General features: G+C 36.4%; 5 protein-coding genes and 1 long non-coding RNA gene across 12 annotated transcripts; 2 read left to right on the top strand and 4 right to left on the bottom strand.

Annotated features, from left to right (window-relative positions):
* The first annotated feature begins 35703 nt into the window (after positions 1–35703).
* On the top strand, positions 35704–43289 carry LOC110803392 (zinc finger BED domain-containing protein RICESLEEPER 2). Of its 2 annotated transcripts, XR_008927988.1 has the most exons (6): positions 35704–35844; positions 37380–37892; positions 38003–39264; positions 39355–39434; positions 39712–39811; positions 42734–43289. XR_008927988.1 is itself a non-coding variant. In XM_056837014.1 (5 exons), exons 2-5 carry the CDS (start codon positions 37387–37389, stop codon positions 39733–39735), a joined length of 1872 nt encoding a protein of 623 aa, XP_056692992.1. In that variant the 5' UTR covers positions 35704–35844; positions 37380–37386; the 3' UTR covers positions 39736–39976. The 2 variants fall into 2 exon arrangements, 1 of the variants encoding a protein (XP_056692992.1); XM_056837014.1 differs by lacking the exon at positions 42734–43289 and having other exon boundaries at positions 39712–39976.
* LOC110803393 (polyol transporter 5) lies at positions 40097–44373 on the bottom strand. 2 transcript variants are annotated; one of them, XM_022008899.2, is made up of 3 exons: positions 43829–44373; positions 41457–42077; positions 40097–41069 (listed from the first exon to the last, which is right to left on the bottom strand). In XM_022008899.2, exons 1-3 carry the CDS (start codon positions 43953–43955, stop codon positions 40342–40344), a joined length of 1476 nt encoding a protein of 491 aa, XP_021864591.1. In that variant the 5' UTR covers positions 43956–44373; the 3' UTR covers positions 40097–40341. The 2 variants fall into 2 exon arrangements, with proteins under 2 accessions (XP_021864591.1, XP_056692993.1); XM_056837015.1 differs by lacking the exon at positions 43829–44373 and adding an exon at positions 42792–42931.
* Positions 44374–47438: 3065 nt separating this feature from the next.
* Positions 47439–52503, top strand: LOC130467925 (uncharacterized). Of its 2 annotated transcripts, none has more exons than XR_008927987.1 (4): positions 47439–49826; positions 49950–49976; positions 51273–51347; positions 52365–52503. XR_008927987.1 is itself a non-coding variant. In XM_056837013.1 (4 exons), exons 2-4 carry the CDS (start codon positions 49853–49855, stop codon positions 52469–52471), a joined length of 306 nt encoding a protein of 101 aa, XP_056692991.1. In that variant the 5' UTR covers positions 47439–47625; positions 49701–49852; the 3' UTR covers positions 52472–52503. The 2 variants fall into 2 exon arrangements, 1 of the variants encoding a protein (XP_056692991.1); XM_056837013.1 differs by having other exon boundaries at positions 47439–47625; positions 49701–49976.
* On the bottom strand, positions 50249–56407 carry LOC110803394 (uncharacterized). Its single transcript, XM_022008900.2, has 5 exons — positions 55920–56407; positions 55793–55830; positions 53683–53953; positions 53123–53406; positions 50249–50990 (listed from the first exon to the last, which is right to left on the bottom strand). The coding sequence occupies exons 1-5, from the start codon at positions 56295–56297 to the stop codon at positions 50561–50563; spliced, it is 1401 nt and encodes a 466-aa protein (XP_021864592.2). The 5' UTR covers positions 56298–56407; the 3' UTR covers positions 50249–50560.
* Positions 56408–57845: 1438 nt separating this feature from the next.
* On the bottom strand, positions 57846–61650 carry LOC110803400 (ribulose bisphosphate carboxylase/oxygenase activase, chloroplastic). Its single transcript, XM_022008906.2, has 7 exons — positions 61322–61650; positions 60260–60370; positions 60063–60161; positions 59837–59947; positions 59443–59746; positions 58850–58989; positions 57846–58730 (listed from the first exon to the last, which is right to left on the bottom strand). Exons 1-7 carry the CDS (start codon positions 61457–61459, stop codon positions 58194–58196), a joined length of 1440 nt encoding a protein of 479 aa, XP_021864598.1. The 5' UTR covers positions 61460–61650; the 3' UTR covers positions 57846–58193.
* Positions 61651–65724: 4074 nt separating this feature from the next.
* LOC130466995 (uncharacterized) lies at positions 65725–69627 on the bottom strand. 4 transcript variants are annotated; one of them, XR_008927158.1, is made up of 5 exons: positions 69146–69627; positions 68926–69066; positions 68632–68808; positions 67991–68058; positions 65725–65980 (listed from the first exon to the last, which is right to left on the bottom strand). It is a non-coding gene; the product is annotated as an uncharacterized lncRNA (long non-coding RNA). The 4 variants fall into 4 exon arrangements; XR_008927157.1 differs by lacking the exon at positions 67991–68058 and having other exon boundaries at positions 69146–69343; positions 69409–69627; XR_008927156.1 differs by lacking the exon at positions 67991–68058 and having other exon boundaries at positions 69146–69343; positions 69415–69627.
* Positions 69628–71360: the final 1733 nt, after the last annotated feature.

Here is a 71360-nt window from a genome sequence, read left to right as displayed (position 1 = left end):
CAACCCCCGAGAGTGCGCAGTGCCACTCATCCAATGAAAGCCAGCCATACACCATGGGCCGCACAGTGAATCCTTTCCTTTTATAGCTTTCCATGTTCTCCGGTGGTTCCACCAGCATGAGCCTCTCCATAAGCCAGACCTTGGAGATAATACAAAAAAAGCAATTCAAAATTCAACATTCAAAATGCAAGTACAATTCCAATATACAAGAAAGCTCCAGATCCTTACTTGGAGTAATACCGGACTTCCCGACGGCAAAGAAGAGGGGTCCGACTTCAGCATATCAAGGACCATCAATGTTTCGCCAATCACAAGCTGCATTGGGTCCCTGCCATTAGCAAACTGCTCCACAATCTCTGTTAGGGAGGCATCGCCATTGCCAAACCCCTGCTTTGAAAAGAGGAAGCGAGCAAAGATACAAAAACCCAAGGCCCTCAAGAGAAAAACCTTGGGGACGTCAAGTCCAGCAAAGTAAGTGACAAGGAGGGACAAATCCACCCCTCGTCCATATACAACAGCACTCAAAAGTGGGGGCTTCAAGCCCAAATACCTTTCAAAGGCCAAGAAAAAGTGTTCCTCAACACTAGGCATGCATGGCTCCATCATAAAGGGCCACCCCAATATAGCACTAAACTCTTCAGGGAGGGGACATACCTCGTTGTTTCCAAAGCGAAAAACATGGTGAATTGGATCCCAAGCCTCCAAAGCAGCAAGAATGAAGTGCACATCAAGTTTCACAAACCGGAAAGAGGCGAGCACCCCAAGATGCATGTCGTCAAGCTCCTTTTTCTCCATCTTGCCTAACGAACCAAGCCAAGAGTTCAAGGCTTTTTCAAAAGGCATGGCCATTTTCTTTCTTTTTCGTGAAGAAACAGTATGCAAAGAAGAGCAGGGAAGGATTGGTGCAAAAATGTGATCCCGAAAGCTCCCTATTTATACAAAAACCGGCATTTATGGTAGTACACCGACGCCAGGTTCTGAGGCCTGCGCCAGGCGCAGGGGCCTACAACAAGGACGAGCCCAACGTCCCCTTTATTATTCCGAGTACGCACTCTTTATAGCTTTGGACAGCTAGTGCAGCCCCAATAATTCAAGATTCCAAAAGCCGCAAGCCGCGCAATTTCAAGCAGTCCGAGTCAGCGCTTCGGGCCGATTTCGGGACAATTTGTTCAAAATTCAAACATTCTAGTCCTAGATTGGTGTCCTAAGTCGAGTCTGCGTATGCATAAGAAAAAGTTGAATATACTTTGACTTGCGCTTTTTCTAACCAAAAAACCTCAGTCAAAGTGGGGGCTTATAGTGGGTATGTACACCCGAAAAAATGGGCATTTTTCAATTTTGCACGCATACATATAGCTACGAATTTCAAAAGCACACACAACGCATACAAAATTCAAACCCTGCAAACACACATACAAAATTCAAACCATACAAAATCCAAATTTCCGACCATACAAAATCCAAAAATTCCAAACTTTACAAAATTCAAGTACAAACCATACAAAATTCATATCCAAATACAAGCTACAAAAATCCATACAAAAAAACCCATACGAAAATCCAATCAAGGCAAGCTGGAACTCGCAACCATGCAGGATCAATCTGAACCTCATCAGCCGCAATGTCAACCATATGCTCCTTGTCCCTATTTCGGCTCATATAGCGCTCCAGATCCCGGTCTAGCTCCGTCCCAGGGGTAACAGGCTCCGGCTCCGAAATACGAAGGGTACCGGGAGGACGATGAGTTCCCTGCTGATGGGAAGGATACTGATAAGGCTGCGGGATCGCCATAAACTGGCGCTGCATCTCAAAAGCACGGGCCTGGCGCATCCGTTCCACCTCATACCACTAAGCCCAAGATCCTGCACTCCAAGGCTGGGAGCTACTCGCTCCAAAATAAGTATCAGGAGGATACGTAAAAGGCATCTGGTTGCCCGTACCTCCAACAGAATGCCTGGTAGGCTCAGCATATGTAAAGGGAACAGCTCCCCTATCAACATCAGAATGCCTCTGACAAGTACTAGTACCAGAACCCAGGCTCAGACCTAAGCTCGATCTGTCCTTCTCTCTCGAAGTATCCACCGGGGGCTCCCTGTCCACAGAGTCTTTGCGACCTCAACGGCGCTCCTATACAAAATTCAAAATTCAAGAATCAGACATCCATGTACAAGTTTCAAGAATACAAAATTTCATAGTCAATGAATGCACCTCTCTATCCCGGCCGGTAAGCTTCTTGGTCAAATTGGCGCAATGCCTCTTCAGGGAATCAATCACAAGCATCCAGCGACGCACTCTCACCTGAGGCGCCTGCATACAAGATTCAAAATCAATTTCCACATACAAGTGTTAGGTTATGATACATATGACAATTCATAAATCATGCAGAAAAACCATAAAGCCAGGAAAGCATATTATTTACACATAATCATTTAGCATAGTTTAGATGCATACACTTTGTTGCGTGCCTTCCCTAGCTGCGCCCGAACCGAACAAGAACAAGTCTTTAGGACTCCAAATGTCGTCCCTCCGTAGATAGTCCACAGCACGTCCGGATCCGCCTTAAGCTTGACCAACTAGAATCGCCCTTAAGGTACTTGGAATTTTCGGCTATTGTAGGCAATTGTATGACTGAATTTTTGCTCTCAAAAATCACTTTGAATACTTGAATTGGGTATATAAATAATGACCCCTAGGCCCTTATTTATAGAGGTATGGAAAAGGAATTGTAATCCTACTAGGATGTGGATTTGTTAATTTAGAACTTTATTAGGACTCTAAATAACAAAGCAAATCTAATAGGTTTAGGATTTTAATCTTCGCACGAATCCTAATAGGATTAGGATTTCCCGCACACGCATCGTACAAACCGTGCACCCGCGCAGGCCTTGCGGCCCACGACAAGCGCACAGCCCATGTGCGGTGCTGCGCGCGCGCGCGCCCATGGCTGGGCCTGGCCTTGCGCTGGGCCTGGTCGAGGCGTGCGTTGCTGCGTGCGGCTCGCTGGACGATGGCCTGGCTTCGTGCTGGGCCTTCGTCTAGCGGGCCTCGTCCGATGCTAATTCGTACGATACGCTTCCGATTAAATTCTCGATTCCGGAATTCATTTCCGATACGAACAACATTTAATATTTCCGATTCCGGAATTAATTTCCGTTTCGAACAAATATTTAATATTTCCGTTTTCGGAATTATTTTCCGATTCCGATAATATTTCCGATTCTGACAATATTTCCGTTTCCGGCAATATTTCCGATTCCGGCAATATTTCCATTTCCGATAATATTTTCCGATACGTACCATGTTTCCGTTTCCAGCAACATCTACGACTTGGATAATATTTATATTTCTGATACGATCCATATTTCCGTTTCCGGCAATATCATCGTTTCCGGAGTATTCATTTCTTGCCTGTGACGATCTCAGCTCCCACTGAAACCAAGATCTGTCGATTCTGAATATCCATAGATGGAGTATTTAATGCCATTAAATACTTGATCCGTTTACGTACTATTTGTGTGACCCTACGGGTTCAGTCAAGAGTAAGCTGTGGATTAATATCATTAATTCCACTTGAACTGAAGCGGCCTCTAGCTAGGCATTCAGCTCACTTGATCTCACTGAATTATTAACTTGTTAATTAATACTGAACCGCATTTATTAGACTTAACATTGAATGCATAATTGGACCAAGGGCATCATTTCCTTCAGTCTCCCACTTGTCCTTAGGGACAAGTGTGCATTTCCTAATTCCTTTGTCGCTCGATGCTTGCTCTTGAACATAAGGTAAGAGTTATCATCCTTATTATGTCCAGAGGTGTTCCTCGGTTTCAGAGTTCAACTGATCAAATAAACAGATAATCGTAGCCTATGATTCATCCGAGCACGGCCATGCATTTCACAGTTTCTAGCTCTCCGAGTGGCCTTGTACAACTTTTAAGCATCTCATCCCGATTTATGGGAGGACAATCCCAATCTTGCGATCTTGAGATTAGACTTCGTTTGATAGGTGATTACCTGAGCGTTGCCTTTATAGCCTCCTTTTACGGTGCGACGGTTGGTCAACGTCAAAGTAACCAGTTCTCAAACAAGTAATCTCAAATCACTCAGGTATTGAGGATTTAGTGTCTAATAATTTTAATGAAATTTACTTATGACAGACTTTCATCTCTTACAGTAAAGTTTCATAGGTCTTGTTCGATACTAGTCTTCCCAAAGTAAGTATCTATGCAAATGATTATGACATTGCCATATCCACATAGTTCAAGAAACAGAACTACTAGTCATCTTGCATTCTAGTCGTCTAACGTTTTCTATGCGTCCATCTTTATAGAAAACTCCGACCAGGGACCATTTTCAACTTTTGACATTCAAGTTCACTTGATAGACATTTCTTAGTCACAGGACTGGTCCTGACAGTCTATCTTGAATATATCGTCAAATTTGAAGGGACTCATCATTTAATTCTAAACCAAGATTAAATGGAATATGAAAATACATTTCATATATGATAAATGTTCAACCCCAATGTTTTATAACCATGGGCCTCAAACCCATCTTTAAAACAGTTCATGGAATTCAAAGCTATGCTTGATTTCCAGTGCCACAATGTGAGTGTTGTTTCTCACTTGTTGCATAGGTTTAGTTATCATGCTTTGCCAATCTTAATATCCTTTTCATCGAATGTTCTTCGAGATAGATGATAAGATCTTTTGAGTATGTTTATTTTGTGATCTAGTCTTTCTTGCTACAATAGTGGTTCTACGCATTTTGCAATGAAGAACTATTAAGTCAACAGACATGTGATCTACCCAAGTTCAGTGAAGAACTCTTTAACTTAAACAACCCTGTTTCATTGCTTCTTAGACAATAATTACTTTTACTTCAACTGTATAGGTTGCTAGTGATGCTTTGTTTGGATTTGCTTATCCAAGCAGTTCACAAATATGTGGAAGACTTTCCAGCTGTATCTTAGAACATAGAAATTAATATTTAATTTCCCACGCAACAACTCATGGTCTCCAATCCATGTTGCCATTTCAAAACACAATGCTCTATAGCTCGTCCTTGTCAATGGTTAACTTCAAAGGAATCTTGCTTGATCCTTTGCCAGTGTTTATGCGTGTAGCATCAATATTTAGCATATCTTTATTTCCTTGAATCAAGAACTATTCCTATGTACCTTTTCAAGTACCATAAGTTTTTCTTGATCTCAATCTAGTTGATCTTCACTTAGATCAATAGAGACTGGTATATTTTCGTCATGCCTAAAGCCATACGATACGTTTTTGGCGATCCTCATATTATATCATACATGATAAATTCTTTTGCAGAATAATTCCCAATTGAATTCTATTCATGTAACTTTAGCTTATCTAGTTTCAGTAGATACTAAATCCAGCTAAATTCTTTGACATATAATATAGGTTAAGAATCTTATTTAGATCCTTTGATGTTTAACTTAGTAAATGCTTATACATAGTTCAAACATCCTTTACTTAGATTTATTCACATGGGTCGAATATCTCCAATGGAGTCTTTCGTGTTTGATTTAGTAAATGCCATTAATTAATCCAAAACAATATTATAAGATCTTTGTAAATAGATCTTAATACCCAGTATGTACTAAGTTTCGCCATGGTCCATCATTGATGAATAATTTCAAATCTAAGTCATTAGCATTTGAATGTTATTTCACAATAGAGAGATATGTGTATGATACACATAGAACCAATTAAGTTTTTATGTACTCCCACTAAACTTCTTATATATCTATAAGAATCACGTACATTTTATGAAACTAAAATACTTATTAGTTTCACTACAATACATTTCTAATTCCCAATTGCTTGCTTAAATCTGTACTTAGATTTCATAATCTAGCTTTCCTTTTCAAGCATTTATTTGGATCCACAAATCCTATGACATACCATGTACATAGTTTATTCCAACATTTTATTGAGGAATTGTTTTGTCATCCAATTGTCATATGTACCAATATGCAATCATTGCTTGATTTATAGACTTGAGCAGTACGATTATGCATGAGGTTTCAACACAATCCACGCCGTGAATTTGCTTGTAACCTTTAGCAACTAATCTAGCTTTTCATGTTTGATGGTTTTTATCCTTAAAACAAACTTGCAACCAATAGGTGTGAAACTATTCTTGCAAATCAACAAAATTTCAATTTTGTCATCAAAACATTGAGTATGTTTTATGGCCTCTAACCACTTAAAACATTTGAGTCTATATATGGCCTCTAACCATTTTAGGGAATCTGGGTTTCGTCATAGCTTTCTTACAGGTCACAAACTCATTAACCTACATGATAATAGTTTGACTGCAAGTTGTAGGTTTCTTCACTATCTAATAGAAGAATCGCATAGATTCAGTGACCTGAACTCTATGCCTACTTGGGTATAGAACATCAAACAATAGAATATCAATAGCCACTTGAAAGTATTTTGAATATTCTGTTCTCCTTGAAGCACTTGTAAAGTCTTCTAAGAGATGTCTATTCTTTAAAGCCACTTCTAAAGTCCTTAAAGAATACGTGTTCGGATTTTCTAAAGAACTTCGAAAAGCCTCCGGAATGTCCATTTATGTTTGTTGTTCGCCTCGAAGACTTTCGAGGTCTATTTTCTCCCACTTGTCATTTTGGAAACGAATCTCCAAAAGGACATTATTTCGAGCAAACAAACATTATGTTCTCAAAAATTCGTGGTAGAAACAATACCCTTGTGTCTCATTTGAATAAATCACAATGAAACATATATCTATACTTGGGCCTTAGTTTGTTGAATAACAAACACTAAGCTCCCACTGAGTTTAGGAACTCTTTAGATATATTATGAAAAGATATTCTGAAATTACTTTTCAATAGCTTTGACGAATTTGGTTTAGTTTGGTGGTAGTTGAGCATTTTGTTTTAGAAATTATAGGAAAAGTCTTTATGATTCATCATTGATCGAATCAAGTACTAATCGACTTCGATCATTCCAACTTAGATATGCCATATCTTATGGAGCTAGATTGTGAATTTTATTTCACACAATCATTGATGATCATTCTTGACTTAAGTAATCATCAACATGATCTAACCTAGATCTTTATGATTTCTTGCCAAGTGGATTTTATACTTCTGAATCTTTGAACTAGCCAAACAGATTCAACTTATATCACATTTGAGTAAATAAACCTATATTCACTCAAATCCATAAAGTCATAAAATCTTTCTTTAGCTTTGAACTCTATTGTCTAGGCGTTCTAACAATAGTTCATATCTTTTGTTACTTTCAACAAGTAAGACTAGTCGTCTTAAATTGATCTAAAAATCAATGAACTTTAAAAAGTCCATCAAAATAGAGCTTTTGAATGTTAACTTGTTGATATGGTCTAAGCAACAATGCCAAAGATTTAGTGGAACTCAAATCAAGGGGTTGATTTGATCCTAGTAAAGCTTTTATTGTTAAAGAGTTGTTTGTTTTAATCAAGCATATTGACTCAACCCGTAATTGACCATTTCACTCAAATAAACAAACAAACAAACAAACAAACATTGTTTTTGTTCTTCTGAATGTGAGTCTTTCTGTGTTTGAAGCAGAAATTTAGGTATGCTGATTATGGAACAAAATAGCCATTTAGTTCCAGCCTTGAAAGGACTTAAAACAAACTAGATGACCCTACAACTAATGTAGCATTGCCATGCTTCATTTCCCACTTGTAGGTCATTAGTGTAGCCTAGCTTCCATTGTTTGAGTTATTACCGAAGTAAGAACCTCAAGCGGTATATGATACCAAGGAAGTTTGATTCCTAGGTCACTTCTCTTTAAACATAAACTTATAGGTGGAAACGGAATTATAAATTCCTTTCATTTGTTCCTTTGTTTTCCTATTTCTTGTACCCTTTCTTATAGTCTTAAGAATTGAATTCTTTAGTGTAACGCCCCGACCTCTAATTCAATTATTAAAGTATAATTAGCAGCGGAATTAACCTAATTTGGTCGGGACATTACCTGTCGTAACTCCCTCTTGGGAATTACAAGGCAACTATCAATCTTAAGTTATTAAACTCCAAAATTAACATAATCATCCTTCTCAATTCCTTAATAAAAGTACGTAACTTAATCAAGAATCTTTACTTAAACTTGTTACAACTTAACATTAACTAAGGTGAACTTGATAATAGTGAAATCCTCGCCACTACTCGTTTCTGTGGTCCCCAGCAGTACCTAAAACGGAAAACAAAAACGGTGAGCCGAAGACTCAGTAACGAGTTACCCTAGCATCGTAACATCATTTCAATTCATTTTATTTAATAAACAGGGAGAATAGAATATAGTAAAACATTTAATAAATCATCATTTCAGAAGCATCATCATTTCAGAAACATAATTTTAGAAACGTCATTTCAGAAACATCATTTCAGGAATATCATTTCAGGAACATTATTTTAGGAACATCATTTCAGGAATATCATTTCAGGAATATCATTTCATTAATCTGTTTCCTTTTAACAGTATTATTCTGGTCGTCAGGGCTTTACAGGAAAACATGGTAGGACGTCTCCTACGAACAGGGGAAGCCAGTGCTTCATAACAGGGGGAGTCAATGCTCCATAGCAGGGGAAGCCAGTGCTTCATTTCAGGGGGAACCTTGGTTCCATATCAGGGGAAGCCAGTGCTTCTTATCAAGGGGGAACCTTGGTTCTATATCAGGGGAAGCCAGTGCTTCTTATCAGGGGGAACCTTGGTTCCATATCAGGGGAAGCCAATGCTTCTTATCAGGGGGAGCCTGGGCTCCATATTAGGGGAACTTGACCAGTTCTTACACTTTCATTTATCATGTTTACATTTCTTTTAGTTGAACATTAATCAGGAAAACCTCATTCATTCTGGGTGGTTCAACAAAACCATTAAATCTCGTTATTTCATAAAATCATTCTTTCAGGAGTAATAATTCGTTAAATCAATGCTTTGCATAAAGCTGCATTATCGTAAAACAATTCAATCAAATCATACTTGTAATCCCGCAATTCATAAAACATCATTATAAAACATCAATCATTCATAACATCATTCATAAATACATTTCGAAGGGAATGCGGGTACTAGCAATAACCGTTACCTCAATTCCACGATTTGCTAAGCCTTTTCATTGGTTCGTTCTTCCTGAGCTCCGAGTTCGATTTCTCTTTTTATATTAAAACATATACGGAGTATTCAAGTTAGTAACTTAGTTTTGTGAAATTAATATTTTTAAATACATTTTTCCTTTTTATTAAATGTAATAAGTAGAAAGTATTATCTTTTTTTATTATTTTTGAACACTTACGTACCATCTAAACTTATCATTTATAATAAGGCCAAAATTTCTATGATAGAATAATTAGAAATATTCTATATACTACACTTTATCATATATTTAAAACAAAAGCATGTATGTAGGTAACTAGGTACTAGCAAACTATATATTTTAAAATCAGTCAAAGATTCCAAAACTAAAAATGAGTAAAGTAAGCTTTAAAATACAATAAAGTAGAATAATAAGTGGGAGTTGATTGGAGGATTACCAAAGTTTCCAACTGAAACTTTCAATTTACTGGAACACCAACAAAAGAGCAGCAGGTGCACGAAGGAGGAAGAAGAAAAGGGAGGAAGTTGGGCGGTGGTCCGTGACTGGAGGAGGGCTGCGCGGAGGAGGCGACACACCAGAACGGCGGCGCGGTGGCTGAGCGCGGAGGAGAGATGGCAGGGGAGTCGATTGAGGAGGGAGACAGGGGGAGGCTGTGCGTGGAGGAGGGAGAGCGACGAAGGGTGTGCGGTGGTCGATTGAGGAGGAGGGAGAGAGAGGGCGGCAAAGGGAGTGGTGGTGGTGGGTTATCGCGGTGGTGGAAACGGTCAATGGTGGTGGTGGCGGCAGTCACGGTGGTGGTTGTGGTTGTTTTTAGTTTGAATTTAATTTAAGAGGTAAATTAGAAATTAAAATCAAAATCGGATTTGAACCTGAAATTGAAATGGTTATTGTTTATTGATGGTTGTTTTTGCTGGGAATTTCAGTCTGATTGCATAACTATTTATAGCAATGGGGAATTGTCCATTGATGTATGTAGTGAGCTCATTTGCAAGGTTTTGATGACAAATGTCAAATGAATATTATGAACATGATGACTAAGGCTTTGAATTTCAGATTAGTGTCAATGAATTGCTGAATCACTTTGAGAATGAAAATGGAGATGACAAATGGAAAGTTGAGTTTGACTTTCATGGTAAAGAGATACGTGAAGGAGAAGAATAAGGTGAAGAAACTGATTTTTGGTTTCTTGGGTGAAATAAGGGTATTTTAGGAATTTAATAAATTTTCAGAATTTAATTACTTATTTTGGGCATTAATCTGAAAATAAAATAATTTCCTTGAGTAAAGTTAATTTTGAAAAAAATTATTTTAAGTGCTAATAAAAATAAATTTAACTTTCGAATAAAATTTGTCGTTAATAAAAACGTTAAGTTATTTATAAATGACGGAATAAAATATAAAATATAACTAACCTCGTAAATATGAATTTAAATTTTAAAACCTGAAAGATAATATATCGTGTAACAATATTAAAATTCAAATAAAATTTCGTTAATCAAAATGAAGTTCGAAATTAGAATTTAAAACGGTTTTAAGCTAAATAAAAATAATTAAGCATAATTAATCGAGTTTTAAAAATTCGGGGTATTACATTCTTACCCCCTTAGAAAAAGTTTCGTCCTCGAAACTTGAAAATTAGATTTATAAAATGTTTGTTGAAAATTGAAAACGCTTGAATTAAAGTATGATGTTTTATTTTAAAACCAAGATCTCACAATTTCAATTCTGACAATATCTAGCTTTCATTCCGCCATCATCTTTTAGGACTCCGCTTCAACTCGAGACCTAGAATCGAAGAGTAAAGAGTACAAAAGGGGCAAAATTTATATATTGATCCTTAATCGTCATTAAGGTCAATTACATTCCGCTATCGTCTTTCGTATCTCCACTTTACTTCATAAAATAGGATCGAGGAGCAAAGAACATAAAAGGGGAAAACTTGTTAGCATAGACTAGGCTCCCATTTTACTTTGTGATATCTTGTTTGAAAATATTTTCTACTGAAAATAGTAACTTTTAATGAAAATTAAATTATAATTCTGAAAATATATGTGTACATAATTAAAATAAATATTTATCTATCAATTGCAATACTCAAATAATTTGTAAAAGTTATTTATTAACACAATCTCGTACTCTAAGCTCAGGAGAACTTCCATCGGAGGCGACTTCCATGTATAACAATTAGATCACCAGTACAATCATGTCATGTCAGCATAAACATAATTCATATCATAGAGACATAATTCATGTGAAAATTTCAAATTCAACATAAGCATAACATTCATAATCAATTGATTTAACACACGAGCATGGTTGACCATAACATAATCATTCATAGAAAACATAGTAATTCATACATCGTATCGTTCGTGGGCGAATAATTAGAGATATTTCGCTTTCATTTTCTATTGGCCTCTTTGTTGCAGGAGTCTTGTCGTTGAATTTCATTATTCGATTCGTTTTGATTTCGATCTCCGATCTTTTCTTATGCGTCAAACAACTTCGTTGACCACGTTCGTTGCGGGGGTTTGAGTCCAATCACGTGACAGGAACTACATCATTAGACGTACGACTTCGTTACTTATCCTTAGTATTTTAAGTCGACAAACACTTGGGTTTTGGCGGATAATTCTAAGCCATCACATGTGCCTTTATCAGAAACAACCTAGGTTCCAGAAACTTAGTTCAGACTACCTGGATGTCATTTCGTCGATTTCTTTTCTTAACTCCATTGTATTCCTCAATCATTCATAATCCTTTTCGAACTTCCTAACATTTATTGATATCATCAACCTCATAGAAAGACTAATTCTCGATAACTTATTTTGGTAAGTTCCTCAAAGCTTTATACGCAAACTCAATTCCATATTTTCACCATAAATAACATTTTGCAATACCTTAAATTCTTTCGCTTAGCTTTCTTTATGGAGATAATCAAGCATCCTTTCAAATAAATACATAAAAATAAACCTTACAAATGATGCAGAAAAGTAAACTAAAAATCGATTTCAATCATAACTTCAATGCTTTAAACCTCGATTTATTTGTTGATTTACGAAATACAAACTCGTGCTCTTTCGATACTCTATCATTCAACCTTTTTGATAACTAATTCTTGATAACTCCTTTTGATAAAATCCTCAAGATCTTATTCATGTTTCAACTCAAACGGGTCTTTTACCATAACTCATGGGGTTCATAACATTCATGCATAACTTCTTAGCTTCCTTAATAGAGGCATATCAATCCTTTTCCAGATACTAGACTTGTGTACTTATAAACACCAAAATATTCATCATGGGTAACACGGAAAGATAACTCTAGAATAAATTTCATTCACAATTTGTACACTTTAAACTTCAAATAATCTCAACTTAATTAGCGGTCCACCACTCATGAAATACAACCTTATGCTTGCTTGGTACTCTTAAGATTTATACTATCCTTAAAGATTTCATAACCATAAAAATTCCTTAAAACAATTCGTATCCACAACATTTTTGAGTTCGAACCGTGCTTAACTTAACTTCTTCCAAGAAAACAGTAATGCTTAAACTTTTCCTAGTCTGTCTAGGGTAGGAAACTCATAACATGACATGATAAACCTGAAAACAAGGGAAATTCGGATCCAAAGCGAGAGAGAGCAAAATTAAAATAATATCAGCGTTGGCGTCATCTTCGTCCTTTATCATGTAATCTCTCACGTATGTTGACGGGCGTGATCGATTTAACATTGTTGTTGTTTCGTTCATGATTGGTCGAGGTTGATGTTCCGGTATTCGTTGGAGGTGGTTTAGGACAATCTTTAACGAAATGATCCTTTCCTCGACATCGATAACAAGTATTCGTTTTAGCACGATATTCAATTCCATTCGTTAGAGCACTTCGAGAGTCTCGAGTAGTTGATCCATATGATTTATCTAGTCTTCAAATTTCATCAAATCGGCTTGCGATCATAGATTGGTGGATTCGGAGGTGAAAACTTCTTAAATAGTGACGCATTTTCGTTTGCATTAGCGACTTTCGTTTTTCGAGAATCTCTGACCACTTCAGTTGACAACGTACGTGCAGTTCCTAATCGTTCCATCATCTCCTTGGGGTCTTCTATAGGTTGGTCGTCATAGAAATCATAATGGAAAACATCATTGTGGATGACATCATTGTGAATGTTGCGGTTGTTGTGAGCTTCGTTCGTGGCATCGTTAGTAACCTCGATAATCGATATTTCGCATAACATATTCAATCAGAAAAACATAAATAACATGAGAAATGAATCCCTTTTATCCCGTGCGTTCCTACGCTCACACTCATTTCATTTTACTTAACATGATTTTAACATATTCTTTTTAACTTATTTCTTAAAAATTCTTTGCTTAAAACCTATTGAATTCTACTACGCGCAAAACCCGTAAGGTCTAGCACTTATGGTCCAGAACCTTTTCTCTGAATACCACACTATAACGCCCCGGCCTCTAATTCAATTATTAAAGTATAATTAGCAGCGGAATTAACCTAATTTGGTTGGGACATTACCTGTCGTAACTCCCTCTTGGGAATTACAAGGCAACTATCAATCTTAAGTTATTAAACTCCAAACTTAACATAATCATCCTTCTCAATTCCTTAATAAAAGTACGTAACTTAATCAAGAATCTTTACTTAAACTTGTTACAACTTAACATTAACTTAGGTGAACTAGATAATAGTGAAATCCTCGCCACTACTCGTTTCCGTGGTCCCCAGCAGTACCTAAAACGGAAAACAAAAACGGTGAGCCGAAGACTCAGTAACGAGTTACCCTAGCATCGTAACATCATTTCAATTCATTTTATTTAATAAACAGGGAGAATAGAATATAGTAAAACATTTAATAAATCATCATTTCAGAAGCATCATCATTTCAGAAACATAATTTTAGAAACGTCATTTCAGAAACATCATTTCAGGAATATCATTTCAGGAACATTATTTCAGGAACATCATTTCAGGAATATCATTTCAGGAATATCATTTCATTAATCTGTTTCCTTTTAAAAGTATTATTCTGGTCGTCAGGGCTTTACAGGAAAACATGGTAGGACGTCTCCTACGAACAGGGGAAGCCACTGCTTCATAACAGGGGGAGTCAATGCTCCATAGCAGGGGAAGCCAGTGCTTCATTTCAGGGGGAACCTTGGTTCCATATCAGGGGAAGCCAGTGCTTCTTATCAAGGGGGAACCTTGGTTCCATATCAGGGGAAGCCAGTGCTTCTTATCAGGGGGAACCTTGGTTCCATATCAGGGGAAGCCATTGCTTCTTATCAGGGGGAGCATGGGCTCCATATTAGGGGAACTTGACCAGTTCTTACACTTTCATTTATCATGTTTACATTTCTTTTAGTTGAACATTAATCAGGAAAACCTCATTCATTCTGGGTGGTTCAACAAAACCATTAAATCTCGTTATTTCATAAAATCATTCTTTCAGGAGTAATAATTCGTTAAATCAATGCTTTGCATAAAGCTGCATTATCGTAAAACAATTCAATCAAATCATACTTGTAATCCCGCAATTCATAAAACATCATTATAAAACATCAATCATTCATAACATCATTCATAAATACATTTCGAAGGGAATGCGGGTACTAGCAATAACCGTTACCTCAATTCCACAATTTGCTAAGCCTTTTCGTTGGTTCGTTCTTCCTGAGCTCCGAGTTCGATTTCTCTTTTTATATTAAAACATATACGGAGTATTCAAGTTAGTAACTTAGTTTTGTGAAATTAATATTTTTAAATACATTTTTCCTTGTTATTAAATGTAATAAGTAGAAAGTATTATCTTTTTTTATTATTTTTGAACACTTACGTACCATCTAAACGTATCATTTATAATAAGGCCAAAATTTCTATGATAGAATAATTAGAAATATTCTATATACTACACTTTATCATATATTTAAAACAAAAGCATGTATGTAGGTAACTAGGTACTAGCAAACTATATATTTTAAAATCAGTCAAAGATTCCAAAACTAAAAATGAGTAAAGTAAGCTTTAAAATAAAATAAAGTAGAATAATAAGTGGGAGTTGATTGGAGGATTACCAAAGTTTCCAACTGAAACTTTCAATTTACTGGAACACCAACAAAAGAGCAGCAGGTGCACGAAGGAGGAAGAAGAAAAGGGAGGAAGTTGGGCGGTGGTCCGTGACTGGAGGAGGGCTGCGCGGAGGAGGCGACACACCAGAACGACGGCGCGGTGGCTGAGCGCGGAGGAGAGATGGCAGGGGAGTCGATTGAGGAGGGAGACAGGGGAGGCTGTGCGTGGAGGAGGGAGAGCGACGAAGGGTGTGCGGTGGTCGATTGAGGAGGAGGGAGAGAGAGGGCGGCAAAGGGAGTGGTGGTGGTGGGTTATCGCGGTGGTGGAAACGGTCAATGGTGGTGGTGGCGGCAGTCACGGTGGTGGTTGTGGTTGTTTTTAGTTTGAATTTAATTTAAGAGGTAAATTAGAAATTAAAATCAAAATCGGATTTGAACCTGAAATTGAAATGGTTATTGTTTATTGATGGTTGTTTTTGCTGGGAATTTCAGTCTGATTGCATAACTATTTATAGCAATGGGGAATTGTCCATTGATGTATGTAGTGAGCTCATTTGCAAGGTTTTGATGACAAATGTCAAATGAATATTATGAACATGATGACTAAGGCTTTGAATTTCAGATTAGTGTCAATGAATTGCTGAATCACTTTGAGAATGAAAATAGAGATGACAAATGGAAAGTTGAGTTTGACTTTCATGGTAAAGAGATACGTGAAGGAGAAGAAGAAGGTGAAGAAACTGATTTTTGGTTTCTTGGGTGAAATAAGGGTATTTTAGGAATTTAATAAATTTTCAGAATTTAATTACTTATTTTGGGCATTAATCTGAAAATAAAATAATTTCCTTGAGTAAAGTTAATTTTGAAAAAAATTCTTTTAAGTGCTAATAAAAATAAATTTAACTTTCGAATAAAATTTGTCGTTAATAAAAACGTTAAGTTATTTATAAATGACGGAATAAAATATAAAATATAACTAACCTCGTAAATATGAATTTAAATTTTAAAACCTGAAAGATAATATATCGTGTAACAATATTAAAATTCAAATAAAATTTCGTTAATCAAAATGAAGTTCGAAATTAGAATTTAAAACGGTTTTAAGCTAAATAAAAATAATTAAGCATAATTAATCGAGTTTTAAAAATTCGGGGTATTACATTTAGTGTTGACTTTTATACTTTGTTAGACATGTCCAATGTCACCAACAAGGTTCTTTACCATTTTAATTTATGTTGAATATTTTGTTTCAACTAGATGATCTTACCAGAAGCTTCTAAAGTTCTCTAAGTATCGATCTATTCGAATGTCTAGGGACTAGACTCATTCGAGAATTAAATGGAAAAAAGATTTTAGGTTGTTAACCATTGGTAAAGCTGAGCGTTTAAACTCAATGCTTTATGATCTCAAAACTACATTGTATTTTGAATTCACAAGCACCAATTGGTTTGCCATTCGATTTTGATATTCGAAAACAACCATAAAAGTCGCTAAAAGAAACGTACATTTTAAATTGCTCATTTTCTCTCATTTCCGTGAATCGTTCTTGGATTCACTACCAATCGAGGAAATTTACTGTTACCTTTCTAAAAGGTTTTACTGCAGTGCAAGATATTTAATTATAAACAATAATTAAAACATACATTGAAGCATGCAAAGTCTAAACATTTATCATGAATAATAACTTGAAAATGAAAGCAATCATGCAATTTAAACAAGTCATTAGCATTTTATTCGAATTATGTGTTCCGGCAGGTGTGAATAAAATGATTCCAAGACCCTAAAACCATTGAAGAATTAAGCACAGTTTGTCGACTCAATTCTAAAACATTTTAGGTAAGCAAAAGCCTTTTGCTAATAGTCTAGAAACTACTCTTGGTTGATAGGTACGTCTAAGAACTTATTAGGTAAACCTATCGATTTTGCCACAACATAAAAGGACTCCTTACTTATATCGCTGAGTTTCACCAAAACTAACGTGTACTCACAATTATTTGTGTACTCACAATTAGGACCAATAAGTAACACCTCGCTGAGTGAAAACTATTACTAGATTGATGTAAAGGATATCCAAGCAAGTGTATATTTTGGCATGGCACCTTTTAACTCAATTTTTAAGTTTGGAACTTAAGGCTCTTACTATGTTGGTTAGATTTTAAGTGAACTAAAATCCTTAATCATGCAACATAATCAAGCTTTGATCTCATGCATTTTAAGACATATTTAAAAGCAATAAATAACTTAAAACATGCATAAGATAAATGTGATCTAGTATGGCCCGACTTCATCTTGAAGCTTTAACTTCAAAGTCCGTCTTGAAAATCTCCGTGGGAGGCACCATTTTCTTCAAATAGGATAAGCTATAATTAAAACTAATTACAACTATTTGATGGTACGCAGACCATATTTGAATTGAAAAACAACTTTGGTACTTTAGACCAATTGCATTCAAATTAATGGTACGCAGACCATATTTTTTATCCTATTTGGGCCATACTAGTCACTTCATAACCTGCAAAACAGTACATATACAATATATACCATTCACCCATTCATTATCATGAATGGCCCACATAGCTGGTTAGTAAAACACATTATGCATCACACAAACATTTGCAGCAATTAATCAAGGGCACCAATAATCTACAAATTATTCAGTCCTTATTAATTCTAATCAAGTTGTTTTAACCTTAAGGATTTGTAGACCTAATCAAGAGTTTATGACTAAAAAGGGCTCCCACTTAAACCAATAAATTCATATGCTTTACTAATTTTAAACATAAAAATGTATTTCTAGTCTAACCGGAAACATACAAATTTAATTAAAATTTAAAGCTCATATAAATTTATAATTGAATCCAAAAAGTTTAATTTAATTTCAGTCGTATTTAAATTAATTCATGATTTTAATTTTAGTAAAATAATTAGAATAAATAAAATTTATTATAATTACAATATTCAAAATTAAAATCCAAGAAAATAATTTAAATTATTAATTTTAAAATTAATTAAAATTACGTAAACTGAAAATTTCAAATTAAAATTTCAAAACGATCTAATCGCAACGCAACAATCCCACGCAACGCACGCCCATGGGCCACACGCACACAGCCATCGCTGGCCATGTGCGCGCAGCCCATGCGCTGCGTCGCATCGCTACTGCTCACCATCGCAAGGCATCACGCGTGCTGGTGCTCGCTGCGCACGCCAGCGCTCGATGCACGCGAGCCATCGCTCGCTGCGCTCGCTTGCCAGCGCTCGATCCATGCGAGCCATCGCTCGCTGCGCGCCTGCCTTTTCCCGCACGCGAGCTTGCGCTCATCGCACGAGGCAGCAGTATGCGAGCTGGCGCTCGCTGCGCGCGAGCCATCGACGCTGTGCGTAGCGCTCGTGGCACGCGAGCTTGCGCTCGCTGCGCGCGAGGCTCCGCATGCTTGCGCGAGGCAGTGCGCGCTGTGGCGTAGCACGCTTGCTGCCCACACGCGACTGCTCGTGCCTTGCTCTCGCCCCTGCCCACACGCCAATTGCTCACAGCCCACGACACAAGGCAGGGCTGCTGCCTTGTGCTCGTGCACCATGCCCTTGCTCGCTGCATTCGTACCGCATGGGCGACGAGCTCCCTTGCTCGTCGTCGCATGCCCGCACTATACAACACCCCTTAAGGGTAACACGTAGCGTCCATTGCTTTGTGCGTGCAAGTTATATGAGCGAGTCGCATAAATTTAAAATCTATATTCAAAATTAATGACAAATTAATAAATAATATTAATTTCATAATTTTAGGGCGAAAAATCAAAAATTTATTATTTAATTTATTTCCGATTAACATGGATTCAAGTCTAGGTCATAAAAATTTAAAATTTAACATAAATTTACAATTTTTATGGTGGTTTTTAATCATAGGTTTCTAATTAAATTATAACTAATTATGAAAATCAAATTAATTCTAAATTATTCCAATTTTCAACAAATTAATCATAATTACAAATTAGATTGCATAATTAACAAGGCTAGGCATTCAAACTTGTTAAACATATACAGTAGGTCAATCAAAAATTCAAGATTTATCAACAAGAATCGCAAATATTTAATTTAACATCTTAAATTTACGAAATTTTGCATTCGAAAAACTAAAACCTCCGAAAATTCATAGTTAGGCTTCGAATTTGAGAATTCTGGGTTCGGCCGAAAAATTTTAGAATGCCTTTTACATGCGGAATTGACACAAAGATCACTCGATTTGGATGAGTTACGAAGAAACTGCCGAAAAACTGCGTACGTATAATTAAATAAACGCAATTTGCAATTAATTAACAATTACGAAAATTAATCACCCCTTTTAATTCTTGCAAATTTGTAATATTTAACCATGTTTATGCAATTTAGATTATGAAAATAATAAGAGGCTCGTGATACCACTGTTAGGTTATGATACATATGACAATTCATAAATCATGCGGAAAAACCATAAAGCCAGGAAAGCATATTATTTACACATAATCATTTAGCATAGTTTAGATGCATACACTTTGTTGCGTGCCTTCCCTAGCTGCGCCCGAACCGAACAAGAACAAGTCTTTAGGACTCTAAATGTCGTCCCTCCGTAGATAGTCCACAGCACGTCCGGATCCGCCTTAAGCTTGACCAACTAGAATCGCCCTTAAGGTACTTAGAATTTTCGGCTATTGTAGGCAATTGTATGACTGAATTTTTGCTCTCAAAAATCACTTTGAATACTTGAATTGTGTATATAAATAATGACCCCTAGGCCCTTATTTATAGAGGTATGGAAAAGGAATTGTAATCCTACTAGGATGTGGATTTGTTAATTTAGAACTTTATTAGGACTCTAAATAACAAAGAAAATCTAATAGGTTTAGGATTTTAATCTTCGCACGAATCCTAATAGGATTAGGATTTCCGGCACACGCATTGTACAAACCGTGCACCCGCGCAGGCCTTGCGGCCCACGACAAGCGCACAGCCCATGTGCGGTGCTGCGCGCGCGCGCGCCCTTGGCTGGGCCTGGCCTTGCGCTGGGCCTGGTCGAGGCGTGCGTTGCTGCGTGCGGCTCGCTGGGCGATGGCCTGGCTTCGTGCTGGGCCTTCGTCTAGCGGGCCTCGTCCGATGCTAATTCGTACGATACGCTTCCGATTAAATTCTCGATTCCGGAATTCATTTCCGATACGAACAACATTTAATATTTCCGATTCCGGAATTAATTTCCGTTTCGAACAAATATTTAATATTTCCGTTTCCGGAATTATTTTCCGATTCCGATAATATTTCCGATTCTGACAATATTTCCGTTTCCGGCAATATTTCCGATTCCGGTAATATTTCCATTTCCGATAATATTTTCCGATACGTACCATGTTTCCGTTTCCGGCAACATCTACGACTTGGATAATATTTATATTTCCGATACGATCCATATTTCCGTTTCCGGCATTATCATCGTTTCCGGAGTATTCATTTCTTGCCTGTGACGATCTCAGCTCCCACTGAAACCAAGATCCGTCGATTCCGAATATCCATAGATGGAGTATTTAATGCCATTAAATACTTGATCCGTTTACGTACTATTTGTGTGACCCTACGGGTTCAGTCAAGAGTAAGATGTGGATTAATATCATTAATTCCACTTGAACTGAAGCGGCCTCTAGCTAGGCATTCAGCTCACTTGATCTCACTGAATTATTAACTTGTTAATTAATACTGAACCGCATTTATTAGACTTAACATTGAATGCATACTTGGACCAAGGGCATCATTTCCTTCAACAAGATTACATCAATTTCGAGAAAATACAACGGTACTTACAGCTGCATAATGCTCCGGTATAGCATCGTACAACCTCCGATGTGGAGGAGAAGCCACCGGAACGGTAACCTCCATCTGCTCTCCGTCCGAGTCAACATAGCGGATAACCCTGTCAGCATAGGGAATATCCTCGGGGTCGATCTCCTCCTCCTACAAACATTCATACAATGATCAGAGAATACAAGAATACAAGAATGCGAGAATACAAGAATACAAGAATACGAGAATACGAGAATACGAGAGTACAAGATACAAATTCAAAAGCTCACCGGCAGTACGAAGCGTACAGGTGGAGCAAGGCTCGCCAAAAGGCCATCAGGACTGCCTTTCCTATCTACAAAATTCTCCCAAGGGAGACAAATGGACTCGTCCCCAGCCTCTATGGCATCCAAATAGAAGTGGGCAACATCTTCAATCGTTGCCAACATGGTCTCCGGTGGGTCCTTAGGGACAAGCCTGCCTCTCGTACTATGTTGAAGAGACACTCGCTCCCCCAGATACCACATATGGCGATACACCCCCGGGAGCAAGACCCGCCATCCATACAAGAAGTGGGCCTGAATGGCCGAAGCAGGTGTAGGCGCACCAGCAAAAGGACGCCGAACCACCTACAAAACAGACAGCTCAGACAAGTATACAAGTGCAACAGATACAAAAGTCCAGAACAGTACAAAGGCATACCTGCTCAATAGGCAAAACCCGCAAAGCTCAGCGGAAGGTCGCCAAAGACACATTGTTGCGCACCGCTCCTACCCACGAGGCAGCATACGGGTAAGCCGCAACCCCAGTACGAGCTGGCGCCAAAGTCGGAAAATGCTCGTACGCCGAGATCTTCAAAAAACAAGCAAAAGCATCGGTCAAATCCTACGTGTACAAGATTCAAGATACAAACATACAAGTACAAAATACAAAGTACTAGGAGTCTCAAATACCTCCAGCACGCTCCACAAAGCAGCAACGCTCGCCTTACTCTCCGGTGAAGTCCGGGAGGCGTTCTTTATTTCATACAAAAGTTGGTTGTATGCCAGACCACCCCAGTTGAGGCCTGAAATAGCCCTCAAGTCACTCAAAGCCCCTAGGAAGCCAACCAGCACCCGACTACTCCTGCTCGGGACCATCACTCTACTCACAAGGGCCAGGAGGAAGAGTCGAACCCTCTCCTCCGCAGATATGTCCGTGTTGCGGATCCCAGCCATGATCACCGTCAGAGGAGCACAGGTGTCATCTGTAATCAAATCAACAACAGGGCCGATCAACTCCCTGATACCGTTTGAATGCCATGTCAACTTGGAGTTGAAAGTCACCTCCCTCTCAGAAAAGGGAAGGCCTGTAATCATAGCAAACGCGAAAGGGGTAATAGTGATCTCCCCCCAGACCATATGAAAAGTGTTGGTGGTATCCCACCACCGCTCCAGCAGGGCCTGTAGTCGGGCTTTGATGCCCGTCCTCCCTTGAGCGTCTCCCAAAGCATGCCAGAAATCAACCAGGCCCGTTTGCATCCAGATCGTCCGAGCCTCCGCATCGTCATAGACAGTCGGGAAAACATTATAAAGATCCCTCAAAGACCAAAATGTGCGCATCGACTCCCCGTCAGCCAACAAATGGGTGGATCAGTTCAAGATCTATACAAATTCAAGAAACAAATTCAAAGCACAGTACAAGACTCACCAAGCTAGCGCGTGGACCCTGGGACATATGAAACTCGGGTCGAAATACAAGATCCGAAGGCTGCCAGCCAGTGCCGTCGAAGGTAGGGACTCTCCGCGATACCATGCCTGGCTCCGGCACAGTCGTTGCCGCCGCTTCATCATCCGAAGCGTCCTCCAAAGCAGCACGAACTGCCGAACGTTCGGCGAGCTTCCTTCGGGTATGACGAGGCATGCTAAAGCATTCGAAATACAAAAAATCAACATTCAAGATTGGGGGCTAGCTCGTACAAAAATAAAGGTTCAAAAAATCCCCAGTGGCAATACAAGTTTAGCCAAAGAACCTCTACTTCAACAGAGAATTCTACCCCAACGCCTAGGCTATCCATGCCGAAGCAGGAATACAAGTTCTACACCAACGCCTAGGCTATCTACGCCGAAGCGGATAAATATTTCAAGAATGTAAAGTCCGAAAAATACAAGAATTCAGGCGTTCGACTCCAAACGGACCCAAACTCTAGGAAAGTCAGCCGAGATTTCAAGATTTTAAGAGTCAATAAAAATCTCTTCTCTCCAGTGAGCATATCCCCAGCGGATCAACTCCGGGTATTCAAAATCCAAAATTCAAAAATTCGAGGTTCAAAATTATCGATGCCAAGCTCCGTCCTAAACCAAAGGCGGAAAAGCAGTACATGTACAAATCAGAGTCGTCACAACCGCACGGAGGTAGACTCTATCCTTTTTCCTAACACTTGTCTTGTGCAGGTACCAGCGTACAAAGAATGGTCTTTATTGTAGAACATCTTGACCGTTCTCCCTGCCGATTCGAAAACTTTAACTTGCACTTTCCTAACCGGACGCTCAGTCAAAGTGGGGGCTTCTGTAGACACCTAAATCGTGTTTCCCCATTGGGATGATGACGATACCATTATCCTTGCTAGGTGGTTGGAACAACTCCGTGCGAAAGTCCCAATTGCTAAAAAATATTCCAAAATCCAATTCCCGAGACCGTTCCCATTACGGAACTCGGTACAAAATTCAATTTTCGAAAATTAATTTCAAAATCCAAGTACAATCTCACCCAATGGACCACTCCATTGGTTTTACAACGCCTTTTCCAGTCAAAATGACACTAAGCAATCCAAATTCGGGCGCCGACCCACAAAACCGAGCAAGCCGGGCCTCGTCCCGTAAAACCAAATTAAAAAACCCAAAAACGGCTAGTTTTTAGTCGCAAAATCAAAGCCTTAACCATTAAGAAAGTGCTACGTGCCAAAGCTCGTACATTTCGTACAAAGGTACACTCACTAAAAGCCAAACGCAAGGACGGTGTCATCGTCCTTGCTTGGCGTTTTCTGTGCCACGTCAGCGGCGCCAGGCGCCGTAGCCTGCATTGGGTTTAGCTGTCATCTGGCGTTTAGCCATCCAATTTTCTATTTAAAACCTGATTTCCAAGCCCTTTAGGGCAGAAAATTACAACCAGAACGTCGTAATTCTGAAATTTCCCCTCAAAAATCAAATACAAAACTTCAAAAATCTCATACAAATCTCAAGTTTCAAGCAATTGGGAGCTCCAAAAGGAATTCTATCCTAAACCTAACTAGGTAATTCCGAATCCCAATCCTAATCTACTATGTTTCTATAATTTATATTTCAAAATGATTAGTAAAGTTGGCACTTTTACTCTTAAAAGTGTCACTTACAACAATCACATATTTTTACAAAATCAACACTTTCTATGATTCAAATACAAAGTTATGAATTCCATGATGTTTAAGGTTGTTTGTAATCACTTCCTTAAACTAGAATCATTTTCAAAATATGGAGTAATCAAAGGTGAGGCCTTTTCAACATTAAAAGGTCTAATCTTTGAGATTCAAGACTCCTCTTTTCAATATTCAAGTCCAAGTTTCATTTTCAAGATTCTATGATGTTTAAGGTTGTTTGTAATCACTTCCTTAAACTAGAATCATTTCAAGTTATGCAGCACATCAAAGGTGAAACCTTTTTAACATTAAAGGTCTAATCTTTGAGATTCAAGACTCCTCATTTCAATATTCAAGTACAAATTTCATTTTCAAGATTCTATGATGTTTAAGGTTTTTTTGTAATCACTTCCTTAAACTAGAATCATTTCAAGATATGGAGCATATCAAAGATGAAACCTTTTCAACATTAAAAGGCCTGATGTTTGAGATTCAAGACTCCTAAGTTCAATATTCAAGTTCAATATTCAAGATTCAATATTTCAAGTTCAATTTCTATGTCCAAAATCTAAGACACTTTTGGATGCGCAACTTGTCCTAAAGTTGAGATTTATAGACTTGAATCCGTGTCAGGCGCACTTATTATTAAGAAGTCGTTTGGCGTTCGGATCTCAAATACAATAGTTCAATTTCAATATCGCATCTTTTCAATTATGCACTTCAATTCCGCAATTTCAATAATGCCTTTCAATTATGCACTTCAATATCGCAATTTCAATAATGCCTTTAAATATTGCACCTTTCAATTCCGCACTTACTATTTATGCAACTTTACTTGCCTAGTCCTTCTAGGAAATGTGGTTTCCCACCTAGTCCTTTTCTAGGTGGTGATGTATTTTTACTAATTACGCACTTATTTTCTATTGTGATGTTGCTTTACTTGTTTATTGCTTTCATTACCTCACATGCTAAATACAACAAAATGCAAAGTTACACCACGCATAACAAAGATAATTTCTTGGATAAACCGGCCTTAGGTTCCCTTAAATTAACTTTAAAGCAAAGTGGTCACAGTACAAGTAGAAATTCTATGTGCTAATTTCTAAGTTCAAACCCACATAGTGTCATGACTAGGGTTATTCGAAAATGTTCTATCCCGTGCATTTGGATACAATTTTTAAGGCTCGCGGAATAAGCATCTCGTTCCCTTGCCCGGATCTCACCCATCCATTTCTAAGATTCAATGCCTTATCCACTAAAGAGTCAACTTTGGTCTTTCCAAACGGGACCCTTATAATTGTTTGGTGGCGACTCCTTCGAAATCCAAAAACATTCAAAGCTCCAAGCCTATTTTCATAGGGGAAATCAAGAGCACGAAAAAAACCCCATACAAGTACTAATTTGGTACACGTGATGCGTGTGTGAAGATATAAATATAATAGAGATATTATTATTTAATTAATTAGTAATTTGATGAGGGTGTATTAGTCTTTTTACACGGACACCAAGTCCTCCTCCCTTCCCTTATATAATAGAGAAGCAATATATTTTCTATACATGCATATATATAAATTTCTTTGAAGTTCATGAAACATGGATAAGTGTTATGTGTAAGACTTAATTAACTTTTACACGTATGTGCAACAGATGAAAACATGTAGCTCATCCATGTGTGTTTTAGAAATTAGGAGGGGAGAACCATATGAAATGTGATTTTTTTCCTTGTGTACGTAATTGTCTTTAAAGGGATAAAAATCAACATAAGTGATACAAGTAAAAATGAACTTGATTACACCTTTAATGTACATTCTACACCTCCAAGTCTACAACTATAAATGCAAGCATACACATTGTTCATGTGCAGATGACATTGCATCTGAAGTTAAGGAATCCGTGATAGGCCCGACCTATCACAGGGCAAGAGGGGCGCTCGCCCTGTAACCAAGGAAAAAGGCTCAAAGTTCTGTCAAACATAACAATATAGTATAGAATAACTTCAGTGTAAAAAACAATGGAGGGAATTGCGGCTCAGCGTTTATGTTAGAATGATGTATTGAGATTGGTTTTAGAGGTCGTGTGTTCTAGTCCCAATAAATACAAAGTTTTTGTTTTTTGTTTTTGTCATTTTCATTTACAAAATTTGCCAATACCTTCCATTTTTATTACCCAAATTGAATCAAATATAATACTTTGTTTAACACAAAGACATACAGAAAGTTTAATTAATGCTTATGACTCTAATTAATTTAATAATTTTTTTTAATTAGGAATTTAGAAAATAAATTAATTTTAATTGTCAATTCAATTTTGGAAAAATAAATAATTCCAACTATGGACGGTCTTCTCGTTTTAGTTCCAACTAGAGATTAATCAAGGATAATATTATTTGTATTTTCCTTCTTAAAATATTCAAAGTCAACTCGATACCTTATTCATTGGTTACTAAATGTTTGAATTTATTCTTCCTTTACAAACGTCAATCCCTCTCCTCAAGTGACATTTTAAAAAGAATTATCAATCTCCAATGACAATTTTTCCTCTCGAATTGCCTTATACTAAATCCATTGCACAACACTATAAAGTGAAATTTGCTTTATTGATACTCATAATTAGACCTGTTAAAAATCGATACGACCCGAACCGTCCCGAAAACACAGGATCTTGAATAAGATTGTGACCCGTAACCCGATTTTATCCGAACACGAACAACCCGAACTCCTTTTTGATCCAACCAAACTCCTTTTTGATCCGACCAATCGAAATTGTTTTATTTTATAGTTATAAATGAGGTTATGAGGAATTTTAAGTACAATATACACGTTGTTGTTACTATTGTTGGGTGTCACATGATTTTGATTTGAAGTATATGCCATTTAATTGTTAATTTTGACTAAATATAAACTTGTGTTTGGAAATTTGTTAATTTTATGCATACTTTATATATTTATTACCCAAATTAATGGAAATATAATACGCGTGTTAAAAAATTTGAACCCGTTGGGTCGATCCCAACCCGAAAGTTCTGGATCTTGAACAAGCACTTGTAAACCCGAACCTCAAAGTGATCAACTCAAATTAACCCGAACCCGGAAGTAACTTTTTATATAAGTAGACCTAACTGACCCGTTTGACATATCTACTCATAATAAAAAAATAAAAAAAAATAAAAAAGGGAAAAAAGGCTAACCCCATAAAAGAAAAGGAAACTAAGATCGATACACCGTCGATCTGCAGTCATGATGCAATTTTTTTTAAATAAAGTAAATGAGGTAATGATCAGGGTGATTCTCATCAACTTCAATAAATTACTACCTCCGTTCCTAAATGATCTTTACGGTTACTATTTGCACGGTAATTAAGGAATTTTGGTGAACATGTGATGGTGGGGTAACAAATGGAAAATGAGTGGCTATAAATTGTCCAATAATGTGAGTGGGTGGAAACTAATATTAAAGTATTGTGAGTGGGTAAGTTATGGTGGGCCAAATAAGAGTAAAAATGGAATAAAGTAGGAGTGTAAAGAACTTTCAGGAACGGACTAAAACGGAAAGCGTAAAGAACTTTTAGGAACGGAGGTAGTATATAAGTATCCTTATGAGCATTAAAATCATTTCTTAATCATGTTGGCGTTGTGATCCTTGACAGGCTAAAGACGTATCACCATATAAAAATTAACTTAATATCACCAACTAAATAGCAAGAGAAGTCATGATTAAATCCATAGAAAAACAGTGTTCTTTATTACTACCAATCAACAAACTTAGACTACAAGTAACTAGTAAATTTAGGTGTTTGAAATAGTCAACCAAGACGATAATTAAAACAAGAAATATCAATAATAAAAAGGTTTAAGGCAGCGCTTCCCCACAATTGCAGACTAGGATTGGACAATGGACAACAACAATTAATCAATAACCATAACTAGGGAAAACATACATCTCTCGAATCTTATGAATCCCTTAGAATATAAAACTAGCATGCTTTGCAATTTACTAGCAATAATCATATCTTATATATAGTCCTAGGTCAAAAGCATTAGATTTATACCTCTCGGCGCATAAGCTAAGGCTAACCACACTCAATCAAAATAGTCTAGCCGAACAGAATTGACGAACAAATAAAGCAAATATAAGTAATAATAGTATTGAAACCAATCCAATCTCAATCAAACATTTATGGATATCCTAAACCCTAAAAATAAACTACTCACGCATAATTGAAACTAAAGCAATAATTAAATAATGGAAAACATAATTAATAAATGACGGAAATTTAATTAAAATAAATAGAATGACGAATCGATCAATGAAAGCTTGATCTTGAATTGAAATTGAATAATATAAATAACAAAGTTTAAGAGAAAGTAAGCGCTTGGAAAATAACACAAGGAAACTAAAACGTAGGAAAAATATGTTTCTAGCCCAAAACCCCCCCAAAAGTATTTATAGGAAACTCAAAATAAATAAAGAAAACAAAGGTAGCTAAAGTCCTCCGAAATACGGTATGTCCCGATCGAATTTGGGCACTCGGTCGGACGCGAGGGAAAAACTGCAAAACTGACCATCTTCAAAGCATTATAGCTTCTTTGTTTCTTGACGAAGTTCGGCAAGTGAACACTCGTTGGAAGTATCTTGAATTCTATCATCCAATCTAATTAGAATCATTACATTTCGATTTGTAGAACATGATTTAGATCAAAAGAGTGGACGATAATACTTCTTTTACTTGCTTCGCTTTTGCTTTGCTTCAAAATTCTTCCAACTCAATCGTGCTCTCAAAAGTACATCATCTCTTGTATTCGTCCAAATATGTAGTAACTGCACTCAAATATGCTAATTCCTACAATGATAAACTAGAAACTACAAACACACTACAAGGAGCACATTAGTACTAAAAATGGCTCCAAAGAGCGCAATTAAGACCAATAATCAATGACGAACCGGGTAAAAACTCTATGTAAAATGGACATATCAAACTCCTCCAAGCTAAACCTTTTTTTGTCACTAAGCAAATATCATCAATGAGACATCAGCACAATCGCTTCACCCCAAAGTTCAAGAGAAAAGTAAGTTATATATCATGGGTCAAATCGAAGCATGCAAGTATCAACACTGACTCATCCATTACTCATACTCACAAATCAACCTATAAAAACACGAAAATCTCACAAGATATATGCATAAGATCAAGGATTATAATATCTCACCATGGAAGTTATTCCTCTCGTTTTATGGCGGGCTAAGCGAACCAATTTGGCACGTTCTCTCACAACCCAAATGATGAACATGCGTACTAATCAAATGAATAGTAGCCCCTTGAAACTCACAACACTCGTGTGTTTGAAGGATCACATAAAATCTCAACCTGCCCTAGAGCCGACTCAAAATGCACATATACCCTATAATCTTTGACACGTGACTACTTTGAATCTATTTTGGTACACACATTGCACGACGATAAAAAAAACTTTATTTCACCTTGTAAGATAAGTCGGGTATAAACAAGGGGTTGGTAATAATTTGGAAATGTGAGAGTAAAGCCTAACTCGGAGGACAATAAATCGAACCAAAACTATCTACATAGGATGTCAATCTTCATCTCCAAATGGCTATAAACGCAACAATAACGAATTCACAACCTAAAGGGAAGAAGTAATAATGAAATGAATAAGGAACAAACCTCTACCATTTTCCTTGCTTTTCTAAACTACAAAAAATAAGAAATATATATTTGATTATTTTCATTATTTTTAACTATAAAATAACGATGAAAAAAAAACAAACGTAACAATACTATGAATGTACAAGCTAAACATAATATCAACAATCACAAGCTCTCAGTGCCAACTAGTAATTGCACCTCTTCTAAATTATCAATCATATACACAACCTCGAGTAACATTGGCCTAAAATGCCAATCATCCAACCAAAATGATCCAAAATCAACACATGAAATATATCCCCCCCCCCCCCCCCCCCGCAAGTAAGACTTGGGACAAGTAACCATCGGGGCTAATAAGGGTTATTTGTTGAATCAAAACAAAAGAACGGTCAAGGCTAAGCATGGGAATGAAAAACCAGGAACAAATATATCTAATATCATCTGAACGCTACCTAAAGAATGACCTTTCATCATGCGCAAAGTGCAAGTGTGTTAAACTTACTCATATTCACAAATCAAAGACTCGGATCAATGTAAAACCATGAATTAAGCACTTAAGAATAGAAATTATAGGCTCAAAACCTCATAATTATCATACTCCAAGTCTAATGCATATAAAAAGTGGGACTAAGTTGAACTCTATCAAAGGTCAACGCAACCACAACACATATCAAAGTCAGTCAATAAAAAATACTAACCTGTCAGATCACCCTTAAATGTTAAATTATTTAGAACCAATAAGGGCACAGGGATGCGATTGTTTTAATCTCATCAACCAATACATTATTTTTGTATTTTTTTCATTTTGTTGAAAGCGATAAACTACTCTAGAAAGAAATAACACACCAAAAACTAACTAAAACACACCAAAAATATAAATAGAAGGTAGGTAGAGAAGAAGATAGATCATACCATATGTACAATCGAAGAGTGAACACCCCCTAAGCTAAATCAGACAATGTCCTCATTGACTTAAAGGGGTAAGAATAGACAAGGAAAAAGGCATCAAGTCTGCTTCAAAACCTTTTGAGACAACAGAAAAAATCAAACTTGCGTGCGGGCTCGATCGAATCCTCTCGCCCGGCCGGGTGAGCTTCAGCGTACAAAATCACCGTAGTAGCGCGCCCGATTGGGCAAGCTTTTCGTCCAATTTTCATGAACTGTCGCGCCCTATCAGATAGTTGCGCCCAGTTGGACTAATTTCTCTCTTTCCCAGCCTCTACACTCGTGGCCTGTCGGGCGCTCTCGCCCGGTGCCATCGGGCGAGGGAGTTATTTTTGCCTTGTTTCTGCATTTGGGATCAAAATCTGCACATGACTCAACATCCAAGTGGTAAAATTCACTCTCCTCACATCTTTAATAACTACAAAAAATCAAAATAAAGCAATAAAGACTAAGTACAATGAATTAAACTACATAGAAAGCAGTAAAATATAGCGAAGTACCCCTCCCGAGGTTAGATTGGTGTAATGCCCCCATTACACAACACAAGCTACTGAGCATATTAAAAAAATAAGGGGAGGAGTATGATGATAAATCATCGAATGGGGAAAGATGGTGCGATAAATTACCGAACCAGGATCTCTAAATGAGCCTCGAAAAAGGAAAATAGGAGGGGAAGGACCGCGACCACGATCATGAACCAGGGAGTTTTTTGGCTTGCATAATCGCTAAGCTTCGCCCTTTAAGGGTTCCCCACCAAGGAGTCCATACTATGGTCTCTACCACCTCAAGGAAATATGTCCTTCACCCAAGGTGCATTAGTCTAATACCAAGGTTCAGATTAATTATAAATAATTAATTTAGTAAGATCAACGACTAGCTGGAGCAATGCTTCCGATCAATGAGTTCTATTCCTTATTAGGCTCACAGCTTACTCTTGACTGAACCTACAAGGTCACACCGACGACAGGAAACAAATCGCCGGATTAAATAAATCGGAAATTCATTTAATGGCTTTTCGGGAAATTAGTTCGAAAAATATAATTATATGATTTAACATTGGATCGTGAAATCGAACATCATATTGCGTATATTCGTATGATAGGAGAAACAAATAATCGTATAATACGACATTGGATCGTCAAGTACGAAACGATAAATAAATTATCGAAGGATAATTTAATCGCAACACGAAAGAAACCCACGAGAGGGAGCGCACAAGCGCAAGGCCCATGGGCGCAACGCGAATGGAAATGTAGGGCTGGCCCAAAGGCCTTGGCTATGTGGCGCGAAAGGATCAATGGAAGAGGGAGCAGCAGCGGCACGCGGCCCACGGCCCAGCTGTGCGCGCCTGTTGTACTTCGCGTGTGGGATTGGCCGACCAACATGGTTGGCTTGCCCACCAAGTTGGTTGGCTTGCTTATTATTACTACTAGGTTACTTTAATAACCTAATGGACACTTTCAAACAAACTAATTTAAAGTGAAAAGCCTTAATTTCTCTTTTGCCTCCATCATTGAGTATTTTCCCAAAAGCTTCAAACCTTGATCAAGATCTAAGTTATCAACAATTAAGGTAGTTATGCACTGTTAGTGAACCAAGTAGAGGAACTTATAATGGAGTTCTTGTTCGTGTTCGTTGACATAAGTGGAAAACACGCTACAAACATATGTATTGCTTAATGTGTGCTTTATACATGTTTCCTGACTTTGGGGTTATTCCGCTATCATGTTATGTATTTAAATGTAAACCCCTACAGTGGTATCATGAGCTTCGTGTAATTAAGTACTTCTTGCATGTTTATATGTTTGTGATATTGTCGAAATTTTTCTGAATTTTTCGTGACTTTTCGAATATTTTCTTGGTTATTGGATAAATCGTAGAAAAGGGTTATGTATTCGTAAAGTATCGGAATTTAGACTTTTCCGACCTTATTCTGATTGGAAACGGTGTTTTAAAATCAACTCAATTGAACAGAATGTCAAAAACAGGCCCCGAAGTTGGATTGTTTTGGCATTTTTGTTGTTTGATGAGTTAAATCATTAATTTTGATAGGTTTTTCAATTAATTATGCGACCAAATCAACTTATAATTAATTGAAAATTTGTCCTACTTTTGTTTATAATATTATGAACCTATGGTAATATTTTCGTTCAAAATTTTAATTATAAACCCTCATCCCAATTTAACCTAGAATAATGGATTTTAGATTGAAAATTAATTTTATTAATTTGTTAGATCTGAAAATTTATTTAGGTGAGAAGGGGAATATGATTTCATATTTAAATGACATATTTAAAAATTCATGGAGATTCATTAATTTTAATTGTTCACCTAAACCAAAATTGATAAAAATATGAAATCTAAATGTTCAGAACGATTTAAATGTTTGGATTGGGTTATCAAAGTTATTCAAATTTTTGTTGATGTCCATCGTTTGTTAAATTTGAGTATTCGTTAGCCAAAATTTATAAATTTCATAAATTGGATTGTTTAAAATTTTATTAAATCACCCACTTTATTATTTTTTGTAATTAAACGATTGAAATTGATTTTTTAATCGGACGAGCAATCCACTCGCACAAAGCGAGGGTGGGAGTTGTCCGTGCAAGATGAAAGGGACGAGTAGCACGAGACACGCAGGCAGGCCCATGGGCGCTGGCCTTGCGGTGTACGATGCGCCTGCAGGCAGTGTGCCATGGGCGACGAGCCTCGGCATCGTTGTGCGAGGCATTGAGCAGGATCAGCGACAAGCGCTTACACTCGTGCATAGGAGCGCGCCAACGTGCTTTGTGCGTGGCTGCTGGGTATTGCGCAACGATGTGGCCCTTGTGGCCTGCACGTTGGTGCGTTGATCTGATGCACCACGCATCGTTTAGGTTGGGCGCTTGCCTAGCCCACGATGCATGAAAATGTGTTTTTTTTTTGCTTCGTTTTAATTCAAGGCCTAATTTTTGGGATTTGGGATTATTTTTGCACCAAGGGGTAAACGGCTGACTTTTTCATTATTTTATTTTATTTGACTTGGGCCGGGCCGCGAGTTTGAATATTTAAAATTAAAGGTCCAAATTAAATATTGGTTTAAGTGGGAGCCGTTTAAATAAAATTATTTGAAATAATTATTTTAATTAATTCTTCGTAGGACATTAATTTTTTATTAAATTAATTTTTTATTAGAACAATTCTAAGGATTAATAATTTGGAATTGATTAATCTTTTAGGACGCATTTACACGAACTTGATTTTGATTAATCGTGTAAATACTTGAATATCTTACTTTGGGCCATTCGTTTTAGGATACGAATGGGTGAATGCATATATATTATTAGTATGTATTGCAGGTATTGAAGGTGACTAGTATGGATAAACTAGGATAGTTAAATACGGTATGCGTATCGTGTTATCTTTGAATGTAAATTTTTAAATATGGTTTTGCTTACCATGAAGTTTTGATGTAATAATTAGATTATTAAGTTCTGTTTCTTCTAGTTTATTTAAAATTTTAAGTTAGCTTTTTGAATGGAGTTCAAGAAGGTGCCAAGCTAACAAGGTGAAGGGAAGATTGGATGCTTCAAGACCAAGTTTTTGGGCTATACTAGTTCATCAAAATTATTTATGCTATTATATATTGATGAATGTATATTGTGTATGAATGCATTGTTTGTATGTTTGATTAAGGATTTAGTTCACTAAATAATCAAACCAACATAGAAACAACTAGGTCCAAGTAATATTGAGTTTAAAATTGCCTTCCAAATCAAGAACTTACCAAAATCATTGAACCTAAGATAGTAGGTTTCCTCCAAAGCGAGGTGTTATTTTGGTATTCCTGTATGGTGAGGTATCCCAAAGGAACACGTTGATTGTGGTTTCAACTCAAACAATATTGGTATATGTTGTGGCAATGAAATAAAGTATGGCATTAATTTATTAACCAAGAGTAGTTTGAAATATTAATGGCTAGCAATTATTCTTTCTCTCTCAGGTGGAAGAACCATGTTCTTATTTCTTTCTCTCTCGTCCCCAGGAACCTTAATTCTGAAACAAAGTAAGTTTCGCTCAAAGTTTCCCTCCAACTTTTATGTGTTTTTTCACCAACGAAGTGGCGAAATTTTCCCACCAAGTTTTCCCCCTCAATTCTCCCCACTTCCCGTTCCCCGTTACGATGAAAAAGTACTTTTTCAAAAAAAAAAATTACATTTCTCCTTTATAATTAACTTGTTTATATTATTTAAATGGTACTTGTGTCCAGATTGAACGCAAACCATTATGGCCTTATGGGAAAGACATCCTCGGATATACCATACCTCTACCAATAAATGACTATTTTTTCCCATAAGGATGTCTTTCCATAAACAAGTTAATGGTAGAGATATGGTATATCAATAAACCAATACTCCCTCCGTCCCGGAATACTTGACCTGTTTTCCTTATCGGGCCGTCCCTTAATACTTGACCTGTTTCTAAAAATGAAAATATTCTAACAATATTATATTATTTCTCACTCCACCCCTTCTAACCCACCTACCCCTACTCCATACAAAAAATAATTAAAAATTCAACCCCTACTCTCCCCAAACCCCACCTCTTAACCCACATCACACTAACTGCATTAAAATAATACCACACTATCAACTACTATCTATTAAATTAAATAAGTCAATTCAAGTCCCTTAAACTCTGTGCCGGTCAAACCGGGTCGAATATTCCGGGACGGAGGGAGTAAATGACTATTTTTTCCCGCCCTTTCCCCTGCACTGATGCTCTCTCTCCCTCCTCTCTACCACACTCAACTCAACCCTTGTTTATCTCGTCGTGAACCCAGAAGCATTGAGCTTTGACAAGGTTAGCCCCGTCTTCTTCGTTTAATTTACTGCTCTTTTTCTTTTTCTTACACATTGTCTATTTTGGGTTGATAGTCTTGTGCTTGGAAATTGGAATTGGGTAGAAATTATTGCTCAATTTTCACACTTAATGTGTACAACTTTGGTCAGTTTTAAGTGAGAATTATGTGAATGTTCATTCTACTTTTTCTGAATTTTCGTTGGTAATCTATGGAGAACTTGAGAGATGTTCTCCCAGATTAGGGTTTAGCTATTTGAATTTCTCACCAATCGAATTGTAATCGTATAATTGAAAAATTCTGTGTTGAAATTCCCAATTAAATCATCCTCCTTTAGTCCTTTTCTGCTATTTTAGGGGTTGTTTGGCTCCTTGAATGAAATGGGTTGGAATTGGGAATAAATTAGGTGGACATTGAACTTAATCAGAGACTATGAGAGTGGATATGCTATCTTTGAGAGAAATTGTTGATTTTTTAATATTTAATTATGCTTCCCTTCCCTCCTGTTTAATCACCTCCCAGCAGACTTGTCTCTTTGTTTGACAGAGATTGTTACTTTGTTACAGTTAGGGTATGTTCTATTCGCATGATTTTAAGTTATCTGATTTTATTTTTTATAAACCGAATTTTATTGAAAAAATTAATGATGCTAATGCGAATGAATTTATACGTAGCATTTGATTTTGCATGATGGTCATCAATTTATTTAAAAATTTGTTTTTTGAGGGAAACTTATTGACGAAATATGCATTTTGGAGACCACGAAAATTTAATTTGACTATCACGTTGAAAGGAGTATATGTTCCCTTAAGAATCTGCGTTTCACTGGATGTTATCCGAAAAATCTGTCCCTCTTGGATTTGTCTACATGTTGGAAGCCAGGGACTGACTTACCAAGCTACATTCTCTTGTTGCCTTGCAATAAGTAGCTACTAGCTAGCCTTGTGCTGCCTGTGCTATCTTTCCTTCAAAAAAAATAACTAGCCTTGTGCTAATACGGCCTATATAGTAATCCATAACAAGGCAAAACTCTTGTAAAATTGTGTTTGGTTGTCATATTGTTGGAGAGTTTACTTGAAAGGTAGCATCTAGAGACTAAGGTTGCACAAGGTTTTTTTATGACATGTGATTGATCACCCTTTGGATCTCTATTGAGCTCTTGCAAATAGAAACTTAGAAAGAATCCAAGACTTTTCAAATCATTTTTTCCCCTTACTTTGGTTTGTTTGTACTACTGTGTAGATCTGCTGGTACTTGTAGTGAATGTAGGATTGTATCTTTATATATAAACTACTCATAGGGTTCATTCTATTCACCTGGTTTTTACTTATTTTTTCTGAACATATCTTATATGAACTTGTATGAACTTATTAGAACTTATTTTAGTTAAAAATTGTATTTCCTAAAATAAATGGAAATAAAGTGAACAAAGGCTGTCCACAAATTCACCGTAAAGCTTACATTATGCTAATAAAGTGTTGGTTCCTTGTGGTTCTATTATTTTATTTCTAAACTCGTATTTGTTTCTACATGGTAGGTTTGACATGTCTTCTGGAGGGTCGAGCTGTGATTCCATAGATCTGGTTTCTGACATTCAGTCTCCTGCAGTAGTCGATGATGCAAAACCATCACATAAGGAAGATGGCGTATCTTCTATGCAAACTTCTGATTTATATAATTTACCTTTATGTGAACGAGCTGGACGACTTAAAACCATCAATCAGCTTACCTTCTTTCCAATGGGGGTAAGGAGAGATTTGGCGAAGGCAATAATTCTACATGACTATCCCCTCTCCATGGTTGATCATATGGGGTTCAGAGAACTCTTTAACAGTGTTTATTCCTTGGTTTCTCAAAATACCCTAAAGAATGATATATCGAAAATCCACGAGTTCAACAGGGGTATTTCAATGAGATTGTTCAATGAAACTAAGAGCAGGATTGCCATAACTGTAGATAAGTGGATTTCTTGTGATCAAACTAAGAGATATATTGCTATTACAGGACAGATAATCAATAATGACTGGAAAGTTCAACGTCGCATGATGAGGTACTTTGAATAAATCATAATTCTCCCATAAATTTGGTTCTTCTTTTAATTGCAAGTTAGTTTGTTTATGTAAAACTTGACTTTCATATTTTTTTTTACACATTTTGAAGGTTTGTAAATGTGCCCTGTGCATACACAAATGAGTCGGTTGCTAAACTCACCGCAGAGTGTCTTTTTGACTGGGATGTGGCCTCAAAAATCTCTACCATTGCAATTGATTATGCATTTGACGAGAAACTGACTGATATCTTAGCTGATCATCTTTCCAGTAGTTCACTTATTTTGGGTGGAAAATTGTTGCGAATGAGATGTTTTGCTCGTACAACAAGCTTGATGGTTAAAGAGGGTTTCGATGTGATTGGAAACGTGATTGAGAAAATACGTGAGAGTATTCTTTTCTGGACGACAACACCTCAAAGAGAGAGAGACTTTAAGGAAGCATCACGTGAGCTAAGCATATCTGAGAGTGACAGTAAGTTGAATCTTGATTCTGTCTCCAAGTGGAACACGACCTTTCTGATGTTACAAACAGCTCTTTTGCTTAAACCTGTCTTCTGTCACCTGAAGAAACAGGAGTTTGAATACTTGTGTATGCCAAGCGAGGAGGAGTGGGAGTTAGCCGAAAAAGTTGTTCAAAAGCTGAGACTATTCTATAGAATGATAAATTGTGTCTCTAAATATCGTAGTGCAAACTTTTTTTTCTTCGATTTGTGTTACATGAAAATAACTATGTCTAAGTGGGTTATCTGCACTGATGAGGTGGTGAGAAACATGGCTTCAAAAATGCTGGAGATATTTGACAAATATTGGAAAGCAGTACGGGATATTTTTGCTGTTGCTTCAGTGTTGGATCAGAGATTTAAATTGGAGGGTGTTGAGGGTGGTTTCGAAGATATCTATGGTGAAGGAAGTCAGAAGGAAGTGGAGCACATTCGCCGACTTTGTTATGATCTGTTCAACGAGTATCAGAGTAAAGCTAGCTTGGAGAAGACAAAATGTGATGATGATTCATCTGGTGGCGTTAAAGATTCAGATAAACGTATGAGCGGCTATGAGAAGTATATACGAGAGAAAAGAAAAAGGGAGAAACTTGATGAGAAACCCGAATTGGATGATTACTTGGAAAAGGAGACATATTCATTTGATAAAAGGCTTGGAGACATTGCTGTTTTGGATTGGTGGAGGTATGGCAGTTCTATCTTGAACACAATGGTTAGAGACATTCTGGCTATTCCTATCTTGTCAGTTCCTCCAGAGCACATGTTTGATACTGAAGATTACAGAATTTTGAGTCCACATCGTAGTATACTTCATCCAACCATGGTGGAAAAATTGATGTGCACTCAAAGTTGGTTATGGACAGATATCAAAGGTAAGACAGAAACTTTCTTTTACAAGGAAATAGTCGAAGCTTATTGTATGCTTTGGTGTAATCTGATTCTCTTTGTTTTTTAATATACAGATTCTTATCGAGTAACTAATTCATATTCATGGGGCACAGCTGATGATTATGCTGTGGTAGAACATGAGGCTGCTGAAGAGGTAAATTAAGCAATACCCTAATACTCATACTGTCATCCTCCATAAATATTATCAATCTCTCATAATTAAGGATGTGCCATGATACTTCAATAATACCCTTTGCAAAAGTTGTGATTTGTATCCCCTCTCCGCCACTTAATTAAAGTAATTAAGTGTGTGTGTTAGCTAGGAAATTCAATCATAAACCATTACTACTACTATAGGAAATTCAATCTTATTTTCGAGGAGTTTTCTCTAGCCCTCGGCTAACAGTACAGTATTTATATCTATATTTCAGGCCAAACTTGCTCAGCCACATTAGTCAAATGGTTTCTATCAGAACGTACAGTACATTAAAATTCCATTCAGAGGATCAAGGATTGATGACTGAAGGCAAGGTTTGTATATACGTTTCTATGTATCACATCCTATCGTTAACTAGCTAGCTAGCTACTCTAAACGACTAGTACATGATGTGCTACAAAGCCTGCAATGTGAACTTGTCCTTTTCTTGAGAACTTCAGATATACTAATGCCTGTTTTAAAGATTCCGTCTTTACTTATATCATCATTTTTTTTCTCGTCCTTCACCATAGGATGTTGATTATGAATTCAATTAGCTTAGCATTGCTGGATATTTTGTACGACAGACTAGTTTCAATTCGTTTTAGGTTAGCTGTTGATGATAAGAAAATTAGAAACTTCATAACTGAACTGACACCTTAAAATACCAAACATTTTAGATAGAGAATTACAAATTTACAATTAGCTTGGACAATTGGTCTACAGTCTTACAGATGATATAGTGGTTAGAAATTCGCTGATGTACTCAATTTTGCTGATGTACTCGAAATTTGCTGATGTAGTCGAATTAAGTGCAGCATTTGGATCAAAACATCTAAAATTTAGCATTTTTTTTTCTTCAAGTCTAACTCATTTCTTCTCCCTCGTCACTGGTTTTCTTGTCCTCAAACAGTTTCCCTATATCCTCCAGGTTTTTCCCTTTAGTCTCGGGCATAATGAAGAAGAAAAACACGGTCGCCACCATCATAATTCCAGCCAGCATAAAGAACATCCCCCCAAATGATATCTTTGTTGAAATAGTTAGAAATGTCATTGACACAACCCCACTAACCAACCTATTCACAGACACTGCCAAACTCGTCCCTTGGGCTCGGAGCCTCATCGGGAAAATCTCTGACGAGTAGACCCAAGTAATAGGCCCGAGCCCAATTGAGAAGAAAGACACATCAGCACACACCGCGATCACACTCACTACAATGGCCCAATTTGGCTTATGGGCTGAGTGCTCTAGAAACATGGACCCAAGGCCCAAGGTTGACAGGGACACAACCATACCAACCGTTCCCAGTAGGAGGAGAGGCCTTCTACCATACTTGTCTAAGAAAAGAGCTGAGATCATAACAAAGGTGGCTTTGGCTGTTCCCATTATCACATTGATGCCAAAGAGCTGCTTCTTCTTCTTAATCCCAGCTGCATCAAACACCGCCGGAAGGTAGTAGATGACGGCATCATTGCCGGAAGCTTGCATGAAAAAGTTGATGCCGACAGCAGCAATAAGGATCCGACGAGTTGCTGGTGTTGGCCTCCAGAGTAGTTCTTTCCATACGCTTTTCCCAGCAAAGTTGCTTGATTCTGCCAATTAGTTTACCCATATTTGACATTATAAACCACACTGACACTACCTTAAACAAAACAAAAAAAACATAATGTTTGCATCAAAAGAAAATAAAATAGTTTTTATTTGTTTCCATAACTACGTTTTAAGTTTCAACTTTTGCGAACAACTACTTTTTACTTTGTTTTTGTTGCAAACCACTACCATTTCACGAAACTGTTTAACTTTTTCCACCAGCTTTTCACATTATAGTGTATGTGAAAGTAGGCTCACTAACAGAGAAATTAACGTTTTTTGTTTTATGGTAGATGTTCGCAAAATTTCAAATGTAAAAGGTAGTTATTCGCAAAAGTTGAAAATTAAAAGGCAGTTCTTGAAAAACAAAATCCAAAAAAAATGATTACCATGAAGCTCCCAAGCTCTAGTGATCTCCCCAAGCCTAACCTCAGCTTCTTCCTCAGTTTCCGACGTCTTAACCAAAACCGTTTTGGCCTCGCTCAGCCTCTTCTTCATGACAAGCCACCTTGGTGATTCAGGCATCACAATCACTCCCAATCCCACACCCACAGCAGGAACAGCAGCCAACAGGAGCATTATCCTCCAGTTCCAATTATTTGATATCCCTGAAAATGCATAGTTCACCACATACCCTATCAAAATCCCTATAGTTATGAAAACCTCGGGCAACGAGCTCATGAAGCCACGTGTCATTGCTGGTGATATCTCGGCCGTGTAAAGGGGTGCAATCATGAGGGAGTAGCCTACTCCTATACCCGCCACCACGCGACCTGCGATTAGGAAAGGGTATGATGGGGCTAACCCCATCACCAGGGCTCCGGCAAAGAAGGTGATGGCTGCAAGGACGATGGTGTACCGCCTGCCGATGAGGTCTGAGGTCTTTCCGGAAAGGAGTGAGCCTATGAGGGAGCATACGTTCAGGGTTCCTATTAAGATTTCTTCTTGGATTTTGCTTATTTTTAGATCATCTTTTATGTACAGGATTGCACCACTCATTACTCCAATATCTGTACCCACAAATATGAATTCAAGTTTAAAAAAACTGAAACTATTGAAATTACATGTATGTTGACAAAAGAAAAATCTCAACGTTTTGTTTGTTTCAACTTATTTCAATAAAAATAAGTTCAGATTAAAGTTAGTATACGTTTAGATATCAACAGAATAAGTTTTATCAGATAATTTATACACACGGATAAGTTTTTTCACCAAAAATAAGTTGAAATAATTTCAGGTAAGTTCAAATAACTGTAATAAGTTAATGTCAATCAAATTCAGTTGAACCAAACAAAATCTTGGTGTTACTATAAAAATTAGACATGAAGCTTTATCTATAAAATTACATATAAATTCATTAGTATGATTGTCGTTTATTACTGCCTACTAAACAAGTCATTACATCCATCGAGTTGATAAAGTCGAAACTTGATACACCCTATTAGTTGTTTTTGTTAACACATCGGAAAATGAGGATAGAGACTTGATTTTAATGGTGATGACATGTGGGGAGGTTCTGTTAGAAGAAATACAACCACTGTATGAAATTATTTCATAGGTATGTTCAACTTGTCAAACCAAATTAAACATCGCACATGTCTTGGTTATTTTAGGGGTAAGGTTGCATACGCTAATTTTTAGTACGCTGCGTTGTGTTTTTTGATAGATAATGGAGAAATAAGTGGACCAAAATATAAGTGGCAAGATCCTATGCGGGAGCATACCTTGAGGGAGCTTGAAGATCATTTGTGGATGGATGGAGTACGAAGACTGGGGTTGGAACCAGACATCTTTAAATACATTAGAATTCGGAACAAAAGATGATTCATCTCGGAAAATAATTTTGGCACATCAAAAAGTTGATATGGGCACACCTATTGTGAGTAGAACACGGAAAATTGTGTTTGACAGTGCTAAATCAAGTTTTCTGGTGTGACAAAAACGGTTTCACTATCTCTTAACCATGACTAAGGCTGTTGTCGACGACTCGACGGTTGCTAGTCTTGCCAGAGTCGGTTCATTTGCTACATTATACGGTAGTTATTTGATTTTTTTTTCCAATATGTAGAGAGAATCATAAGAAACAAGGTGGCAAATGGTGTAGACGACATTTGAAGGTCGATCTTCCGTAAACCCCTCATTCCTCAAGACATTGGTTTGTGATTTGTAGAATTGTTTAGCTATAAATAATAGTGTAAATAATAAAATGGATATTAATATTATTATACATTTGAATATTTGATTGGTTTTTCGCTTTTTTGGGCATAACAGCAAAATGGCATGGATCTCTCATTGGGTATTCATGATATAGTTAGTTGGGATCTTCCAAAACTTTAATGATTCACCAACTTTATCAATGAAAAATATTTCTTTAATTCCATGAAATTAATTAATTTATATTTATTTTTAAAGCAGTAAATAGTCCACTTAATTTGTCAACCACAAAATATGCTCTAAATTGAAAGGAAAAAAAAACAAAGAAAGTTGCGTTAAATGAGAGAGCAACTAGGTGGTGATTCAACATCCTAAACAGAATTACTCTCTTTCAAGGATTTAAATCTTTTATCCCAGTTTTTGCGTAACATAGTTAGTGTGATAAACAGTTGTCCACTACTGTCTTTTTCATTTTCCAACGTGGAAAAACAATAATCAATGACGTAAAATGATGCATATACAAAGTGAGACAGAGAATTATAAGTTGGAGTATAGATTGTTAGAGAACAGAGAACAGAGAACAGAGAACAGAGAACAGAGAACATACCATAGCCAAGTAAAATCGAGTTGGTGGAAGCCAATAGAGCACAAGCAAGAGCATACTTGTTCATCTTAGTGCTTGCTTTAAAAACTCCCTTTGCTTTTTGTTCATCTCCAACTTCGATTTCCTCCATTTTTGTTCCGATTGTGCCAGACCTCTCATATACCTCTCTCCAATTATAATTTATAATTTATGAGTAGGTTGGGATAACATACTTCATGACAAATTAATTTTGAGGGTTTTTTGTATTTTTTTTTTTAATTAGAAGACAAAACTAGGCTAGACACGAGTATTACTTTTGAGGGTTTTTTGTATTTTTTTTTTTAATTAGAAGACAAAACTAGGCTAGACACGAGTAGTGAGCCAACCTAAGATTAAGAGGGGGTTTTTATGAGAGAAGAAAATGATATATTTGAAAAAAAAACTCAAGTAAAATCTTTTTTTTTTAGAAATGGAAAGAAAATATTATAAGCATCTCAACAACATGAAGGGGTAAAAAAGAGTTGGTTTTTTCAATTTTTGTTGTGGGGATGATGCAAAGTGGCACTCTGGCAATTTGTTATATATAGACATTGATATTATTTGGCTTTTTTCATTTGTATATCCAGTTCCCGTATATTCTTTTTGATGTTGAGATATTCAAAAGGTAGAAAAATGTTATATAAGGTATTAAGGTTGAACCCCGTTAGTTGTGTTATTTTTTAAAATGACTCAAACATTGATCTAAAATTAAAAATATTAATTAATCTATGATTGGTAATTAGGTGTTGGTTTAATATAGTTGTTCTTCTTACATACCAAAAAAAGAACACATGAGATGGAATTTGATCCAAGATTACGGGTAGAGTTGTTTTTGGGTCCAATATCGGTTTGAATACGAAAACTTGAAAATCAAGACTTGAACAACGAACCAGTTTTGCTTGGGATGAACCCGAACTGGAACGGTAAAAGGATTCAAAATCCGGGCTAATTATGAAGATTTTGAAGTAATCTTAGGATGGTTGTATTGTTCTAAGGCTTGTTAGTTTTCTTGGGTTGTTTAATAGGTGTTCTTAGCCTGCTTTGTTGTTTCTGCTTCAGTTGGAATAGCTTGTTAGCACTGTTGTATTTTTTTTTTTTGAGCTATCAATGTATCTTTATTTGCCTGCCCAAAAAAAAATCTACAGAAATCGCTCTGTTTTTTGAGAAATATTACATATTTCCTCCTTTCTTATTTATATGACACAATTAGGTTTTGGACATTATTCACACAAGCTTCTTTGACTTCCTTTTGTAATTTTTACTTAAGAAAAAACATAGTTGTGCTAGGTCTTGTTAGATTCGTCTCTATAAATATTTTTTATATACTTTTTATAATTTTTTCTTATCCAAAATGTTAATGTTTGAAATTGTACATTGGTAAACGTGACTAAATAATTGACTTATGTAAAAAACGGAGTAAGTACGGATTTTTCATGAAATATCCCCGAGGTATGACTTTATTCACCAAATACCCTCGTAGTTTCAGGTATCCACCATATACCCCCGAGGTTTCATTTTCTTGCATGACGTGATCCTGTCGTCAAGTGGTCGTTAAGTGACTGTTAGAAACTTTCATTTTTTCACCATAGGTTATCTAAAACTTTCACCACATCCCTCTGTTAAGCAGCGACTAGTTTTTTAAAAAAAGTTTAATAATAATCTTTAGCTAATATTTCTAAAATATTTCTATAACTTTTGAGGGTCTTAAGCGCTAAATATATTTTTATATTTTTATAATATTGAAAAACCTCGGGGGCCTCGAAAAACCTCGCTTTTTGTTTGTAAATTCTGAGTTGGTCTCAATCTGCAGGCATTACAGTTAGCAATTTGCACATCATCAGTATAAGCAAATAAACGTTATAAGCAAGGGATAGAAGGAAAAGGAAAGGAACAGAGAAAAAGAAAAAAATATGTTCTATGATGCCATATGTTGTGTTCCGAGTTCTATTAATGGAGGTACAATTAATATTCATCACAGAGAATATACATTTCGAATTCATGTCTTTTCGGGAACCTCTCAACTTTGGAGCATTTACAAAAATTACGCAATCTAACAGCTAGTATAAAAGATAATTCGAAAAAAGCAACATTATAAAAAATATATCCAGTGTTTAATTAAGACTCTCAAAAGTTATAGAAATATTGGGCTAAAGATTTTTTTTTTTTTTTTTTGAAAACCTAGTTGTTGCTTAACAGGGGTATATGTGAAAGTTTTAGATACCAGTGGGACATATGGTAAAAAAATGAAAGTTTCTAACAGTCATTCAAGTATTCAACGCCTCAACGGTTACTTAACGGCAGGTCACGTCATGCAAGAAAATGAAACCCGAGGATATATGGTAAATACGTGAAACTATGAGCTGAGGGTATTTAATAAATAAAGTCAAATTTCGAGGATATTTGATGAAAAATTTGAAGTAGCATAAAAGATATGGGGATTGAGTGACGAAGATAGAGACGCAAAGTGGCACTTTTTGCATGCTACACTTTATCTTCTTTGGTAAAATGTGAATGATAGTACTTCAACTTTAGTCTTTGTTTCTTTTTCAACTTTCCATGAAGTGGGATTCTTAGTGGCTTCGAAGTTAAATGGTCTTGTGTGGGATTTTGTACGTATTTATTTTGGCCATATTTCCTACAAGGAAAAGAATTTATGTATGTTGATGAATTTCAGTGAATCAGTTATGTAGTTATCCTTGTGAACGGAATGAGAAGTCGACGTTGAAAGTGTTTGGTTCATAGATACGGAGTCATCTATTTTTGGGTCTGTTTATTTCAACTTATTTTGACTTATTTTAACAAAAGTAAATTTAGATAAGTTCATTTCATAAAAGTACAAATTAACACAAAAATAAGTCCACTTAAGTTATGTAAAGTTTAAATAGGTTAATTCAATCAAATTCAGTTAAGCCAAATAGAGACTAAAGTGATCGATAAAAAATGACATCTACCCGATTACCCGCCAAGTAAATTCACCCAAATCCAAAATAAACACGATTATTTCTTTATCAAACTATGAACCAAACCGAGTTGACATAATCCAAACGACCTAGCTTTATGTTCGAGACACATTCTTAAAGTTAGTCTTATCTCTCCTCCCTTCTTTTCCTTTAGACTAGTTGCTTAACCAAAAAGTTATTTTCAAATTTCAACAACGGTCCTTCATGTTTCCTCATTAAGAAAAATGATTTGTTTGAGATAGCATGCATGATACTTCACATCCACCCAACAAATGAACAATATAACCTTTCATAAGAAAGATATTTCGATTCAGTTTAAATTTTTTTTGGTGCGAATGAGCCACAAAGGGCGGGGATGAGAATCGATCCCAGGATCACCTGGAACCGGGATGGAAGCTCTAACCAACTAAGCTATCCATCACTCTCATTCAGTTTAAATGAATGGGCTCCAAATTGCATTTTGGTCAATGAAATAATGGATCGATTAATGGGTACTTTAATCAATGAATCAAAATTAGTAATGTCATTCCGATATGGTAAATTAAATTTACAGAAGATAACAATAAAGATTGACTTTGTTTACTGATTTATTTTAAATGACAAGGATAAGTACGAATTGTTGTAAATATTTTCTCTACAGGTCTACATATACGAGCATCGACCTCCTAAGAGGTGAGCCAGTTTTAACCTAATTATTTTGGTGTAGTATCAACTATCAAGACCTCCAAAAACCCTAAACAAAGCCAATTGCATAAGCTTCTCCCTAATTGTTATCAACACGTTTACACGATTAAGAGGCACCCGAGTGAACAACAAGTTAAGGTGCGTATTTTTTTTGGTAAATTAGATGGATTTTGTTCATGTGCATAATGTGGTTAATTTTATATTGGCCGCCACAAATCCCCCGCCACCCTCCTCCTTTATCTAGACTTGAGAGGGGCCGTGAATGCCGCAGTTTAATCATTTCGTAAATTAGATGAATTAATAATCATTTGATAAATTAGATGAATTAAAATGGGAGGTGATAAATCCAAGGAAATTTTTACTTAGTGAAATTTTTACTTGGATTTATCATTTGCCATTAATAATCATTTGGAGGAAGGAATTCATAATTTCAAACTTATTCATATATAAAAATTGATTCCCCAAATGTTTTTATTGTTTGTGTTAATTAATACGGAGTAATAAATTTTAGGAGGACCTTATCGAACGTCCTAGGGTTAGTTCCGTAGCTAATAGCTATAGACATAGGACGTAAAGTAGACCTAAAAAGGCTAAAAGGATGAAAGTATATAATTTTTTGGTCTTTTTTTTCAAAAAAACCCTAAATAACTCGAAATTATTGATGAAGATAATTCAACCTTAATATTGGAATAAACCGTTCTCATTTCACTAGATCTAATATGTATTAGAACGAAAATTACATATTAGATAATAAATAAGTATGTTCAAGATTTATTAATTATTCATTAGTTTAGGAAGAGAAATATTTCAGTTAAATGTTCTATAAAAAATATGGTCAAATAATAATTTTTTAATATTCGTGCATAAAGAAAACTTAACACTCTATGTTTTTTTTTAATACTAGAAACGTATTTTTACACTATTTTCATTATCTATTATGACTATCATGGGTGATTTATACACTAAGATAAAATATAGTGTGGATCTTGTTAAATGTTAATTCATCTTTATTTTCAAAATATTAACTTTTATATTTTTTTTTGCTTAAAATGAATTTAAGATATGAATGATCAAAGAGGATATATATATCGTTCCCTTAGTAGTACTAATATACATTTTGAGATCGAGAGAAAAACAGAGAAAGTAATTAAAGTGAAATGACCTTGAACGTTGAGTCTAAATTGTAGAAAAGAAGTCTAGAAAATGATGGTGGTAATACATGAACAGTCCTCCTCCAGGGGTTAGTATGATTACAATTGAGCTTCTTTTTTTCTCGTCTTTAAATTAGAACAAGATAGAATATGGGTGATCCGAATTTAAAGACTGAAAAAAAGTTGCATTTCTAAAGGGCAGTGATATACTGATATAACACAGACCAAGTTTTCCTGCTGCTTTTTTACTGATTTGAATCTTTGGTTTGATTAAATAAAGTATAGTTGCTTTGTTAATCATGCACTGTTCGCTTTAATAGTGGAATGGGATGTTGTATTATCGTTCTGCAAACATTATACTGATTGCTCATGAACTTTCTCTTTCTTTCCTTGTAATGTCTAGCACTCGGCGAGGTTATGATGACTTACATTTCTCAGATGACCTCAGTTACTATCCTGCAACTTTGAAACTGTTATAAACCAAATTTTCCTGCAGGGTTTTTTTGTTGATTTGAGTCTTTGGTCTGATTAATTTAAGTGTAATTGCTTTTGTTAATCGTGCACTTACGCTTTACTAGTGGAACGAGATGTTGTATAATCATTCTGCATTGATCATACTGATTGCTTATGAACTTTCTCTTTCTTTCCTTATGCACTCAGCGAGATTATTATCTTATGAACCCTGTAGGTTAGAAATAACTTGAAAATTAATGTAAAACACGAAAACATGCAGAATGGTTTAGTTGTATTCTGAAAGTCTGAATCTGTTGAAAATTTGAAACTTACACAAAATGTGCCTAGGATAAAAAACTCATGCTCCTAACTTCCTAAGGCGGTGCAACGATTGCACTTTGAACCAGTGCAAAAATCACAGGTACAGGTGAAATCTGAAACTTTCACAAAATGTTCCTAAGTTGAATCCTGAAAGTCTGTAACTGTTTGAAATCATTTGCAAAATAACTCATGCTCCCTCCTAGAGATTTGCCTCTGAGCCCAAGGTAAGAGTTTAAAAAACTAATGTTAGATTAATATGTCATTCAAACTGAGTTTGTTAAATTTTAGAGAAATACGAAATGGACCTGGGTAACCCAATAAGGAGGAGGAGAGTTCGATCCACTTATAAGTCTAACGGAGGTTCCACACTAAAACCAATTGGCAATAGTGGGAGTGACTTCACAAGCTTATAAGGTGGTATTTTATTTCCTTTTTCTCCAATGTGGGACAACTTACATATGAACAACATAGGGTCTCAACAGAGTTTGAGTGATATCCAATGCAAATTTGATTTTAACCATTCTGTTTTTTTTCCAGAAAGAAGGTTTTGTGCTGGTATATTCAGTAAGTCCTTAACCTTTTAGGCTTCGTTGTATTCTGTATGCTTTAATATCATGGTTATTATACAGTTTGTTCGTGTCTTTCAAGACTTTTTTTATCTTCTCACGAATTGGTGATGACGATGTAAGAAAATCACAAGTACGAAAACTCATCAGAGTACAATGTACATATTTGTTTGAATCTTTTGTAATCTTACCTGGTATGACTGTAATTCAAATTTATTTTACGGATTCCTTGATCTGCCACTGTCTTTCCCAATAGAAAGTACTTGAAAGTTATAACAAATCCCTGAACATTGGCTTTGATATTAAGAAGGGAATGTTCCAGTATATGTAGTCTTATTACATTATAGACAAACACTATGAAAATAATTCTTATAGAGTACAAGGAGAAGACATTATAGTTGTACATACATGTATCAAAATGAAACTAGCATTCTGCTATTGTTTGGCTTCCATTAGACGAATAGTTGTGTTTTATGTGACTGTCACTATTTCTTCTGAAAATTACAGCAATATTTACACATGCACATATGGAACAACCCATATTCATATCATCAACGATGCCATATTAATAGGCATTATCAGTCAAATGTGTAAATAGTGTCCAGCGTCTGCTGCGATTTGTGATATCCAATTAGCAGTACTTCCAAAGAATAGCTCCCAAAACCAAAGATCTAGAGCAAGGACTGAGGAAAAAATAAGGAGTGCCAAGGTTTGGTAACGATTTATTGGCCAGCCTGAGATCTCAGCCAGTGTCTTGAGAAATGGGAACGAGTTGCTTTGTAAAGCTCGTTTCCTTATTGCCCACGCAGTTACCCATTGAACTTGAGTAGGTACCAAGTCAAATTCCTCCCTCAACCGTCTGCCTAAATCTGGCATGTGTCCACCACCATATAGTATGGCTATCTTATTATTGCCCTCCTCAATAGCACTCTCAAGTGCATCTATTGCTGCCTTGTTTCTCTCACCAATTATAACTGACTTTTCCTCCACATCTGCTGTCACTTGCGTGAACCTTCACATACGAACAATTATCAATTAGTAAACCATCCAGTAATCCTTGGTATTGAGAACATATATGATAAAGCAAATAGAACCAGCAAATGTAAAACTGGTAAAGACCGAAAGCTGAACTCAAGTTCTTACTTTCAAGCTGACAACTCAAAAGGATAAAGAATAGATAAAACCAACAGGGAAAAAAAATAAAGTAGGAGTTTCCGACTCAATCTAGAATTAAGTTCTTACTTTCAAGCTGACTTCTCTGATACTTTCACATTTCTCTCTGATTTGGTGGCAGGTTTATTTCAGCAAGTTATTCAAGACAACAATATGATGAATGTGGATGCTATTCATACCATTATTGGCATTATTGGTAACATAACTTCTTTCATCCGACTTGCATCACCTATGCCTACAATGTTTAGATTCCTGAAGAAAAAATCAGTTGAAGAGTTCACATTTCACCCTTATGTTGCTGGGATAATGAATTGTGTCCTATGGGTATTCTATTCTATGCCATTTGTACACCCACATAGCATTCCGGTAACAACAGTGAACTGCATCGGTCTCTTTATGAACGTTTCTTATGTCATTGTATACTGGATATACACAGTTAAAAGTAAAAGGAATGAAATCAAACTAGTTTTTAGCCCGTGCGATGCACGACGGTTTGATTGTGCGACGAAATGTAGAATAATAATTAGTAGTATTTTCATGATGAAAAAAAGTTTAAAATACAATATTTATTTAATTCAAATATTTAGTAATACATTACAACATCAATATCGCAATTATAATACATACATCAGTACAATAATACTCTCTCCGTCCCTTAATACTCGACCTGTTTTCCTTATCGGGCCGGAAGGAGTATTTTATAAAAAGATATATTTAGTATAGAGTATAGATTATTACTACATTTTCACCCACTATTAGGATTTAAACTTGGTAGTATTAATACTAAATAAAATCATATGCAATAGCTGGAATCTAAAATTATTCATTTCTTAGTTTTATTGTGTTTAGTACACCTAATATAGTAATATTAAAAACAAATTATGTCTTAGTGCTGAATTGGGGGTTCTAGCTTTTTAGCTGGTATCACGCTCCTCGTTTTCAACAACCATGGTGCGAGATCCAATTTTCTCGGAGTATTCTGTGATATCTTTGGGATCGTATTCTATGGAGCACCTCTTACTTCTATGTGGACTGTTATGCAGACAAAACGTGTGGAATTCATGCCACTGTCTCTACCCCTAACTGCCTTCATTAATGGAATTGTCTGGAGTGCATATGGCCTTCTTATATTTGATCCTTATATTCTGATAAGCAATGCTATAGGAGCGCTACTTGGTGCCCTCCAACTTATATTGTATGCTGTCTACTGCAGGTCCAAACCAAAGAGCGGCCTCAATCCATCTCAAGTTCACCTATCAACCGGAAAACCAAAGGATGGCCCCAATCCATCCCAAGTTCAACTATCAACTGGCACAATAAATTTACCTACAGCTGTTTGAGATTGAAATGAAAACTTTACTTCCCTAAATTCCTTTCATTTTAGGCATATGCTTTGTGTCAAGACAAGATTTGTACAATAATCTTATTTTCTTTTATTTTTGACATGAAATTGTTTCTTTAGTAAGTGAACAAAGAGGAGAAACAAAATAAAAAACAACCTTAATTAAAGCTTTGTAATTTAGGGTTAGAATGCCCGAACTTGCAATCTCCTTAACTCTTCCAATATGTGTTTTAGAAGAGTACACAAGTCGACATGCCACTAGAACCAGAAATCATGTGATCTATGCATTCACAGCCATCACAGAATACACAATCTACATAGAGTTATTGAACCAGAAAAGGTTCAAAACAATGTCATTAACTTAATGATAAACCCCTTGACTTAAAAAGGATGGATAGTTTTCACCAAAAAAAAAGGGGGAGGGATGGTAGTGCATACATTTTTACCATCTCTACTTGCACTCTGAGGTTGCATATTCAATTTTATTTTATTTCTTTGGCCAGTTCATTATTCAACAATTGATCATGATTCATTGCAAGAGAATAAATCCAAATTTCAAAATAAAATATATGAGTTGGTAATTAATGAAAACTAGCTGCATATATTTAGAAAATTCAGCATATACTTACTCAGATGTAAGACGTTTTGCCAGGAAAACCTTCATTGCAGCACCAAAATCAAGCCTAGACAAAGCATCAAGCTCAGGGTTTTCTGATACCTGGCCTCCAACATCAGTACAGATGCCTCCAATGATAAGAAGGCCCACAAGTGGCATAGGAAGTACACGGGATGCCCATAAAAGCTTGGATCTCACAGGGTCAAGATTTTCAGGAATTTCTGTTTGTATCAAAGCTTTTGTCGATTTAATGGTCATATCTCTTGCAAATGTAAAGAAACTTTCACCTCTTTCCATCTGAAAGATTGAAAGACCAAATAAAATTATGTCAGGTTTGAAGTCTCAAGTTCTGTAGCTTGGCAACTGCCTGTTCAATGAGCTCAGTCATATTCTGCTTGTAAAGCAGATGACAAAAACCTCATGGCTGAAAGCCTAGGTTATATATGAATGTATTGTTGATAAACTTATAGAATTACTCAACTCCTTCTTATGTACATTGTCTGGAAAGTATTATGGTCTACATTCATATCCAAATTTAAAATAGGAGGATTTAAGGTGGAGAAAATATTGTACCTGAAGTGCCTTGAAGGTCTCAAAATCTAAGTCAGCATGGTACCAGTTCTCCGCCTGGTAATCAAGACAATCTAACTGGAAATCAAGCATAAGAATCCGAGCCATCTGTCTCTGAATAAATCCAAGAATATTAAAGCCTCGTGAACGGGAAGATTTGAGCCTCGTTTTAGCCGCAGCATTTCGACGGTTTTCTAAACTCTCTCTGCTAGCCACCATTTCATAAAGGACACAGTCATAGGATTCAAGTTCCTTCTGCAAGTTTGCAAAGTATCTGCACAGTAACAGACATCAGTTCATAGAAATGTGGACCACACTCCCACAGTGGGTATACATCTGAGGACAGTTGCTAGCTTTATCAACAAGACCACCAAAACAGACAAACAAACAACCTCCACAGTGCTGCCCCACCTACCAGAAAAGGGAAAGGAAAGAAAGAAAAAACAGGGATGACAAAGAAATTCACTGGTGTGCAGCCCCCTAGCAGAATTATTTTTTCGATTAGGATTACACGACTCCTATTCAATAAGACAGTTTGTAAGCTTCGAATAAACTATAATATTAACTCAACATCAAGTTACTAGACCTCCTAAGAAAGCTATGAAGCACATGAGGGTTCAGTCATGATGAGGCACTAGCTGTGCATAATCAAGCATTAGATAGTTACCCATCTGTCGGAATTCCAGATTGGTTTAGCTGGACATTTGTTTGTAACTTAGCATAGTTGTACATGCTCTGAATTTGTTGAGGAGCAAATACATTATTGTCTTAGCAGCTCCAATCGGAAACTACAGACCATGAAATACTCTAATTAGCAAATCCATTCTACTTTCAAATCTTTCCAATGATGGATTTATTTCCCAATGATGGAAAGGAAAAAGGTTCCGTTTATTTCCCATCCCTTTCCCTATGTCATATCCAAACAAGGGAAAACAAATCTCTTTTTCTTCCCTCTCTTGTCCCTCCAAATTTTCCTATCAAACATATTGTAAGAGTAGAAATTTTTATGATGGAACTGTAAGAGAAGATTTAATACAAAAACTGTCATTCCAACTTGGTATGCCATAGCATGAGCAAAATATTGAACAGACCATCTAATTTTAACCAATCATAATAACATCTTTAGAGAAGACCAGCTGACCAAGAGGTCCATATCTAATTGGGCCGAAAGCTTAATAAAATCATATTCAATTTCCTAACTCCCCACTCTCCCCGAGTTCAAAACAGAGGAATGGAAGAGGGGACACAAAACTCACATATCAGTAAAATATTGATTATACATATTCTCATGTAAGAACAGAGACACATCTAGTAACTGAAGCAACAAAAATAAATCCAAGGAACAACAAAGGAAATGGAAAAACACATTTGGAGTAAAAACAACCGACACACACAGTGCAAACGAGCATTTCATGCTTCAACATTTGTTTCAAGCATATCAAACACCCCTTACGATTGCACCAATAATGCTAATCTCATGTGTATCGAACACTGTTACCGTGTTACGTGATTCGCTAGTATGAGATTGGGTACGGGTACGCAATTCGCTACCTAATTTGCTAAATTAGACCAAAATGTACCATTTTTATGTTATAATTCGTTGATTTGGTTCGCGGTTCGTGGGGTGATTAGAGAATTAGGTAACACTGGTATGGAAACACAAACTACAGAAAGTTACATTCCCTGAAACACACACTACTAGATGTATGTATAACAACTATATATTATTCAATACTAAAAAGTCTAAATTAAGTCCATTGCTTCTGAGTTCCGACCATTCGCGTTGGTGCTAAGTCGGTGCTATTAACTAGAGTGTCTTTAAGCCTTATGTTACCAACAATTGCATTAATATTCAAAATTAGAAGTATTATTACATCGCGATTTTAAACTAACAAGTGTAATAGCACATAGATATTTTAAATGACAAATAGGATGGAGGGAGTAACATTTAACAGACTTCAGCTTAATGAAGTGAAGAACACAATTCAATTAAAAGCCATATCAATCAAATTGGTGATTCTGAAGCATAATTTGCAAAACCAATTATCAAAGCACATTACTTCCAAAACGTCGAAAAATCGAATCAAAATTCGATTTGGAGTAATTAACTTACTCTTTATCTCCAATGTGAATGGTGGAAACTAAATCAACCTGTAAATTTAGATAACAACAAATCAATTAACCCCAATTACGCCCAAAATCAAAAAAAATATATAATAAAGTGAAGAAAGGGAAATTACCTTAAGGAAAGGGCGGAAAATAGACCAAGGGAACTTCTTGCGGAAGCTAACAACAGCAGTCTGCAATTCACCATCACCACCATCAGAGCGTTTGCGAAACCTCATGAAATCGGCGATGGAATTGTTTTGAAGAAACTGTTCCGGAGATGAAGACATGGAATCATCTTCCTGCGGCGGAGATGGAGGTGTTCTAAAGGTGGAGGAAGCTCGGGGAGGAGAGAGGAAGTGGGAGGAAGATTTAGGGTTCCGGCGAGAGAGATTGAATAAGTGGATAGATTGAGGGTAAGATAGAGAGTCGGCGGTAGAGGTTGTGGTTGTCGCGGAGGAGGAAGAGGTTGAAGGGAGAGGAGATAGAATGGAGAGAGAGTGAGCTACCATTGTTGATACTACTGGATACTGGAGACCGTCAGGACTCAGTTACCTACTTACCTGATTTGCTCTGGTTCTCGTTTTTTCTGTTTCTTTCTAATTTTTTCATTTTTTTTCCTCCTATGAAAATAGAAATATCTTTGAAAGTAAAAAAAAATAGATTGTGAGGTGGAGTAATGGGTTTGTTGTAGCAATTTGCAAATCAAATTTCACTAGAATTGTGAGGTCTGGTAAGAATTTTAATTTTTTTTTCTCAATTTTATTTTTATTTTTATTTTTTTGTCCGGTGTATTATATTCCTTCCGTATTTATTTAAGAGATACACTTGGCCGGGCACGGGTATTAAGAAGAAGAATTGAATGGAATAAAATAATGAAGCAAGTGGGGTTGGGTAGATTTTTAATAAATAAACAAGTAGGGACCATGTCATTTTGGTGGGGTGGGAGGTGAGATGGGTTTATAAAATTATTTGTTTAATAGGATGGTAGGTCATAGAGTAAATTAGATGTATTATTTAATAAGATGGTGGAGTTGATAAGTTACTAAAAATGGCAAGTGTATCTCTTAAATAAATACGACCGGAAAAGGCAAGTGTATCCCTTAGATAAATACTGAGGGAATACTAAAATAGACACCATGAATAACACATGTCATTTCCTGGTGAAAACTTGTCCCACCAAAAAACTCTTTCCTAAAATGATATTTGCGTTATTTTTATTTTTATTTCTCTTTTTGTATAAACTGCTATGTATGGGAAAAAAATTAAGATTAAAGAATATTAGAGTATTAGACGATTTTGGAAATATTTAGTCAAATCGACATATTAATTATAGAAAACATTTACTCGATAGTTTGGTCAAATAAACATCCGGAGTATCAAATATAGTGGTCAAATTATCATATTCAGCATATAAAATATATAATACGTATTAGAGAGAAAAATTCATATTAGATGATTAAATAAGTATGTTTAAGATTTATTAATTACGCATTAGATTTAAGGATAAATATTTCAATTAAATATTTTATAAAAAATATAGTCAAATTTTAATATTCGAATATTCTTGCGTGCACGGGACCTAATCTAGTGTTATATAAAGAGAAATGAGGTGGTTGTAGTAGATCAAATAAAATCGTGTTGTTTGTGTAGCCGTGTGGAATAGAACAATCGAACAGGTGTGGGAGAACCTTTGCCCTTCAAAATCAGAAATATCTCATGTGTACTCAAAGGCAATTCGTCCTTGAATTAGTGCACCAACCTAAATCTTTGAGCTTGCATATTTGTGAAAGTATAGAGTAAACTCATCTTGTAACTCTAAGGTTACACATTCGAGCTTCACCATCTCCTTGTGTTTGGGAGTGGGTTCCCCTTCTCCACGTAGGCCACTAGGTCATAGTTGGTTAGTCCCCTACTCCCAAACGAATCGTGTTGGTTGGCCTGGTTCAACAAAAAACCAAAAATCTAATATCGGAGACTCATCATCTACAACTTCACAAACAGGTTTTATCAAGTTGAAATAATATCTAGTCTCTTATTGTAACATTAGAGAACAAGGCTCATCCTCAATTATTTTCCGGAGATACATTAGAATCGACATTTTTGTTCTTCATACAGAAACTTGATTTATTACAAAATTCATTGTACATTAATTTATATCAATCTTACAATCAATTAGACTTGAACAACTGAAACTACAGAAGATAAATATGAGCAATAAAAGAGGACAAAAGAATGCCTTTCCTGCAGCACCAAGAATAGAGAAGTAATGAACAGCTCTCTAATACAAAAGAATTGAGAATGATGATTGATGATTGATGAACACCAAGAGGAAAGATTGATTATAACCCCCTATCCCCCTTAACTACTATGAATAACCCCCTTCTTTGTTGGTCCACACCTAACTCTCATTGCGACAGAGATCCAAGCCCTACCTCTAAATCCTCCATAGTGATTGTCAACAACTCATCCGTGTCCATACAATCAAAACTGAGTCTAAGGTCCAAATTCTCTCGAGCATTAACCAACATCGGGTCTATCAAACCTCCGTTCATCTCTTGTCGTTGCTTTACAGTGGTTTCTCGCTCGATCAATGCTGCAATAGCATCCAGGGTGCATGCTGAATGTAGCCTGAACCCGAATAATAAGCTACTTTCTACTTGGTTATTCATCTTTACATGGGTTATGTTGGCTAGGTCCTTTGAATCAAAATCATCAAAATGGAAAAACTTAGTCACCCTTCTGCAAAATCCTTCATTGGAATATATTACCCGTTTCATAGGTTCACTGTATCCAGCAAATATGACAACTATCTTCCCATTGTCCATTACTGACATAATCTCCTCTAAAGCCTCCAACCCGTAATCCTTATCATCTGATTTCTGCATCGGTATAAGACGGTAGGCTTCATCCACAAAAAGAATCCCCCCTTCAGCTTCTTTGATCTGCCCAAAATCCCCAAACAAATTTGTTTCCAGTTAGTTGATAGCAATGTTATCACAGTTTTAAACAATTTGAGTAGTTTGGTAGGGGTAGAAAGGAGATAAATGGATAAGAACAATACCGCTCTCCTAGTCTTCGGCCCAGTGTGACCAACGAATTCACCCACCAAATCTGTTCTCTGCACTTCTGTCACTTTATCAGTTGGTAAAATTCCTACCATATGTAGTAATTTTCCAAGAATTCTGGCCACCATAGTTTTGCCTGTCAAGTAACGAAATCAATCATTCTATTGCATATGACGAACAATTATTTATATGCTCTCCTCTTGTCATGGAAGACAACAAAAAGGCACTCAAGATAATTATTTGAAACTTAAAAAAGTATAACCATGTGCTTAGCATGATAATGCATAATGCTTTACAGAAAATCTATACTTAAATTACACAGCAGGTTTTGGCCATAATAACTCTAATCTCATAACCTGTTGAAATCTACAGACTACATATATAGAGTAGTCAGCTAATCATCACTCGGTAACTTATCTCTATCCAATTTAAAATGGTTGTAACATAAATATTACGGTGGCAATAGAGTTATTCCGTGGTTTTGGCAGGTTTTGAATAGTTACCAATAAAATAATAACGACATGAAATATTCTTTCATATGAATAATAAAAAAATTCTACAGTCAGCGGCTGACAACCCAAGCAATTACCTGTTCCTGGATTGCCAAGGAATGCCATGTGCGGTGGTCTTCGAGCACCCACTTTTAATCCAAGAGCCCTACGCCTTTCATCAAGAAGCATTCCCCTCGCCCACTTCCTCAACTGCAATTTCAGGTCACTTAAACCCACGATATTTGACAATTCACACTCAAGTTCATCCATCTTAGCTTTCGTCTGACTACATTTTTCAAGAGCTCTACGCTTCCTCTGCTCCTCAAGATACTGATTTAGTATCTGCCGCAATTTCTCACCTCCGGGGCCTGGTGTTAAATGGTTCAGAGGAGTCGATCCATCCTGCATCAGAAATGCCACATAATTGTTCAATTTAAGTCAATTAGCATATACAACAGAGAAATATGCAAATCAAGTCGTCCATTGACTCACATCGTCCTTAGCACTGCAATCAGCGTTATACTCAAGCAAGGTATTGACTGTTGAGCAGTCATCTGATCTAAGTGAATGCCAAACAGCCAAATGTAAGGGTGTCATTCCATTCTGGCAGAAAAAAAAGAAAGAGATCTTTCAGAAAACAGATTTTGACAGGTTCAACTAACTATCTATACTATAATTATTATTATGAAGCACGTGGAGAGAGAAGAAAGAAAATTACATTGGCCTTGGCCTCCACAAAAGCACCATAAGAAAGAAGCAGCTTAGCAGCTTCATTGCAGCCATTTTTTGCGGCCATGTGTAATGGAGTCTCCCCATACTGCAAAACAGCACTGTAATGTTAGGTGTCAAAACAACAACAAAAGTCTAAGGTTTGCTGCAGCCTTATGCACATTTCACAAAAGGGAAAGCTCATACCATATTCTTGGCTTCCAGCTCAACCTTCTCTAATCCCGTCCAATTCAGCAAAACTTTAACAATCTCAACATTGTTGTAACCAGCAGCAACATGAAGAGGAGTCTGCACCATCTGTAATTGTAAGAAGGAGCAAGTCAGTCAATGATTGCTAAAACCATAACTTTGAATGACCGCATTATGAAACAAATCACATTCACTTCAAAATCACAGTAAACAAGGTCAATTCCCTGATCTTGTCAAAGCCAATGGTTTAGGATGTCATCATTAATTAACAATTTACTAAATTTTAAAGCAACTATTTGCCTCTATTTAGCATGATTTCGCAGCACATTTCTTTTGGAACCGGACAACCTGAAAGTGAAAGCATCATACTTTGCTCTTGGCTTTGCCTAAGCTTAGTAACTTAACAGTACATCAGAAAAATGCACCTCAAAATTTCCTCACAAAGATTCCATGGACAAGATTAAATATCTTGAAGAGAAGACCCTAATTTCATAACCAATTTATCAAATTTTATTCTCCACCCTGTGAATTTTCCAATGGCGGCACATCAAATGATCCATTCTCTTCTCAGATCCAACAGAAATTAATGGATATTGCAAATTTCAGCTCCAAATTTGCTTTAAAAACAACATAAATGAAAATACAGATCCACTATTTTGAACATAAACCACAAACCCATCCCAGAAATCACATCAAGAATCATAATTCAGCACCGACACAGTTCACAACTTCACATCATCAAAGAAAACAACAAGAACACATAGAACAGACATTATTAACAAAAATCAAAACCCAATTCTAAAATTTGACGAATAAACAAAACCCCATTTCCCAAATTCACCAAAAACCCAAAACCCATTTCAGAAATCACGCCAAAAAAAAATGATAATTTAGCACCGACAAAGCTTACATGATCATATAAAACAACAAAAACTAATACCCAGAAAACCCCATTTCCCAATTTGAACAAAAAATCAAAACCTCATTACCTAAATTCAGCAAAAATCAAACCCCATTTCCCAGTTTCAACAAAAATTAGAGAAGATGAGGAAGACATACAACGGGATTACGTTCGTTGAGAAGAGAAGGGCGTTCTTTAAGCAATCTCTGAAACCCAGAAAGATCACCAGACTGAGCAAAGGCATGAATGGTGATAGGCTTTAACGATCTTGGCCGTTGATCCATAGCCGGCGCCATTTTCCTCTTTCGATTAATAGTATGATCAATTTTGGTTGTATTAGTTGTTTCTCTCTCCGTCGTGTTACAGAGGAGAGAGAAAGTAGGAATTAAGAGGAGATTTAAAGAGGAGCAAGAGGAAGAAGAAGGAGAAGGGTGTCTGCGTTTTCAGAGAATTTCCGCGTCGAAGTCATTCGCGGTCAGTGACGAAGGTGATTCCTTTATATTGGGATTTGGAAGGTCCAAATCTATCGACGCGGTGCCTGGCTTTACCACGAACCATACTTACCACTCTACGTACAAATTTTTTGTTTTTTTTTTTTTTTTGGAAAGGTAAGATGAATAGCCATATCGGGTCGGAATCCCGCACGGGTCAACCCGCCCGGGTTAGCAGGCTAGACACTTTGAGAGTGGGGGAGTGATAAGGGAACCCTCCCTCAAAGCGTACAAATCGATCTATTGGGTTTAGTACAATACCATGCGTCCTTGTGTATAATTACGCGTCTCAAGATAGATATACCGGTGAGAGGTGTCCGTTCAATATACTCTCTTTATACTCCGTAGTTGATTAGATGGTGCACTTTGATCAACATTAAAGAGGATGTTAGTTAATTTTGTTAACATAAATTCTTATTTACAATTAATGTACAATAAATATTAACTCAAAATGCTTAAAAGTTAAGCTTACATAGTTACATATATAAAAGTTATCTATTTTTAAGTGACAAAATTTTTTCATTTTAGTAAAACTTATTTCTTCAAAATCACTAATAATGTATAAAATTAATCCTTTAAAATATTTATCTATCAATTTTTTCTTTACTAATATAAAAGTTAATCAAACCTAGGTTAAAGTTACAAAAAAAAAAAGGTTTAAAGTTATCTTGGTGTACAATAAATTTATTGTACACCTTGTACGCGCAAGACCTGTTGTTTTATTAAAATAAGATGGGGTAAGTGGTAAACCTAGTAATAAAAATATAATGTGGTACTAAACTATTCACATAATATACATCTCCGTCCCTTTTTGTTTGCCCTATTTTCCTTGTAGGGATGTTCCTTTGACATTACACCATACCTTAAATGGTGGAGTAATATTTTTCACTTGTTTTCTCTCTCTTTTCATGGGACCATGCATTTTGTTGTCATGTGTATTATTTACACTCAATTCTTAATAAAGTGAATTTCTTCTACGGAGCAAGCAAAAAAGAACGGAGGGACTAAAAAGGTAAGAAATAAATAATAAAAAGACTATGAGAGTGCGGATCATGAAAGGAGAAACATATAAAATATAAAAATAATGAAACTGCACCATTTAATAAATACGGAAAGAGTAGTGTTTACTAAACAACGTTTTTAACTCTAACGTTGTACTCAAAACGCCCATTTTTACGCAAAACGCCTACCTTTATTTAAGGAAATGTCATTTTTGTCCCTCTCACCCCACCCCACCCCACCCCACTCTCACTCACCCCCACTTCTCCACTCACTTACCCCACTTTCTCTCACTAGACCCACCACCAAATTCCGGCAACCACTATTTTTATCGGCCCCACCTTAGCCACCGCCATCATTGACCCGTCAACCACCACCTCAATTCATATCATTGTCACTCCCTCCACTCCGTGAGCTCAACCACCGGCACCTCCACCGCCGCCGCCGCCACCACCACCTTTTATCGTCATCATCGTGATTGAAGTAGAATTTTGGTCGAGAACATAAATAAATTTTATTATGTTTGTTTATATGTTGACTAGAATTAAGTTTGTTTGTTGACTATAATTAAGTAAATAATCAGTTAAGGAAAAAAATCGATTGTGTTCATTTGGAAAAAAAATTATTTAGTGACATTATAATTAATAAATGACCCTAAAAAAAGAACCTATTTAATAATACAAAACATAATAAAAAAATAATAATTACAAATGTAATAAATTTTGACGAAGAACTAATTGAGGAAAAACGACGTATTGACAAAAAAAAATTACGGAATAGTGCTGACATCCCTATCTTGTCCTATGGCGGGAATTGGGGTGGGAGCCCTATTCCGTGTTTTTATAATGGCGACAAAATAGAAAAAATAGGGAATAGGATTGAGATCCCTATCTTGTCTTAGGGCGGGAATTGGGATAGGAGCCCTATTCGGTGTTTTGTAATGACAAACAAGAATGACAAAAAAACATGGAATAGGGTTGAAATCCCTATTTCGGCCTAGGGCGGGAATAGGGATGAGGTCCCTATTTTGTCCTAGGGTGGGAATAGGGGTGGGAGCCCTATTCCATATAAACGGACAAAAAAAAATGCAATATATACACGGAATAGGGTTGAGATTGTTAGGTTATGATACATATGACAAAACATAAATCATGCGGAAAAACCATAAAGCCAGGAAACATATTATTTACACATAATCATTTAGCATAGTATAGATGCATACACTTTGTAGCGTGCCTTCCCTAGCTGCGCCCTAACCGAACAAGAACAAGTCTTTAGGACTCCAAATGTCGTCCCTCCGTAGATAGTCCACAGTACGTCCGGATCCGCCTTAAGCTTGACCAACTAGAATCGCCCTTAAGGTTGCTTAGGAATTTCGGCTATATGGGTGCAAGTGTTTGGCTGATTTTGCTTTAAAACCTTACCTTTGAATACTTCAATCGTATCTATAAATTGTGACCCTAGGCACCTATTTATAGAGGTATGGAAAAGGAATTGTAATCCTACTAGGATGTGGATTTACTAATTAGAATCCTATTAGAACTCTAAATAATAAAATCAATCTATTAGGATTAGGATTAGGATTTAATCTTTGCACGAATTCCGATAGGATTAGGATTCGTTACGAACACGAGCGTCGTATGGCCACGAGCATCGCACCACCCGCGCAGGCCTTGCGGCCCACACGAGCAGTCGCTGCTCGCAGCCCACGAGCGCGCTCAGCGCGCGCGCCAGCAGCCTTCCTGGGCCTGCCCTGCTGGGCCTGGCGAGGCTTGTGGCCTTCGTGTTGGGCGCTCGGCTTGCTGGGCGCGGGCCTGGCTTCGTGCTGGGCCTTCGTCTAGCAAGCCTCGTCCGATGCTAATTCGTACGATGCGCTTCCGATTAAATTCCCGGTTCCGGAATTCATTTCCGATACGAACAATATTTAATATTTCCGATTCCGGAATTAATTTCCGTTTCGAACAAATATTTAATATTTCCGTTTCCGGAATTATTTTCCGATTCCGATAATATTTCCGATTCTGACAATATTTCCGTTTCCGACAATATTTCCGATTCCGGCAATATTTCCATTTCCGATAATATTTTCCGATACGTACCATGTTTCCGTTTCCGGCAACATCTACGACTTGGATAATATTTATATTTCCGATACGATCCATATTTCCGTTTCCGGCAATATCATCGTTTTCGGAGTATTCATTTCTTGCTTGTGACGATCTCAGCTCCCACTGAAACCAAGATCCGTCGATTCCGAATATCCATAGATGGAGTATTTAATGCCATTAAATACTTGATCCGTTTACGTACTATTTGTGTGACCCTACGGGTTCAGTCAAGAGTAAGCTGTGGATTAATATCATTAATTCCACTTGAACTGAAGCGGCCTCTAGCTAGGCATTCAGCTCACTTGATCTCACTGAATTTATTAACTTGTCAATTAATAGTAAACCGCATGTATTAGACTTAATATTAAATGCATACTTGGACCAAGGGCATTATTTCCTTCAGTCTCCCACTTGTCCTTAGGGACAAGTGTGCATTTCCTAATTCCTTTGTCGCTCGATGCTTGCTCTTGAACATAAGGTAAGAGTTGTCATCCTTATTATGTCTAGAGGTGTTTCTCGCACTAGTAGAAAAAACCCTTATTGCAGCGGGCTTTTAGACCCCTGTTGCAGCGTACATCGTATGCTGCAACTGGGGGGCCTGCAACAAGTCTGAACTTGTTGCAGCGTACAATGTTCGCTGCTAAAAGGGGTTTTTTGCAGCGTACATATGTATGTACGCTGCAACAAGTGCCAAAAAATTGGCAAAAATTTGGACTTGTTGCAGCGTACATATATATGTACGCTGCAAAAGACTCAACTTTTTGCAGCGTACATTTATTTGTACGCTGCAACAAGTCTGGAATTTTGCGAAATTTTTTTCCCTTGTTGCAGCGTACAATATATATGTACGCTGCAACAAAGCACTTTTGGCGGGAAAATTCTAATTTTGTTTAGGGATACCTAGAGTGCCTTGCACCAAATATAGAAACCTGTCAAAACAATAATAGAATAACGCAACCTGTATAACAAATATAAAAACAACAACTGGAGTTTTGTATACTATATATCCCAAAACCAAAGTGCACATATTACATTTAAATATATGTTCCAATTTCAACATAAACATACATTTTAATATAAAATTTATTCTATAACAACTAAACCAACTCGATCAAGCGCGCTAAAGCCAATAATAAATACTTGCTGGTAAAAAACTTAGCCCATTGCTCACGAACCACATCAAATTCCTCGCATAAGGCGCAATCCTCGGAGTGTAGACCTTTACAAAAACAGAAATTTAAATTAAACATTAGATTAAATACAAATTAAATATCACATTTTAACATTCAAGAAACTAATGACAATGTCCTAATAGTCTAAAATGAGTCCTTAGGTTCTTTAGTTCAAAGTTGGGAGCGAAAATGTCATTTTAGCCTAAATATGACCTATAACGACCCAATGACCCTATAGGTGCATAAATAGATTGGAACGAGTCTTAGATCGTTAAAATTATGCATATTAAACATGTAATAAGTTTTAAATGAGTCCTTAGGTTCTTTATTTCAAAGTTGGGAGCGAAAATGCCTTATTTTAGCCTAGATATGACCTATAACGATCAAACAAGCATTAAATGGGTATAAGTAGATTAGAATAAGTCCTAGAAACTCAAAACTAAGCTTATTAATCATATAATAATTTAAAAATGAGTCCTTAGGTTCTTAAGTTCAAAGTTGGGAGCGAAAATGTCATTTTAGCCTAAATATGACCTAAAACGACACAATGAGCCTTAAATGGGCATAAATGGATTGGAATAAGTCCTAGAAAGTTAAAACTAGAATATAAAACATTTAGTAGGTTTAAAATGAGTCCTTAGGTTCTTTAGTTCATAGTTGGGAGCGAAAATGTCATTTTAGCCTAAATATGACCTACAACGACCTAATGAGCCTTAAAGGTGCATAAATAGATTGGAACGAGTCTTATAAAGTTAAAATTATGCATATTAAACATGGATTAAGTTTAAAATGAGTGCTTAGGTTCTTTATTTTAAAGTTAGGAGCGAAAATGCCTCATTTTAGCCTAAATATGACCTATAACTATCAAACAAGCATTAAATGTGCATAAACAGATTAGAATAAGTCTTAGAAACTTAAAACTAAGCATATTAATCATATAATAAGTTTAAAATGAGTCATTAGGTTCTTAAGTTCAAAGTTGGGAGCGAAAATGGCATTTAGCCTAAATATGACCTATAACGACACAATGAGCCTTAAATATGCATAAATGGATTGGAATGAGTTCTAGAAAGTCAAAACTAAGCATATAAAACATTTAGTAAGTTTAAAATGAGTCCTTAGGTTCTTTAGTTCATAGTTTGGAGCGAAAATGTTATTTTAGCCTAAATATGTCCTATAACGACCAAACAAGCCTTAAATGTGTATAAGTAGTTAGAATAAGTCTTAGAAACTTAAAACTAAGCATATTAATCATGTAATAAGTTTAAAATGAGTCCTTAGGTTCTTTAGTTCAAAGTTAGGAGCGCAAATGCCTCATTTTAGCCTAAATATGACCTATAACGATAAAACAAACATTAAATGTGCATAAATAGATTAGAATAAGTCTTAGAAACTTAAACTAAGCATATTTATCATATAATAAGTTTAAAATGAGTCATTAGGTTCTTAAGTTCAAAGTTGGGAGCGAAAATGTCATTTTAGCCTAAATATGACCTATAACGACACAATGAGCCTTAAATGTGCATAAATGGATTGGAATGAGTACTAGAAAGTTAAAAATAAGCATATAAAACATTTAGTAAGTTTAAAATGAGTCCTTAGGTTCTTTGGTTCATAGTTGGGAGCGAAAATGTCATTTTAGCCTAAATATGTCCTATAACGACCAAACAAGCGTTAAATGTGTATAGTAGTTAGAATAAGTCTTAGAAACTTAAAACTAAGCATATTAAACATGTAATAAGTTTAAAATAAGTCCTTAGGTTCTTTATTTTAAAGTTGGGAGCGAAAATGCCTTATTTTATCCTAAATATGACCTACAACGATAAAACAAGTATTAAATGTGCATAAATAGATTAGAATAAGTCTTAGAAACTTAAAACTAAGCATATTTATCATATAATAAGTTTAAAATGAGCTATTAGGTTCTTAAGTTCAAAGTTGGGAGCGAAAATGTCATTTTAGCCTGGGGTTGGATAATTTTAAACACATACTAATTCCAAAATATGCTACATTTTGTCAAGAAATGATCAAAAATAGTTTTAACGATCCCACGGCACCTCTCGGACACTCCTGCAAACTTGGAAATAGCTTTGGGCAACTCAAATGAAAGGGCATCGACAATAGCCTGTTAGAAACCATCAGAAGCCACACAGTTAAATTTATTGTGAGAGTTTTTGTAATTAAAAGGGAAGGGAAGAGAGGCTGGAAAAAAACATCTTGAGATTTATTAAGTAGATTGGTGGGAGAGTGGAGAACCTCTCGAATGTTCTCAGAGCTGTAATTGTAAACTTACACTCTATCTATCAAAGTTACAATCTTTCCTCTATCATTGTGTTGTGTTTTGCTGTGAGTTGCGTAGCAGGTACAGCAGCAGCAGTGGGTGTATTGCACTAGACGGTGCCCTAACCCGAAACATCTAGGGCATGGCTACTCAATCCACCCCCTAATGTAGTTGCCATAGATGATGCATAACCCCAACACTTCTAACAATGTTTCACTTCTCACACATGAAGCTAGTTGTAATTTATAAAATGGTTGTTTTCTTTAGCACCATTGACCAAACCCATCAAAATCCAAAAAACAAACCCACAACAAAATTGGGTGCTTCAATCTTCAAAATTACACAAAACCCTATTCACACAAATTCACAAACAACCCTAAAAACCCCAAACTAGAGAGAATATAGTGAGATAAATACCTGATCAAGAGAAGGGTTTCAAAGGAAAGAGTGAATATGAGAGAGAACAACGATTGAATTGTTCTGGGTTTCTTTATCGTCAAAATCTGAAACAGCAGCATCAGAAATTGAGCTGAGAAACTCAACAATCCCAGAAATTACTTATTCCGATTGACGAAAATCACCAGCTTCAACTGCCTGCAACAAAAACTCAGTAAAGTGTACATAGTAAACATTGTTAAAAGAGTTTTATTCAGTCATTTGCATAAATTTGATCATAAATTTTAGAAGTTTGAAAGAAATGCGGGAGGGGACCTTGGAGCAGGAGACGAGGGATTGTTGAAGGCGAAGAATGAAGGGTTGCGGAGTTTGCTCCACTGCTGCTGACATTGTTGAAGTTGTGTGGAAAAGAGGTTCCAGTATGCTGGTTTTAGCGCGATTTTGTTGCTCCTGGGTCTGGGTGGAGCAAAGAGGGATGAGTAACTAAGATATAAAAATAACAAGAAACAATTGCAAAAAAAAACATTTTCCATACCTTCTGCATCTCTGAAGCTTAAGCTCTCGCAATCTGAATACAGCAGACTCCAGCTGCTTAAGTGTATCAGTAATTATGCTATGTGATTCTTCAGACTACGACAAACTTGGATGAAGTTCTCTAACAGTTTCCTTAAAGTACAGAACACAATGAGCTCAAATCCTTCAAGTGTACGATGACCAGGTTTAGATGATCACTCTGCAAGTTCAAAGATTAAATTAATGAAAGTTTCAGAAAGAAAGGTTTCCTGATAGATAAATAACCTTAACTGAAGTTCTGATTCCTAAGAAAAGGGATGAAAGTTCTGATTCCCCAATAGACAGCTCTGACAGATATTTCAGTTCAATGTTTGTGCTTGGATTGGCATGAAACCTCTTCATGATCCAAGTCTGTATCTCCTTGAAGAGATATGGAGTCCGATTTTCCACCTTCCCATTGAAGAAGAACACAGTGTTTGTTTCTCAATTGAATGAATATTTTTCCAGGAAACCAACCTTGAAAGGAACAAAAAATTATTGTATCAATAAATGGAATTCCTAATATATATACATTTGGAGAACATTCTATTTCGTTCCAAAATTTGCTAGTGCAATCATGTCAAACATATGGGATTTCGAACATCTACTACAGCCAAACATGAAACAATTACAATGATACATCTTGAATGAGAAAACCAAACCAAATTACCAGCAGATCCCAGAGAAACTATTTATTACTGTTGGGTAACCAATTCAGATCCTAGAGAGAAAATTCAACAAAAGCAAATCAACCTAAGAAAAATCCCAGAAACATATGCAAAAAAGGGGGGAAATGCCTGAGAACCCAATAAAAACGGGAATATTCCAGCATTTTGAATATAATTTCCCTCAATATAATGAACAATATATATGACCATGGCAGAGGTGTTGATAGTGCTAAAATACTTTGTAACACAACTGCTCTAGCTTCCATACAAGAAAACTCTGAAGGGGAGAGAGTGGAAAAGCAAAGAAATTCAGAACCAAAACAAATATGGCTGATACTAATCCAGTAATCCCTACTGATTCATCAAAACTAGATACTCTAACTTGTAAGTTTTCTACCATGATCACAAACGCAAAATAACCCAAGAATAACCCCACAGCATACTGAACATACTGAGTATTCGCAGCCATTTCAACAACATACTGAGCCTACCATCTACATCTTGCTAGAGAATCCAATCCTCGACCAGATATCATGAATCTTCAGGTTGATGCGAATCTTAAGAGCAGGAAAAGAATTTTCAGATATCAAAAGAAGATAAAATCTGAACACCAAAAACCCCTAAAAGTACCTAGACTTAGAAAATTCGTAAATTGACAGAAGGTAGGAATTTGAAACAACTAAAACCCCTAAAATTCGAATTTAAAATACCAAGACCCTAGACAATGCAGAAATTGAGAGAAGCGAATCTGAAACACCAAAAACCCTAAAAAAATCGAAAATTCTAAAAATCAAATTCAGCCCCAAATTATAGAAAAGAAAACCCTAATATACAATTAAATTCATTGAAAATTTTTAGTCACTAAGCCAATAATGGAACAACTTGTATAAATTCAAATTCTACAGAGAAAAAGAAGATGTAAAATTTGAAGAACTTACCTAGTACATATGGTGAGAGGTTGAGAGCATAATTGCAGGAAGGAGAGAGGAAATCATGAAGAAACGAAGTTCGTAGGAGGAGGAGGGACTGAGGAAGTTCGTAGGAGGAGGGACTCGTCAGTGAATTTCGTAGGAGGAAAGAAAAGGATAGAGAGGAGGATAGAGAGGAAAGAAAAGAAAAACCAATATTGCAGCAAACTAATTTTTTACCCGGGCTATTGCAGGGGGCTTTTACTATGTACGCTGCAAAATGAAAGGTCTATTGCAGGGGGCTTTTACTATGTACGCTGCAACAAACTCTTTTGCAGGGGGCAATTAATTTGTACGCTGCAATAACCCTTTAAAGGGTTTGACCCGCGTTGACCTACAGGTTGTTGAAGCGTATTAATCTTTGTACGCTGCAACAAAGGGGCTGCAAAAGGGGGTTTTTCTACTAGTGTCGGTTTCAGAGTTCAACTGATCAAATAAAACAGATAATCATAGTCTATGATTCATCTGAGCATGGCCATGCATTTTAGAGTTTCTAGCTCTCCGAGTAACCTTATACAACTTTCAGCATCTCATCCCGATTTATGGGAGGACAATCCCAATC

The sequence above is a fragment of the Spinacia oleracea genome, chromosome 2, assembly GCF_020520425.1.
Source record: "Spinacia oleracea cultivar Varoflay chromosome 2, BTI_SOV_V1, whole genome shotgun sequence".
Classification (NCBI taxonomy): domain Eukaryota; kingdom Viridiplantae; phylum Streptophyta; class Magnoliopsida; order Caryophyllales; family Amaranthaceae; genus Spinacia; species Spinacia oleracea.
This window is presented reverse-complemented; position numbering and strand designations above follow the sequence as displayed.

What these genes read in the sequence shown, in the direction of transcription:
- LOC130467925 (XM_056837013.1), top strand. Translation starts at nt 49,853, where the DNA reads ATGTGGGACAACTTACATATGAACAACATAGGGTCTCAACAGAGTTTG. An exon ending in GTTTTGTGCTGGTATATTCA is followed by an intron (nt 49,977 to 51,272) that starts GTAAGTCCTTAA and finishes ATTTGGTGGCAG; the next exon opens with GTTTATTTCAGCAAGTTATT. An exon ending in TACCATTATTGGCATTATTG is followed by an intron (nt 51,348 to 52,364) that starts GTAACATAACTT and finishes TGTCTACTGCAG; the next exon opens with GTCCAAACCAAAGAGCGGCC.
- LOC110803394 (XM_022008900.2), bottom strand. Translation starts at nt 56,297, where the DNA reads ATGGTAGCTCACTCTCTCTCCATTCTATCTCCTCTCCCTTCAACCTCT. An exon ending in ATTCACATTGGAGATAAAGA is followed by an intron (nt 53,954 to 55,792) that starts GTAAGTTAATTA and finishes GTTACTGTGCAG; the next exon opens with ATACTTTGCAAACTTGCAGA. An exon ending in AGACCTTCAAGGCACTTCAG is followed by an intron (nt 53,407 to 53,682) that starts GTACAATATTTT and finishes TCAATCTTTCAG; the next exon opens with ATGGAAAGAGGTGAAAGTTT.
- LOC110803393 (XM_022008899.2), bottom strand. Translation starts at nt 43,955, where the DNA reads ATGGAGGAAATCGAAGTTGGAGATGAACAAAAAGCAAAGGGAGTTTTT. An exon ending in CTCGATTTTACTTGGCTATG is followed by an intron (nt 42,078 to 43,828) that starts GTATGTTCTCTG and finishes TTGTGGGTACAG; the next exon opens with ATATTGGAGTAATGAGTGGT. An exon ending in TAGAGCTTGGGAGCTTCATG is followed by an intron (nt 41,070 to 41,456) that starts GTAATCATTTTT and finishes ACTAATTGGCAG; the next exon opens with AATCAAGCAACTTTGCTGGG.
- LOC110803400 (XM_022008906.2), bottom strand. Translation starts at nt 61,459, where the DNA reads ATGGCGCCGGCTATGGATCAACGGCCAAGATCGTTAAAGCCTATCACC. An exon ending in AGCTGGAAGCCAAGAATATG is followed by an intron (nt 60,162 to 60,259) that starts GTATGAGCTTTC and finishes GCTGTTTTGCAG; the next exon opens with TATGGGGAGACTCCATTACA. An exon ending in ATTGCAGTGCTAAGGACGAT is followed by an intron (nt 59,747 to 59,836) that starts GTGAGTCAATGG and finishes TTTCTGATGCAG; the next exon opens with GATGGATCGACTCCTCTGAA.
- LOC110803392 (XM_056837014.1), top strand. Translation starts at nt 37,387, where the DNA reads ATGTCTTCTGGAGGGTCGAGCTGTGATTCCATAGATCTGGTTTCTGAC. An exon ending in GTTCAACGTCGCATGATGAG is followed by an intron (nt 37,893 to 38,002) that starts GTACTTTGAATA and finishes CACATTTTGAAG; the next exon opens with GTTTGTAAATGTGCCCTGTG. An exon ending in GTTATGGACAGATATCAAAG is followed by an intron (nt 39,265 to 39,354) that starts GTAAGACAGAAA and finishes TTTAATATACAG; the next exon opens with ATTCTTATCGAGTAACTAAT.